Below are 72,089 nucleotides of genomic sequence, written 5' to 3'. Positions count from 1 at the left end.
TAGTACAAAAATCGAGTGTAGTTATATGGATATGATGTGCTTGGTAGTGTTTGTACAGATAAAACAGGTAGTCGTGAAAGAGAAAAGAAAAGTGCAAAATGCAAGCTGGAATCTGAGTTGCTGAAAACCCAAGTGAAGATCACGGATGCCTATACGGGCTGTGAAGATCAAGACAGATCGTGACATAGTCCGTGAAGTTGATCCAGTGACCAGGAGTCAAGGAGTGAAAATGGGATTTGACTAAGTGAAGACCATGGACACCCAGACAGACCGTGGTCTCTATAACGGTTTGTGGTGTTATCCATGATGTAATTTCCGGTGTGCAAACATTGAAGACCCAAGCTTGGGGAATTCTAAGTGAAGACCACAGACACCCTGACGGACTGTGGTCTCTATAACGGTCTGTGGTGTTGTCCGTGATGCAATTTCCAGTGTGCAAGCATTGAAGAACCAAGCTTGGGTAATTCTAAGTGAAGACCACGGACACCTAGATGGACCGTGGTCTCTATAATGGTCTGTGGTGTTGTCCGTGATGCAATTTCTAGTGTGCAAGCATTGAAGACCCATGTTTAGGGAATTCTAAGTGAAGATCATGAAGGGCTTCACGAACCGTGAAGCCCTTGACAAGACGTGGTGGCATCCATGAAGTGCTCGACAGTTCAGTCCTACTTTTAGTAGGACTCTTTTTAAAAACACTTTATTTAAATTAATTAGGTAGGTTTTACTTTTTATCTCATCTCATCTGGAACGAAGAACATAGTTTAAAATATTCTTAGCTTTTGGTTTTGGAGATTAACATTGGATTGAGTTTGAAAGTTGGATTTTCAGTTCTTGAATTATCAAATTGCTTATCGATTTGCTTATTTTCGTAAGTATTTTCTTGTCCTGGTTTCATTATATACTTCTGTATGCTTACGTGAAATCATGAGTAGCTAAATACCACAACTGGGATTGTGGGATCTATGACGTAAATCTAAGTGTAATTCAATAAAATGAGTGAAAGGCGATTACATTTGCAAAGTATAATTTAGCTTTCATTATTCATGTATTCTAATGAGTGCATGCATTAGGGTGAGCCTGTATTTGTCATTTTTTTTGAGAGAAAAATGATAGTTAGGAAAAAGCTAAATTAACCTGAAGAAATGGAGTCAAAGTTAGAGTTTGAGAGAAAAGAACTTTAACACTATTGTAAGCAAGGGTAAAACTTGTAACACTCTATGACCAAGAGGACTTGAGTGAAAATCATCTTATTGGATAGAGAAGTATTAGATATATATAGCTCGCCTGTATTTTGTAAAGATAAATTTCCTGAAACTCAACTACTACAGAAGAACATTAGATGCAACGTTATGGGGAACACAATCCTAGTTTCATTTAATTATCTAAACAACTCTATAATCGATATTCTGTTAAATGTTAAATTAGATCTTAGTTAACAGCCTTGGTTACTATATCTTTATAGTTAAACCCATCTTACTTTCCATAATTGTTTCTTTAGGAAATAATAACAAATTTTGAGTAAAACGCGACTGTGAATTCATTTCTGTAAAGAAATTCTCAGTGGGATTGACCTCAACTCATGTTGAGTTCTATAAACTGACTTCGACCATTTATACCTCTTAATTGATGTGTAAGTTTGGACGTATCAAATTTTGGCGCCGCTGCCGGGGAATTTCAATTCGAAAGTGTTTTACTAGCTTATATTCAAAGTGTAGTTATTTTTCCTAATTTTACATCTTGTTCTTTGTTTGTGGTTTTATAGGTGAGCTCAACTGTGTATGCCAAATACTAGAAGTAAGGGAGCTCAATTGATTCCTTACGATCCAGAACTTGGAAAGACTATTCGCAAAATGGTGAACACATAGGAACTTGAGGCACAACGGCAACAATTGGGACTTGAAGCTGAGACCAGTACAAGAGATACTTAGTAGAATGTTGTGAATAACCCACCTAGGGTGGTGGATGAACAACCATAAGTAGAAGAAATAACTCATCCCCACCACCAACCACTAGGTCCAAGGGGTCGAGCACAGTATCCAGCTCACATAATGTATGAAGAGGATGACTTAGACTTGGTTGGAACTGGAGCCACAGGAGCGATAGTGTTACTTGCACTACCTCCAGGTGTGAAATTCACAATCACTAGTACTATGATTCAACTATTGAATCTGAAAGGTATGTTCAAGGGTGCAACTGGTGATGATGTGAATCAGCATTTGATGAACTTTGTGGCGATATGCAAATTGCAAGAAATTCCTAGAGTTAGCCAAACAGCAATAAGATTGAGGTTGTTTCCATTGTCTCTTACTGGGGAGGCAACCAATTGGTTGAATGAGATGCCAAATGACTCAATCAGGACTTGGACTAAGCTGAAGGAGGCCTTCCTCGAACAATTCTTTTCGGAAACAAAAGAGTTGCAGATGAAGGATGAGATAAGTACCCACAAGCAGTTACCAGGATAAGCGATGCATGACACCTGGTGGAGATTCAGCCAAAAGTTGAAGAAGTATCCAAACCATGGTCTCACTAAGAGACATCTAGAATAGGCTTTCTATAGATCTTTGAATTATGTTACTAAACATGTTGTTGATGCAGTGTGTGGTGGATCATTCATGAGGAAGCCATTCTCAGAAAGCATGCAGCTGATGGATGAGGTGTCTAAGAATAATAGGGCATAGTACATCAAGGATGCAGAAGTAAGAGATATTGGGTTCACTTTTAAACTTTCAGCTGAACAAAGGAAAATAGAAGAAGAAGAAAGGGATCAGAACATGGCACACATGAGGACCCAGATAGATCTACTCACAAAGAATATAGTCTCAAGTTCTGAAAAGGTAAATGTTGTAGGACATTCAAACAGGTATGAAGATCAAGACATCGATCTAGATGCGGAGGCTAAATACTTGGGCAACCAAGAAGGTTTTCGGAATTATAACTCAAGAAACCAAGGGTACAATTTTGGAAATGCGGGTTGGAACTACTCCAGAGAAGGACAGTATGACATGCCAGCAAATAGGGAGTAGGGAAACTGGCAGATGAGAGATGGGTACAGAAATGATCGCAATGGTGTATATGTTCCCCAGGTAATAGAGACCGGACAAGTGGTAGTTCCAGTGGGTCTAAGCTGGAAGACATATTGGACAAGGTTCTCCAAAAAGTTGAGTCAACTAAGGCAGGGGTGAAAGAGATGAAAGGTGATTTCTCCGGTATGAGTCAACTGGTAGATTCTCATACCACCTCCATCAAGCAAATAGAGCAGCAGTTGGGGAAACTTTCAGCACCATTGAACCAAAGGAAGAATGGGTCACTACCAAGTGATACTATTCGAAATCCTAAGAAGGACCGGCATTGCATGGCTATTGCCACCAAGAGTGGTAAGATTCTTAAGGATCCAATCTCTACAGGTACTAAGCATGAATAGGTATTGGAGCGAACTGGAAGAGAGGAGGCTGAAGCTAGACAGGTAGATGACTCGACGGACGCTCAACCAATAACGATACAAGCAAGAGCAACAGAGAAAGGGATTGAGGGAACTATGTCTTTACAACAGATCCCAAGACCACCTCATCCTTTCCCTCAAAGGCTTAAAAAGAAAGCCGAAGATGGGAAATTTGCTAAGTTCATCACCATACTGTGACACCTATCAGTGAACATACCATTGGTGGAAGCCCTACAGCAGATGCAGGATTCATCAAGTTCATGAAGGACTTGGTCACAAATAAAAGAGTTGTAAGGATTGATTTGACTAACAATATTTATCACTGCAGTGCTATTGCTACCATATCTCTAGTACATAAGAAGGAGGATCCGGGTGCATTCAGCATATCGTGCACCATCGGATCAATCAAATTTGCAAAGGCCTTGTGTGACTTAGGGGGCAGTACAAACTTGATGCCGCTGGCCATCTACAAGCAATTGAGGTTAGGAGTTCCAAAACCCACAACAATGAGGTTAATAATGGCAGATAGGTCGGTGAAGCGGCATGTGGGCATCTTATGTGATGTACTTGTAAAGGTGGACTCTTTCATCTTTCTGGCAGACTTCGTAATCTTGGATTGAGAAGTGGATTTTGAGGTTCCCATAATTTTGGGAAGACCATTTCTGGCCAGAGGATGAGCATTGGTAGATGTTGAGAGAGGAGAACTAAAATTCAAACTCAACAAGGAAGAGGTAAAGTTTAACATTTACAGGTCAATGAAACAACCACATGACATGAATGTGGTGTTTGAGATAGAGGTTTTTGATGAAAAAGATATGGGAGCAACCATTGAGGAGAACTGATGAATTTTGAAGTTGATTTCCGAACTGACTATGTGGAGACCGTGAATGCTCTACAGGGCATGCTCCAAAGAAATTGGACCTGGATTTGAAAAATAGGTCAAGTCCTCCAGCAAAACCATCCATTGAGGAGCCACCAGTACTGGAACTGAAACAATTACCCAGCCACCTGAGGTATGTATTTTTGGGCGCTAAGAACACTTTGCCTGTATATTTGGCTGAAAATTTGAATGATGAACAAGCTCAAGCTGTGATCAAAGTGTTGATAAAGTACAAAAGGGCAATTGAGTGGACCATTGCTGACATAATTGGGATACCTCCGGGTATATGCACTCATAACATCCAACTTGAGAAGGACTGAAGCCCAAGCATTAAACACCAGAGGAGGTTAAATCCACCAAAGCAAAAGGTGGTCAGAAAGGAGATCATCAAGTGGTTAGATATTGGGGTGGTGTACCTGATGAGTCCACGATTTGGACTCATTTAGGGCTTTATTTGGATAAATTTAGTGTCCTGAAATGCTTATTTTGTGCCAATAAGTGATGTAAAATCCTTGTTTTCTAGGTATTTGGATTTAGGAACATAGCATGGACACTAATGTGCAAAAAGGAACGAAGCGAGCTAAAGGAATGAAGAAATGAAGGCTTGGTGATCGCCAATGTCACTCGGTGAATTGCCAAGTTGCCACTCTACCGCGTAAAGTTACAAAATGTTGGAGCTGAACTAGGGTTAACTTCGGCGAGCAACAGTTCCATTCGGTGTGTCACCGATCACTTTGGCGAAGGATGACTAGGCCACTAAAAGTGCTAATGGAGATCCAAACAAGTGTTGATGGGCGATACGAAAGGAGAAAGGGAGACTCGTAGAATCATTCGGCGATCTCGATCTGGATCGCCTAAAATTAGAGTAGCTGGACCAAGAAAAAGTGAAATTGAAGGCGAGAGAAAGGACAATTAGTGAGTCACCAAACTGTCGGTGAAGCCCGACTTACCTCACCGATTGGTCTTAAACAGTCACACTTCAGACTTGTTTAAATTGATTTTTTCTAGAGAGAGAAAGTATTTAGAAATGTGAGGAACAAAAGAGTGAGAGAAAGACCACTACTAGATGTGGTTTCCTAGCCATTATAGCATGATTTCCTTGGAGATTTTGTAATACAGGAGATTTTAAGTTGATTTTAACTTTTGATTTTCATTTGTACCCAGCTATGGAAGATATGATGGATGTCGATTTTCCTCATTTTACTATGATTGGCTAAAACCCTCTTCTTGGGGTTTTGACTATGTGACCAATTGTTGAGTTTTACTAAGTGGTGTCATTGATTTGCAAATAATGGTGTTAATTTGAAGTGGGTCTGATTTGCTGCTACGTTTTGAGGTCGTCTTGCATGATTAGTGTATCAAGTTCAGTGTTTTGTGCTTGCTCGAGAGAGAAGTGCAGAACCAAAGTCGCAAATTCAGCATCCTTAGTAGTGGGTCTCCATGATTTTAGCTTGAGAGAGTGAAACATGGAATCTATCCTTTGTATCTAGCTCAAGAGAGTGGATTTGATGAGGACGAGGGATGGGCATCCTCCGTCTAGTGTTGAAGTTCGAGAGAATTTGACAAAGATAAGGTAATCGTTCAAGAGAAAATTGCTTTACATATAGTCCTACCTACTCACGACAGTTTATCCCATTATGAGCATTAATGTTTATCCACTAAGTTGAATTCAATAATTGGTTGGTCAATTCCCCAAGTTTTACCTCACTGTTTGATTATTTCGTGTTAAGTGTTGAATTGGATTGATAATTACAACTTGAAATTTGAAGTTTAAACAAAAAAAGGTGTAGTAAGTTTTCAGTTGAAGAGTTTGTTGTCATACTTCTATAATTGAATTCGAAGGAAAAGCTACTCTTTGTGGGATCGACCCCAACTCATTTAGTTGGGTTATTATACTAACTAGCGATCGTTGACACTTGGAATTGGATGAAGTGTCTCTGAAATGTTAATCATAATGGCGCCGCTGCCGGGGAGTAGCATTACTTAGAATTCTTTGATTTGAGATTTGATTTGTGAATTTGTTGGCTTAGGCTGCATTGTGTAGTGTTGGTTAGGCTACATAGAAGTAACAATGAGTGAAGAAGAGGTGAATGGTAGTCAAGCAAGTCATCTAGACGGCTTCGATGATATCAATAGTGTTTACAACCCATCTCATTCAGGTGAAATGGGTGCAATTTGCATACCACAAGCTGACAGGAATGCAATATTTGAAGTCACTAGCACAACTCTTCACCTCCTCCAAATGAGGATACTATATAGAGGGCTAGAGAACAAACATCCGCATGAGCATATAAGAAAAAATTTACAAAGGTGTGCAACCCGTTTTCATTCAAGAATGTGTCACCAGAGTCAATTCAGCTTCGGTTATTTCTACTATCCTTAACGGGGGAGGCGAGCAAGTGGTTCGACGAGTTACCAAACAATTCCATCACATCGTGGGAGGAGTTGATTATAGCATTCAATATAAGGTTCTTTCCTCCATCAAGGATGATGAAACTTAGAGACGATATTCAAGGTTTCAAGCGATGGAAAGGGGAACCCATCCATGAAATGTGGATGAGGTTTAAGAAACTCTTACTTAAATGCCCAACTCATGGGCTACCAAACGATTTGCTTCTCCAATATTTTTACCGGAGTCATGATTCGATTAATAAGGGAGTAGTTGATCAATTGGTACGAGGGGGAATAATGTTACAATTATTTGAGGTGGCTTCATTTCTTCTTGACGACATGACGAAAATAAATCAACCTTTGTACACTCATGTGGATCAAGTCTCTCCTTTTTGTTTTAGAATGACGCAAGAACAACTTGATAAGGAAAGAGAAAGAGTTGCAAACATCAAGAAAATGTTTACCCAAATGGACCTTTTGCAAGAACATATGATGAAGAATTCGGAAAAAACCAAAGGGGGTAAGTGGAGCGTTTAGAGTTGAGAAGGGTTCTTCCTCAGGTTATTCAAAGTCGAGGGAGAATCAAGGTTGGAACTCCAAGAGATATGAGGAGGATTTCCACCCACGCTATTTGCAGCGAAGTGGCAATCAAGGTTGGAACTATCACAAAGGGGAAGAGCAAAGGAGATACTATCAAGATTGGGCTGAGCAAAGTGATTATTAGAGAAGGGAAGATAACCATGAATAGAACCACACTCACTCGAGTGAGAGCCCAAAATCAAAAGAGAGTGCAAGTAGTCCCCGGGTGAATGATTTGTTGTCACTCATACTTGATAAAGTTGAAGGTTCGGATGATTTGTTGAAGGGGATGAAAGATGACTTTTCATCATTAAACAGTAAAGTGAACTCTCATGCAGATGCCATCAAGATACATGAACCTCAATTGAGTTTACTTTCAACACAATTACCAAATATGACAATAGAAAATGACGATAGAGGGCTGGCTGTGGTTATTCATAGTGGAAAGATAGTAATAGGTAATGTGACGGGAAATGAAGAAGCTCAAACTAATGAAGAAGATAAAGGTATGGAGGAAGAAGAGACACTTATCCATCAAACCATTGCCAAACAACCACAAAGAGAAATTGAGCAACATATTCCAATCCCAAAAGTTATGCAACCTTTACCCAAAATATCTCCCCCATTTCCCCAACGTCTACAGAAGAAGAATGAGGATGATAAATTCAAGAAGTTCTTATCGGTGTTCAAGACATTATCAATTAATCTCCCCTTTGTGGAAGCATTGTTGGAAATGTCGGGTTATGCCAAGTTTATGAAGGAGTTAGTCACAAAGAAAAGGAGTTGGATTTTGAGACAATTGAAGTTTCTCATAGTTGTAGTGCAATCATGACTAAGGAGCTGATAAAAAAGATAGAAGATATCGGAGCATTTACCATCCCTTGCACTATTGGAATGCTCCAATTTGCTAAAGCCCTATGCGATTTGGGAGCAAGCATGAACCTAATTCCATATCTGATCTATAAACAACTTGGGTTGGGCGAACCAAAAGCCACAACAATGAGACTCTTGATGGCTGACCGATCAATTAAACATCCCATGGGGATACTAAATGACATCTTGGTAAAGGTTCACTGATTCATTTTCCCGGCTGATTTTGTCATTCTCGATTGTGAAATAGATGCTAATGAAGGACATTCTTAGCAACCGGGAGAACAGTGGTGGATGTTGAAAGTGGAGAATTGAAGATTTGGGTGAATGAAGATGAAGTGACCTTCAATGTATGTAAGTCAATGAAACACCGAAGTGGTATTCACGTGGTCTCCACTGTTGATGTTATTGATGAAGCGGTGGTTAGTGTAAGCCATTTGATGTGTATGAGTGAACCACTTGAAGTTGTGCTTGCTAATTCGAAATTCAAGGCTATGAAGAGGTTGTAGCTGCTCTTTCAGGTTTGGGGGGGGGGGGGGGTATTCAAAGACTCCATTGAAGTTGGACATCGATCTAAAGAATCGAGAGAGTCGTCCCGCAAAGCCATCAACAGAAGAACCACCAAATTTGGAGTTGAAAGTACCTCTCTCCCATCTCTAATATGCCTTCTTGAGGGCAAATAACACCTTACCGATAATCATTGCAGCTGACTTGCTTGAATGGCAGATAAAATTGCTCTTTGAGGTGTTGAGAAGGCATATTAAAGTTATAGGTTGGACAATCGCTGACATAGTAAGCAATCCTCCCGGTATTTGCACTCACAAAATTAAGATTGATAGTGAGTGTAAACAGAGCGTTGAACATCAGCGGAGATTGAACCCACCGATGCAAGAGGTAGTGAAAAAGGAGATAATAGAGTGGTTGGACGCATGTGTGATCTACCCTATTGCGGATAGCAAATGGGTAAGCCCGGTACAATGTGTACCGAAAAAGGGAGGTATCACAGTGGTTCCAAATAAAAAGGGGGAGCTTGTATCTATGAGACTGGTGACCGGATGGAGCGTATGCATGGATTACCGAAACTTAAATTTATGGACTGAAAAAGATCATTTTCCCATGTCTTTCATGGATCAAATGCTTGATCGACTCTCAAAGAGAGGTTGGTATTGCTTTTTGGATGGGTATTCAAGTTACAACCAAATCTCCATTGCTCCAGAAGACCAAGAGAAAACCACCTTCACATGCCCTTATGGGAGTTTTTCCTTTAAAAGGATGCCATTCGGCTTATGCAATGCTCCAGCAACATTCCAACATTGCATGCTATCTATTTTTGCTGACATGGTGGAGGATTCAATGGAGGTATTTATGGATGACTTCTCAGTTGTGGGTGACACCTTTGAGGCGTGTTTAGAGCACTTCGAACAAGTTATCCAAAGATATGTGGAGACAAACTTAGTCCTCAACTGGGAAAATGTCACTTCATGTTAAAGAAGGTATAGTACTTGGTCACAAAGTGTCTCAAAAGGGGTGGAGGTTGATAAAATGAAGATTGAAGTGATTGAGAAATTACCACCACCAATTTCGGTAAAGGGGGTTCGTAGTTTCTTGGGACATGCTGGTTTTTACCTAAGATTCATCAAAGACTTCTCAAAGATTGCACATCCTCTGTGCAAACACTTAGAGAAAAAGGTGAAATTCCAATTTGATGATGCTTGTATGGTGGCTTTCAGGTGTTTGAAGGAGAAATTGGTATCCACCTCGGTCATCATTAGTCCTGATTGGTCAGAATCTTTTGAAGTAATGTGTGATGCAAGTGGAACAGCATTGGGTGTGGTGCTGGGGCAAAAATGCAACAAACTATTTCACCCAATTTACTACAGGAGCAAGACTCTAAACAGTGCTTAACAAACTATACCGTTACTAGACAAGAGTTGCTTGCGGTAGTCTATGCATTTGAGAAATTTCGAGCATACTTGCTAGGTACTAAAGTGGTTGTTCACACTAATCATAATGCACTACGTTACCTAATGGCAAAGAAGGATGCCAAACCAAGATTGATAAGGTGGGTGCTACTATTGCAAGAATTCGACTTTGAGGTCAAAGATAGGAGAGGTTGTGAAAATAAGGTGGCTGACCACTTATGAAGATTAGAAGGCAAGGAGAATGACGAGCTTGAGATTGACATAAATTATTATTTTCTCGATGAACAAGTGTTCGCAGTAACTCTCAAACAACCTCATTGGTATGCTGATTTTGCCAATTGCGTAGTGTGTGGATTAATGCCGGATGAACTGAACTTCTACCAACAAAAGAGGTTCATGTTCGGTGTTAAAAATTACTTTTGGGATGAACCATATTTATTTAGAGAGTGTGCAAACCATATCATTAGAAGGTGTGTTCCGGAAGAAGAAGCTATAGAAATTCTCCATGGTTGTCATGCTTCACCGGTTGGGGGTCATCATAGTGGTGTGCGTACAGCTGCTAAATTTCTCCAAAGTGGCTACTACTGGCCATCCCTCTACAAAGATGTGCATGAATTTGTTAAGAAGTGCACTCAGTGTCAAAAGCAAGGTAGAGTGTCCAAAAGACACGAGTTACCCCTTACCCACATTTTAGAAATTGAACTATTTGATGTTTAGGGAACAAATTTCATGGGTCCATTTGTGAGTTTGTTTGGTAATAAGTATATCTTGGTGGCTGTAGATTATGTTTCTAAATGGGTGGAAGTTATTGCACTTCCAAACAATGAAGGGAAAAGTGTTGTTCAATTCCTGAAACGCTACAGCTTTGCCAGATTTGGTACTCCTCGAGCTATCATTAGTGCTGGTGGATCCCACTTTTGCAATAAGTGGTTCTCATCCGCATTGAGAAAGTATATAGTGAAACACAAAGTAACAACTCCATATCAACCCCAAACAAACGGCCAAGTTGAAGTGTCAAACCGGGAGATCAAGAGCATCTTGGCCAAGACAGTGAATGCTAATAGGACTAATTGGTCTCGAAAGCTTGATGACACACTATGGGCGTATCGTACCGCATACAAAACACCAATCGGTATGTCTCTGTATCAACTAGTTTTTGGTAAGTCATGCCATCTACCTGTTGAATTGGAACACAAAGCATTATGGGCATTGAAGGCTCTAAATCTGGACTAGACAAAGGCTTCAAAAGAGAGAATAGAGCAGTTAAATGAGTTGGACGAATTTAGGTTCAAAGCTTATGAAAGCTCATCCCTTTACAAGGAAAAGATGAAGAAATTGCATGATGCTAAAATCCTTATGAGGGAGTTCAAAGTGGGAGATTGGGTGTTACTATACAACTCTCGACTTCGACTCTTTCCAGGAAAGCTCAAGTCCAAATGGTCAGGACCATTTAGAGTGACATGAGTGTTCACAAATAGTGCCATCAAAGTTGAAGGTCAAAAAGGACCTGCATTTAAGGTGAATAGGCAACATTTAAAGTTACACTTTGGCGAGTGCCAAGAGATCTCTCTAATTGAGATGGTGTACCTGGAAGATGCTTGAGAGCATTTCCACGTCATGTCGCGACGTTAAATAAGGCACTTATTGGGAGGCAACCCAATTATTAGTGTTTTAAATAATGTGTGTTGATTTTGCAGGTGAAAGATATTGTGCGAGAAGAAGATGCTATCGGCGATTCGCTAAAGTCGTTTGGCGAGTATGACTTAGCCCGCCTTATGGATCGCAAAGAAGGGCCTGAGATTTTGGAATATTCGGCAAGAGACCTGTATCACTCGGTGAATCGCCGATGTGCTTAGGTGACCCGATTTTTCTCGCCCTTTCTACTTCAGCGCTGCCAACATAATTCAGTGATTGTTCGGTGATGTTCCAGGTCCATTATGCGATTCGTCGACCTGTTCGGTAACCTTCTGCATCTTCGCCGACTTACCCTTTTTGAGTGTCACACACTGGGAATAAGGGCGAGATACCGCTCCTTGGGCGCACCGCCAAATCATTTTGCGACTGGTTCATTATCTCGCCGACTGGGCACTAAGTGAAGATTCTTTGTCACCTTGCTCTACATGTTTACATACTAGAATTTTATCTTTATTTGCTAGTTTTCTTTTATTATTTTTTTTTTGTTTTTTTTATTTGTGGTAGTTTCCATTCTCTAATCACATTGGAGACAATGTTGAATGCTTTCGGTGGGGGTGGCACTTGGTCAGTGAATTCCTTTGCGTTCTCGGATCCTCTAGATTTCGTTTAATTGTAGTTGTTCTCTTTGCAAATTTGAGTATCGGTCTTGATCAATACCGATGACTTGAATAGTGCTCATAATCGAACGAAAATGAATGTGTGGCTATGATGAGGCCAAATGAAGTTGCATAGACAATATGTGAACTTTTTGCATCTCGTTGTGATTAGCCGGTTATCGAATGAGTCTCTTGTGATGAGCATTGCACACTAGCGAAAGTGTGAAGTCTTGTTTGACATTGGTAGAAATTTCTTGTGTGACGAGCTTACCGTGAACCATGTGTGATGACACCTAGAATTTTCCCAATTGGTCTGGTTGACTAAGTGATGAAATCTCTTGAAATGATCTTAGGCAACTTTGAAGAGTGAAACAATTTGACATTATACCTCTTTTATGGCCTACCTTGTGAGTGTGTGATCTTTGCTTGAACACCCTTTGAGCCTTAACCCTTTTCTTGGAAGAAACTTGATGAAATTATGACTTTTCTTTATTCCTTCACCCATAATCTTCATGATTTGTGGTTAGTTTGAAAAGCCAACTTAGGCCAAAATCTGAAGTTGGGGGTGTGGTGGAAAGAGAATGCAAATCAAGAAATGCAAAGAAGTCTCCCTTTGAGCCATGATTGTGAAAAATATGGAACCTCTATGATTGTGAAAAAGATTGAACCCCTCCATACAAGAAAAATAGGAGAAGAAGAAAGAAAAAAAAAGAATGAAGAAGCGAATAAAGTTGCAAAAGAAAATGGGGTGTCCAAAGTTTCATGGAAAATGAATAATGGGGTAAATTTTTGAGCATGAATGATAGTTGTGGAAGAAAAGGAAAGAAACTGTTGTTCAAACCACATTTCATGAGGACAGCAGTCACTGAACCTAAATGACCATACCTTTGCACTCAGCCCCGTTACAAGCCTTGAAAAGACCTTTTTGATCTTAAGTAAGCTGAAACAAGTGTTGATTGGAAAATAAGGGCAAACCTATGGGTGAAGTCATGCATGTGCTCATCTTTGGGAGTGTGAGTGTTGTTTTTCATTCCGGAACTATAAATTGTTGAACCATTATGTGTGAATATGGAATCATTCTTTGTGTGAGGGCATTTGAGTACCTTTGTTGAGCTTGAACTTGCATTTGAAGCAAGTAGTGTGAAGTTGAGAATCATGGATAATGGTAAATCACAACTTGAATCTTTGAGTGCACAATTGATCCATGCATGAGTAAGTTGAGTCTTTTTTAGTGCATTCATAGATTGAGTCTTGTGTAGCACTGTTTGAGGCATCCCTTTGAACTGCCGAACTTGAGTTCTACCTGAGGACAAGCAAAAGTTTAAGTTGGGGGTGTTGATAAGTCCATGATTTAGACTCATTTAGGGCTTTATTTGGAGAGATTTAGTGTCTTCAAATGCTTATTTTGTGCAAATAACTGATGTAAAATCCTTGATTTCCAGGTATTTAGATTTAGGAACAAAGCATGGCCACTAATGTGCAAAAAGGAACGAAGCGAGCTAAAGGAATGAAGAAATGAAGGCTTGGTGAACGCCAATGTCACTCGGTGAATCTCCAAGTTGCCACTCTACCGCTTAAAGTTACAAAATGTTGGAGCTGAACTATGGGTAACTTAGATGAGCAGCAGTTCCACTCGGCGTGTCACCGATTGCTTTGGCGAAGGATGACCAGGTTGCCAAAAATGTTGATGGAGTTCCAAGCAAGTGTTGATGGGTGAGATGAAAAGACAAAGGGCGACTCGCGAAATCATTCGGCGATCCCGATCTGGATGACCTAAAATTACAGTAGATGGACCAAGAAGTGAAAAATGAAGGCGAGAGGAAAGACAATCGGCGAGTCGCCGAACTGTCGGCGAAGCCTGACTTACCTCGCCGATTGATCTTAAACAATCACAATTCACACTTGTTTAAATTGATTTTTTCTAGAGAGATAAAGTATTCAGAAACATGAGGAACAAAAGATTGAGAGAAAGACCACTGCTAGAGGCGGTTTCCTAGTGATTTTAGCAAGATTTCCTTGGAGATTTTGTAATACAGGAGATTTTTCGTTGATTTTAACTTTCAATTTCCATTTGTACCCAGCTATGAAAGACATGATGGATGTTGATTTTCCTCTTTTTACTATGACTGGCTAAAACCCTCTTCTTGGGGTTTTGACTATGTGACCAATTGTTTAGTTTTACTAAGTGGGTGTCATTGATTTGCAAATAATGGTGTTAATTTGAAGTGGGTCTGATTTGTTGCTGCGTTTTGAGGTCGTCTTGCATGATTAGTGTATCAAGTTCAGTGTTTAGTGATTTCTCGAGAGAGAAGTGCAGAACCAAAGTCACAAATTCAGCATCCTTAGTAGTGGGTCTCCATGATTTTAGCTTGAGAGAGTGAAACATGGAATCTATCCTTTGTATCTAGCTCGAGAGAGTGGATTTGATGAGGACAAGGGCAGGGCATCTTTCGTCTAGTGTTGAAATTCGAGATAATTTGACAAAGATAAGGTAATCGTTCGAGAGAAAATTGCTTTACATATAGTCCTACCTACTCACGACAATTTATCCCATTGTGAGCATCAATGTTCATCCACTAAGTTGAATTCAATAATTGGTTAGTCAATCCCCCAAGTGTTACCTCACTATTTGATAGTTTCATGTTAAGAGTTGAATTGGATTGATAATTATAATTTGAAATTTGAAGTTTAAACCAAAAAGTGCAGTAAGTGTTCAGTTGAAGAGTTTGTTGCCATACTTCTATAATTGAATTCGAAGGAAAAGTTACTCGATGTGGGATCGACCCCAACTCATTTAGTTGGGTTATTATACTGACTAGCAATCGGTGACACTTAGAATTGGATGAAGTGGGTCACTATGTCAGTCCAGTGCAATGTGTGCCAAAAAAATGTGGTATGACAGTGGTTGCAAATGCAAAGAATGAGTTGGTCCCGCAATGACTAGTCACTGGATGGCGAGTGTGCATGGACTACAGGAAGCTGAACAAGTGGACCTAGAAGGATCACTTCCCAATAACATTCATAGACCAGATGTTTGACAGGTTGGCTGGAAAAGGGTGGTATTATTTCTTAGATGGATACTCTGGCTACAACCATATATCAATTGCTCCTAAAGATCAGGAAAAGACCACCCTTACATGTCCTTATGACACCTTTGCGTTTAAACACATGTCATTTGGACTATGTAATGCACCAGCAACTTTCCAGAGGTGTATGATATTTATTTTCTCGGACATGGTGGAGGACACTATGGAGGTATTCATGGACGACTTTTCACTGGTAGGTGATACTTTTGATGACTGTTTGCTTAATCTTAGCAGGGCTTTACAGAGATGTGAGGAGGCCAATGTAGTACTGAATTGGGAGAAGTGTCATTTCTTGGTCAAGGAAGGCATAGTCCTTGGTCACAAGGTGTCACAAAAAGGGTTAGAGGTCGATAAAGCAAAAATTGAGGTGATTGAAAACTTTCTTCCATCTATATGTGTGAAGGGTGTTCGAAGCTGCTTAGGACATGCTAGATTATATAGGCATTTCATCAAGGACTTCTCAAAAATTGCACACCCCTTGTGCAAGCTTTTGGAGAAGTACGTGAAATTTACTTTTGATGAGGCATGTCTAAGAGCCTTGGAATGCATGAAGGAAAAGCTAATTTCTGCCCCAGTGATCATTGGCCCAGACTAGGCTGAACCATTTGAGGTGGTGTGCCATGCTATTAGTACTACCCTAGGAGTTGCATTGGGGCAAAAGTGCAGAAGGATATTCCATATGATCTATTATGCTAGCAAGTCACTAAATGGAGTGCAGCGAAACTACACAGTCACTGAACAGGAACTACTGGTTGTGGTGTATGTTTTTGAGAAATTCAAAGCTTACTTGCTAGGTACTAGAGTGATAGTCCACACAGATCACGCAGCTCTGTGATACCTCAAGCCAAAGAAAGATCTTAAGCCCAAATTGATAAGATGGGTGTCGCTGCTTCAAGAGTTTGATTTTGAGGTTAAGGATAGGAGAGGTTGTGAAAATCAGGTGGTTGATCACCTGTCTAGGTTGGAGGCTAAAAAGAAAGAGGAACCTGAGCCGAAATCAATGATTGGTTCCCAGATACTCAGGTATTGGCTGCAACTTTTGATCTTATTCCTTGGTTTGCTGATTTTGCTAACTTTCTTGTTAGTGACTTGATGCCTGAGGGGCTAACATTTCAACAAATAAAGAGGTTCATGCATGATGTGGGTAAGTATTTTTGGGATGAACCTTATTTGTACAGGGTATGTGCTCATAATATCATTAGACGATGCATCCCTGAAATTGAGATGTTGCACATTCTAGAGGCATGTCACTCTTCTCCAGTGGGTGGCCATTATGGAGGCACCCGGACAGCCACAGGGTATTTCAGAGTGGTACTACTGGCTACGATTCATAAGGATGCAATGGATATAGTGAGGAGTTGTGATGTGTACCGGCAGCAAGGAGCCATCTCTCGACGCCATGAGTTACCCATGACACATATTCTGGAGGTGGAGCTATTTAATGTGTGGGGAGTTGACTTCATGGGCCCATTTGTGAGCTTCTATGGGAAGAAGTATATATTGGTGGCACTGGAATATGTGTCCAAATGGGTTGAGGCAATTAATTTGCCTGAGAATGATGGCAGGAGTGTTGTTGGCTTTCTGAAGAAGAATATATTCTCAAGGTTTGGCACACCCAGAGCTATCATCAGTGATGGCGGTTCCCAATTTTGACACAAGGTATTCAGTGCACTTCTGGCCCAATATGGGGCTAAACTGCACAAGGGGGCAACACCTTAACACCCACTGACCAGTGGCCAAATGGAAGTGCCCAATAGAGAAATAAAGGCGATTCTGGCAAAAACATTGAATGCCAATAGGACAGATGGAGCACGAAAGTTAGATGATGCTTTATAGGCATATCAGACAGCTTTCAAGACAGCTATTGGTACGTCTCTATATCAATTGGTGTTTGGAAAGGCATGTCGTTTGCCAGTTGAGCTTGAGCATAAGGCACTCTGGGCATTGAAGAAAATGAATCTTAGTTGGAGTGAAATGGTAAACCTGAGACTGGATCAGATAAATGAGATGGATGAGTTATGTTTGAGAGCGTATGAGAGGATTGCACTGTACAAGGAGAGGATGAATTTGTATCATGACAAGCATATTGAGAAAAGAACATTCACTCCTTGTGACTTGGTGTTACTTTTCAACTCCAGACTTCGTCTGTTTCATGGGAAACTGAGATCTAAATGGTCTGGGCCTTTTAAGGTAACTCAGGTGTTCCAGTCAGGTGCTATTGAGCTTGAGAATGAAAAGGTTGAGAAATTCAAGGCCAATGGTCATCGAATCAAGGCATACTTGGGTGTTCCAGAGGAAGTGAAAATAGTGGAGGAATTTAAGCTTGATGAAGTTTGAGTAATTAAGTAGCATGCGTCGCGCCACGTTGTGCATTGCTTGGGAGGCAACCCAAGATTGTAATTGTAATAGGTAGTGTCCTTTTTCTCATTTTTCTTTGCTTTTATAGAGTCACTGTGTGTTGATGCATGCAGGAAGGATTTGGACTAAGAATTGCAGGAACAGGATGCAGACAGCTCTTCACGAGCAGTCCCACGGTCTGTGGTGCCCTTCACAGGCAACTTCACAGCCCGTCATCTTCACCAGCAGCCAAAGGAGGCTACTAGAAATTGCCATAAAGTGGTTCACGGAAGGGTTCACGGTCCGTCAAGATTTGTACGGACCGTCTAGCCTCTCGTGAACCTCAGGTAAGTGTACTTTGTTCAAGTCATGTTCATGGACCACTATACAGACCATGGTGCCCTTCATGGGCTACTTCACGGTCCGTCGTCCCTAACCCAGACTCAATGAGACCCGACCCAACCCGCGCATACTTTAATGAAGTGAATAGTTTTCTTTTTATTCATAAAGCGCCAAAGGTCACAATTTTTCCTCTTCTTCCTCACTTGTAACAGTTAAAAGCACTTCAAAATACCCATTACATTCTCATAACCCTTCCTTAAATCTAAAATTTAAAACCCTAAGATCCTAGTAGCACAGAATCAGTGTGCAGTGTTCTACCATCTTTTGCTGAAAATTTTGAGTGAAATTTGAAGTAAGTTCCTCTTCTAACTTGTTATAATTTAACCTTACCTAGAGACAAGTTAAATATATTTCTATTTGTTCGAATTTGGGCAGCATTGTGTGATAACTGATCTTTGATGGTATAAACTTACGAGGGTCTGATGAATTGCTGTGGGTTCTGTTTAAATTGGCTTTTGATCTTATGTGGGTTAGTTTGAATTGGGTTAATTTGATGATTCTTGTGCTTGGGTATGATGAACTTGGGGGGAAATTAGTGTTAAATGTCGGCATTTGTGTAAAGTCAAGTTCAAAGGGATTCCAAACATGTACGCCTTAATGAATGGTGCAAATATAACTTTGATAAATGTGGTAAAGTGGTTGAACTCATGTGCTAATAGATCTCGTAACTTCTTGATGAGGTGAAATTGGGCATAGGTTGATATTAAAAGGAAAAAGCACTGAAAAAGAGCCAAGTCTAAGTCCACGATGGGCTTCACGGATAGTGGAATCAACTACGGGTCATGAAACCCCTCGTGGACCACACTTGGAAAAATATAAGTACACTGGGAAAGATCATGATGGTCTTGACGGACCGTGGTTCACTCCACGGACTGTGAAGCCATCCGTAATCCATTCCAAAACAATGACCCACATAGTCAAGTCACCAACTGATGTTCACGAGGGTCTGCACGGACCGTGGTACCCACCACGGCCCATCTTGGCTCCCATACATATATAAACAAAAATCATCTAGTTTTACTTTCTTTATTTTTAGTTCTTTTCTGTGTTTTGATTTTGTGGCCCTTCCCAATGATAGATTGAGTGACGGCATTCTTAAGGCAAGGCATCACGTTGTAATTACACAGGGGAAGTCTGAGTACCTAATAGTGTGTCATTTCACTATTTTGTATACTAATGGGTTGTTGTATTTCTCAGGTACTATGGCTCCCAGAAGAAAGAACGCAACCAAATATTCCTCACCTACTGCTTCTCAATCGGAAGTTCATAACGCTTTAGAGTCTAGTAGTTCTAAGGTGCAGATAACTACCACCATTGAGGAACACTCCCCTCGAACTACTAGATCACAGACAAAAAGGGCCATTCTCTAGGCACTCCTCCCAGTCTGAAGAGGGAGGTAATAGTTTCGGTAGCAGTAAGGAATCAGGAAGTCACTCCGATGCTGGTTCGGGTAGCCATTGTGATGATGGTTCGGGAGGCAGTGCAGAGTCCGAAAGCGGCTCTCAGGAAGATGTAACTACATCTCCACCTGCAGTAGGATCAGAGGCTGCAACTGGAGCTCAGACAGAGGTAAGTGCCGAAGAGGGGGATGATGACGTGACTCCAGATGATACAATGGTCCAGTATGTTCACCTCCACGAATTTAACCCAATGGTGAGATAGCAGCTGATTAATTGTTTCAGATCTATGTGGACGGTGAACAGGTCGGAAGATTTCTTCAATAATGGAATCGTGAACAAGTCGGGGGGATTTAGAAAGAGACCACTCATTCCTGAGACTAGGGTAGTGATGGCAGATATCCAGGCATTTCCAGATATTTCTAGACTGTTCCAGCTTCACCAGTTTGAATAGATGAACAATGTTCCTGGAGAATACATCGGCCACCTACCTCGAGAGTTCTATGTTATTTACGCACCCACTCTAATGAACATTGCTGCGGAAACTAAAACAACAAAGAGAGCACAGAAGGAACTTGTAGCCACATTGGATCCTTTAGATACAATCACTGTGCGAGGAAGGATCGTGAATATCTCTGAGGAAACAATCAATAGGATGCTACATGGCATAGAGTATATAGCGCTAGATTCTGTAGGACTATTTGAGGGCAAACACCATGTTGTCACGAGTGAATAGGAGATGAAGGATCCTACTTCGCGAGAGCGCATCATGTGTTGGATTGCAGGATACATTGCCACAGAAAGAGAAGTGGTAGCATGGGTATCTGATCCACATGTGCTGATTACAAAGGCGTCTCTCACCTTTCCGGCCAAGGTCTGGTTCTCAATAGTTCGAGCAAAGCTGCGACCCATAGCAAATAATAATACATTTTCTCTATCACTAGTATCATTGGTCGCCTACCTCATTGGCGGTTACCTTGTGAATGCGGGTCGGATCATCACCATGGAGATGCAAGATAGAGCGTTGAATGATCGAGCAGGTTTGTCGTTTCCCTGTCTGATAGGGAAACTTTGTTTGCAGGCGAACATTCCTCCAAATAAGTTGGTGGATAAACCGATTGAGGCATCCAAGATAACTGCAGCTTCAAAAAATCCAGGATGTCAACAATCCTCTTTTTGGGAGAAAATTAGGAGCGGGGCGACCATTAGCGGTAGTACCTAATACACCAGTAGTCATTCCACAGGTTGCAGGCCAAACTGAGCAGGGTCAGTCGTCACAGCCAGCTTCGGGGGCACCATCATCGCCACCAGCTTCAACCTCCCAAGCTACATGTACTTATATCACTCTTCCAACTGCTTTCCTTGAAAATTTGGTTACAGAATAGCGACAGACCAAGACTTTGGTCGACCAAATTGTCAATTGGATGCCCCAGCTCATAGAGCGCGATGTGTTAGCTACGGAGAAGCATGTAAAAGATGAAATGCAGAAGGAGCTTGTTGTTTTAAAAAAGAGGATGGATGGGTTGGAGGCCCATGTGCAAGCACAGTTACAAGCTGTCGGGTCAAGCAATACTGAAGAGTACAAGCAGCAGTTGGCCGAGATGTGAGCTCAAGTTGCTAAACTAGCTGAGAAGCCAGTATAAGTGCCTACTCCTGTCATGCCAGAGTCATTGATGAAGATACTCAGTGAGTAGCCTACCACTCAGTCCATTGACGATCTCTAGTGGGAACTCCCTAAAAGCAAATCAGGCAAGAGAAAGAAAAAAGTTGAGGAATCTAGTGAGGAGCTGTCGGGTGACCTGTCCAAAAAAAAAAAAAAGACGGCAAAATAAAGCCTGCATGGAATCGAAATAGGAAGCCAAAGAAAAAGAAGCACTTGTGCAACAATAGCAAGATGTAGTATTAGCTGGCGCTTCTGGTAGCGGAGCATCTATTCTAGTGAGTGGTAGCCAACCTGATCCTACGATGGTTTGTGAGAGTGCACCCGTTGATAAGGGTGTCGACACTAATCTGAATACCTGCGCCTAGAGCGTCGTAGGTATGAACCCTCCCCATAGCCATGTTTTGTTTTTCTTCAGTGACTTTGAGGGCAACGTCTTTTTGTTTGAGGAGGGATGGTGAGCAACCTGCCATTTTAGTTGTTAGAATGAATGGAGGTTGACTCTGTGTTTATCTGAAATATTGTGATTAGTATGTTTGTGTTTCTCATGGAATTTTGAAGAGTGTGTGTTGGATTGTGCGGCAGCTATTTTTTTTTTGTAAGAAATGAGGACCTTAATCTAAAATCTGACTGTTAGGATCTTTAGATGACATCTTAGATACTTACATATTGAACATTGCTAGTCTGATGAATAAATTAGTGAACTAAGAAACTGGAAAATGTAGTCATGTGTCGTGTGTGTGTGAGGTTTGCTCGAAGTCTAATGTTAAGAGCATAAACTAGAACTTGTCCGAGTAGTCTTGCTTAAATCTGAGAATAACCGGATAGGAAAGGATCAGTAGGCCATTTTTGCTAAGCCATTAATAAGCCAAAAATAGAACAACCAAATAAAAAACTTATCACTTGAACCCGATTTGAGCCTGAAAATCAGTTTTTGTTCTTACCCATTAAATATCATATCCTTGGATCTCCGAAGATACGATGTCGCAACTCAAGCCAAAGCCTAAGTTGAAGGTGATTGCAACCCGAGCAGAAAGAAAAAGTGAAAAAAAAGGTTAAACCAGTTAACTGAAAGCACAAAAATTAAAAAAAATTAAAAATAAAAAGAGAAAAGAAAAGAAAAAAATGGATGTTGGGATTACTGAAATGAAGAAAAACAGGGAACCATTCTGAAAGAGTTGTGTGCAAACAAAAAATTGGAGAACCAAGGGATTAGTCACTCACAAACCCAAATATCCATTCCCTAGACTGAGCCTATGTTACAAGCCGATAAAGTCCTACAGTGATCCTATTCCGGGTGTTTGAAAGATAGAGGTTAGAAAGCAAGGGCAAGCCTATAGTCTTTTGTTGTTAGTGTTAGAAGTTCTTTGATAGTGCAAGCGTAGAATTTAGTCCTAATTATCATGAGTGAGGGACTTCTTTGGTGTGAGGACACAGTGATTGCATTTGATAGTAAATTGTGTTAGCTGATAGTACACAGGCATAAGCATGGTCAACTGTGAGTAATGGGATGTCATATATTGATCCTTGCATGTTAGATTAATGGTTTTGGATACAATTTGTGATTGATATGGGTGTTGCACAAGTGTTAAAAGAGTTTGAATGAGTGACTGTTGAATGTATTATTTTCTTCTCATCACTTGAGGACAAGTAATGGTTCTAAGTTGAGGGTGTTGATGTGTCGCGAAATCTTGGCAGATTTGATGCTTGAAAACTAAGAATTAGTACTAAAATCGAGTGTAGTTATATGGATATGATGTTTTTGGTAGTGTTTGTATAGGTAAAATAGGTAGTTGTGAAAGAGAAAAGAAAAGAAGAAAATGCAAGCTGGAATCTGAGTTGCTGATAACCCAAGTGAAGATTAGGGACGCATATACAGACCGTGAAAATTAAGACGGATCGTGACATGGTCCGTGAAGTTGATCCAGTCACCAGGAGTCAAGGATTGAAAATGGGATTTGACTAAGTTAAGACCACAGACACCCAGACGGACCGTGGTCTATATAACGGTCTGTAGTGTTGTTCGTGATGCAATTTCCAGTGTGCAAGCATTGAAGACCCAAGCTTGGGAAATTCTAAGTGAAGACCACGGACACCCACATGGACTGTGGACTCTATAACGGTCTGTGGTGTTGTCCGTGATGCAATTTCCAGTGTGCAAGCATTGAAGACCCAAGCTTGGGGAATTATAAGTGAAGACCGCGGACACCCAGACGGACCGTGGTCTCTATAACGGTCTGTGGTGTTGTCTGTGATGCAATTTCTAGTGTGCAAGCATTGAAGACCCAAATTTGGGGAATTCTAGGTGAAGACCATGAAGGGCTTCACGAACTGTGAAGGCCTTGACGAGCCGTGGTGGCATCCGTGAATTGCCCAACAGTTCAGTTCTACTTCGAGTACGACACTTTTTCAAAACACTTTATTTAAATTAATTAGGTCGTTTTTACTTTTTATCTCGTCTCATCTGGAACGAAGAACATAGTTTCAAATAATCTTAGCTTTTGGTTTTGGAGATTAACATTGAATTAAGTTTGAAAGTTGGATTTCCGATTCTTGAATTATCAAAGTGCTTATCGATTTGCTTATTTTCGTAAGTATTTTCTTGTCATGTTTTCATTATATACTTCTGTATGTTTACGTGAAATCATGAGTGGCTAAATACCACAACTGGGATTGTGGGATCCATGACGTAAATCTAAGTGTAATTCTGTAAAATGAGTGAAAGGCGATTTACATTTGCAAAGTATAATTTAGCTTTCATTATTCATGTATTCTAATAAGTGCACACATTAGGGTGAGCCTGTATTTGTCATTTTTTTGAGAGAAAAATGATAGTTAGGAAAAAGCTAAATTAACCTGAAGAAATGGAGTCCAAGTTCGAGTTTGAGAGAAAAGAACTTTAACGCTATTTTAAGCGAGGGTAAAACTTGTAACATTCTGGGACCGAGAGGACTTGAGTAAAAATTATCTGATTGGACTGAGAAGTATCAGATATATTTAGCTCGCCTGTATTTTGTAGAGATAAATTGCCTTAAACTCAACTACAGAAGAACATTAGATGCAACATTATAGGGAACACAATCCTAGTTTCATTTAATTATCGAAATAACTCTATAATTGATATTCCGTCAATTGTTAAATTAGATATTAGTTAAAAGCCTTGGTTACTAGAGATTTATAGCTAAATCCATCTTACTTTCCATAATTGTTTCTTCAGGAAATAATAACGACATTTGAGTAAAATGTGACAGTGAAATCATTTGTGTAAAGAAATTCTCTGTGGGATCGACCTCAACTCACGTTAAGTTCTAAAAATTGACTTTGATTGTTTATACCTCTTAATTGAGGTGTAAGTAAGAACGTATCACTATCTCCTTGGTCCAGCAAGTAGCAACAAGGCAAGTTCTAACATGTGCACTCGTTAAAAAGACTTCTAAGCGAAAGAATTAACAATACATGCATAAATACTATTCAAGAATTACTTAATTATTATTCATACTTTGTTAATTGCTCATGGTTCCCACAAACCTAGTTGTGGATTTAGTTACTCATGCTTGAAAGAACACAATTCATATTTTGATAAAAAGAATTCATGAACTTACGATTAGAGTAGAAGAAACCCAAAATCTCCAACTGAATTTCAAAGCAAAAATCTTATAAACTGAAATCCCGAAATCAAATTGCTAAATTTGCAAGTTAATTCCACAAAATACCAAGAACTAAAAGTAAACAATGTTGTCCAACCCTAAAAAATGAGGTTTACATACCCTATTTATAGAAAAACATGTCCTAAACAAAAAGGAAACAAAAGAAGGAAATAAGCAGTCTGGACACGATTTCTGTCGACGACTCTACCTACAGATCGTGGGTCGATCTACGGTCAGTAGGTCACCCTCCGTTGGTCAACACTTAGCATTTTTTCAGCAGGTACTAGAACCTTCACTCTCAGATCATCAATTACGGACGTGCAGGATGGAGCGTGGGTCGATCCACAGTCCATGGGTCTTCTTCCGTGGCTCCACACTTAGGATTTTTCATCAGGTACTGGAACTTCAACTCTCTGAACTCATAGACAGATGTGCAGGACAGTCCATCAGTCGCTTTGTAGTTCTACACTTGGTTAGAATTCCCTGATGATCCATCCATGCCTACCTAACGACGGCCCGTCACAGGACCTACGGTCCATAGGTCACTCCGTGGGTAGCTACTTCTGCATAATTTTAGTTGTCATCTCCATCGACTGCATTCCAAGCTTATTTCCTGCAAACATAGCACAAAACACATTATTCCTAATACAATATGGCTCTAGACACACACAACTTCTAAGTGAATTGCATAAAAAATACTGTAAACTCACGGTATATCATTATCTCTGAGAGAATATTGAGATGGAAGCTCTCACATAGCTTGATGATGGGTTTCTAGTAGTAATCTTCTTATCTCATACCTATGTGCCCCCATAATATGATGGTCATAAATAGACATTAGCTAGTTGATCCACGTAAGCTAGAAGTTCATAGTTTTACCTTGGCAAGTAGGACACTATCTTTTCGGTGTGAGAAGAGTACACTAGATTCCATGTTATAGCTCATCTGGTCTCAATGTCGGTTAAGGCTACTTCCCACAATAATGATGAACTAAGGTTACTTCAAGAAGTGTCTCACATGTGTTCAAAGATGATTTTACTTGCATTGACCATGATTACGATTTATGTATTCTAACCCTCTTATCTTATGTTTTGACTTGGTTTTTGCATATCACAAAAAAAAATCCTTTTAGCATGATTTCATAACTTTTATGAATTGCTATCAAACTTGGTACATTTTCATACTAACGCTTACTCTTGCCTACATAGTTTCTCAAATGTAAAGTCCGACGTTTTAGTTTTTTATCTTCGTGGCTAGGGATTACTTAGTAGATATTTAAGATTTGTGAGTCCTCATGTTTCAAGGACTGAACCTTTATTGCTTATAGTCTCTATCGTTGCCCATAGCTATGCCTTCTGAACCATGATATTCATCCTTGGTAGACTCTTTTGTGACATGATGAGTAGCACCGGAGTCAACAATATTTTCTGCAACTTTGTTACCTGAAAGAAAATTGGCATTTCCCTTTATTTGAGAAATTAAATCTTGGGTCAAGTACAATAGAGATGGTGCATCAAGAAAAAATTCAAGACTAAATGCATATGCTTTCTTTTTGAAAATGAAAGTGGAGATACATTGTAGGGAAAAGGGTCAAAAATACCCCTCAACTTTGGTTTATTGTTTGGCTTTACCCTTGATGTTAAAAGGAAGTTAATTTTACCCCTCTCGTTACCAATTTCACCATATTTACCCCTCATTTGATGGAAAGCCCAAAATTGACCCAAATTACCCAAAATTTTAAAATAAAAGCCATTCCCTATTTTTAACCCAATGCCCCGGTTAACCCATTCCCCTTTTACCCATTCTCCCAAATTTTCCATATAACCATTCCCCTTTACCCATTAACTTCTCCTCAATTGTTCTTCATTTATCTTCCCACTGATTGTTCTTTCACCATCTCTTTCCTTCACCTCTGATTTTTCTTCTCAAAAAATGTCACAAAATAGTTATTCGTCTCAAAGAAAATGTGGTTGTGGTTGTGGTTTGGTTGTCAAAACACTGATTTTGAGTGCTACATCTAATCCGGGAAGAAGATTTTTCAGATGTCCTCGTCCGGATGTAAGTATATGAACTAATTCCTTCCTATTATTGAACTGATTTTGTATTTCTTTGTATGAACTGATTTTGTATTTCTTCCTATGAACTGATTTCGTATTTCTTCCTATGAACTGATTTTGAGTACTCTTATGGCAGTTTTTTTCATGTGGATATTGGGAATGGGAAGACCTAGCTTTTCCTAAAGTAGCTTACCTACGCAATTTAGAGTCATCGTTGAAAGATGTCAAGATGGAAATGGATAATTCAAAGATTGAAATGGAGAATTTGAAGATTGAAATGGAGAACTTGAAGATTGTTGTGGAAATTTTGAAGATAAAAGCAAGTCATTTGTCGGAAACAATTGCTACGTTGTAGGCATATAATGATTTGGAAGTGGAAAAAGTTAGGACATTTGAAGACAGATTTCACAAGATAAAGTACAAATTTATGATTTCATGTTTTCTTTCTGTTGGATTTGTAGTTGCATTAATGACTAAGTGATTTCCTTTGTTAGTGTTACTTTCAACATCAGTTGTTAGTGTTTAGTGAATTCAGTTGTTAGTGTCTTTTGTGATGTTGGTTCCCTTTTTGTTTTTCTTTTTCGTGTTGTAATGAAAGGACCTAAGCACTAATATATTATGAAGTAATGTTCATGATCTCTCTTTTACACATTTATAGAACCTGAACAAAATCGCAATATATCTGATATTGAAAGAAATTGATTTTGAACATTACATATATTTTGATGAACACTTCATAGATATTGACAAAAAACTGATTTAAACATAGAGAAGTTAGTTCAGTACATACCCCAAAAGAAGTTAGTGCAAATAGAAAAACCTTTTAAACACATAAACATGTTTGTGTATGACATTAGTATCTCAAAAACACGCAACAAAATAGCAAAATATTGTCTTTATTACTGAACTTGTCATTGTTGTGCCTTGCCATTACCCTTTTTTGTCTTATGTTTTTCCACTCCTGATTGCTCCAACATTCTTCCAGTAACAGATGCATTGCCCTTCCATGTAAGTCCCTTTGGTGCATACAAGTCACTTGGTACACTCGGACCATCTCCAAGGAAGTTGATTCTTCTTGATCCAGTAGGTTCTGCCTATTTCTGTCTTTGTTGGATTCTAGACCTCAACTCTAAAAAATCTCTTGGCTTCCATGGCATATCATCCTCAACATCAAGACCAAAATTTTCATCTTCATCTGATGCACAATCTTGAGTAGGCTATGAAGATGTCAAGGGAAACTCCTCAACATCTTCTTCATCAATCGTGTTCTATGCCTCTCCTTTGCTTGTTTCTTTTCCTTGTTGGATCGCATATCCATCTGATTAAAAGACCACAATGATATACTTAAGCATCACTCTTGTAAAATAAGTTACTAAATTGTCCAACTTTCATACATTTTCCTTTCTTAATTGCTCCAACATTTTTCCAGTTTCAAATGCATTCCCCTTCCATGTAGGCCATTTTGGTGCATAGTCTTCTATATAGTCAGACCATCACAATCAAAGTTGATTCTTCTTGATCCAGTAGGTTGTGCTTGTTTTTGTCTTTGTTGGATTCTAGACTTCAACTCTGAAAAATCCCTTGGCTTCCATGGCATGTCATCCTCAACATCAAGAGCAAAATCTTCATCTTCATCTAATGCACAATCTTGAGTAGGTTGTGGAGCTGTCAAGGGGAAGTCCTCCACTGTTGTAGCAATTGGAGAACTGGGAGGGTTAAACTCAACATCTTCTTCATCAATTAGTGTCCTGTGCCTCTCATTTGTTTGTTTTTTCCTTTTTTGCATTGTTTATCCATCTAATATAAGAAAAAATATTCCATCTTTAACATCACAATACTGACTATACCAGAAAAAATTGTTCAGCCTCTTTACCTTTTGTTTTTTTCTCTTTGACTGTCAGCTTTAGAGGTATTTTCACCCATCATTTGGTTCATTTGATAACATTATAATGACTTTAATACTCAAGCAAAACTAAAGCATCACATTGTAAAATAAGTGACAACTTAAAAAAGATGGAGTTTACCTTTTTCTTCTTACTCTTAACCTGTCTAGTATTAGAAATGTCTTCTTTACTAGTATGATTAAACTGATAAAATAACAGAAAAATCACAATTACAAGATAAACTGATAATATTTTTGGCCTTACTATAACAAAAAACTCTAACAAATAACTGATTACATAGCAAATGAAATGTTTACCTTATGACAACCTCTTGCATTATGTCCAAGAATCCCACAGTTTGAACATGTCATTTTTCCCCTCTTCTTGGTGCAACCCACCCAATTTGTCTCTTAAGTGCTTCATCTTTATCTCTTTTCCTATTCATTCTAGGTCTGCCAACTAAGTTTACCAATTCTAGTGGTTCCATTGCTTGTTCTACTTTAATTTTCCAGAACTTTTGACCAAGCACTGGTTGTAGCTTATAATGGTAAGCCAAAAGATATGCCTCCTTAGAGTACTACCAGTGAATCTCTTCCAATGGATCAAGATTCTTGTAAAGAAGCGCCTTGATTGAATAGGGACATGGTATTCCAGTAAGATCCCATACCCTACAGGTGCATTTCTTAGTTGTCAAATTGACAATGTGTCTGTCATTTCCTTCACTTGCCTCAAATCCATCATCTCCATTGAAGTTTAATTCACACATATTAGCAATCTTCAAGAATTCATTGTACATTCAATAGTTGTAGGACTCCAATCACAGTTCCAAGTCATCAGTTCTTCTTTTCTTTTTACAAACTTGGTCATAACTTTGATTCTTATATCCTCAAGCATACCAATTATTTGTTTGTGTCTTGCTTCCAATATCCAAGAGTTGAATGACTCGGCCAAATTGTTTTCCACCTTATTATTCTTGCAACAGTGTCAAAAAATACTCCACACCAAGTCTGTATTGGAAAATGCAACAAATGGTCTTTTGCTTCTTCAGACAGTTAACCTAATGTCTTCAAATGATCATCCAACTCCTCTTTGTAGGTGCTCCATGCACGCCACCACAATACCTTAGTAATCGTTTTATATCTCTTACCTTTTTTTCTCCAATTGGCCTCTATGTGTCTCACACAATATCTATGCATATCATTAGGTAAAACATTTTTAACAGCTTCAATTAATCCATGTTTATCAGTCATAAATATATACAAGACAAATGAAAATACATAAGATAAACAGTGACAACAACAAATAAAGATATATAAGATAAAGATACAGTAAGAATGAATAAAGAAGTGAGAATTTACCTTTTGCATATCAGACATGAATGTGATTCCTTCTCCACTGTTGATGTTTAGAGACTTCTGAAGAAATTCCAAGAACCACACCCCAGATACCTTGCACTCTCTGTCCACAATAGCCCAAGCGATAGGATAGAAATGGTTCATTGAGTCCTGACCAATAGCACATAACTATTGACCTTTAGCTTTACCCTTCAAAAATGTACCATCCAGACCAATGAAAGGTCTCAACCCATTCTTAAATCCATTCTTCAATGCTTCAAAACAAATGTACATCCTCAAAAAAAATTATTTTTCCATCTGCTAATGCATTTCTTGAAACCTTAAGGACAACATCAGGCTCTTTTAAAGCATTTGCATACCCAACAAGTTTCTTATAATCATCACAAAAACTGCCTTCTATGTCCTCCAAAATCATTCTTTTAGCTCTCTTACACTTTTCAAAATGAGCATTAATGTTGAAAGCAGTTTTCAGATCAACTCTCATTTCCCTTATCGTGTATTTGGGATTAGCCTACAACTTCTCCTTAAAGTAAAAAGCAATTGTAGTTGCACTAACCTTGTAGTTACCACATGTATCATCACATTTCTGCTCTCTTTTCAATGTTTTCACACTAACACCAGCAGAATGCTTTTCACCAGAAATTAAACATACAAAGTTGCATTTTTCTTCGCAAACAACCCTAAATCTTTTTGTCACTTTTTTAATGGTTAAATTATAGCCATTTGCCAATGAATGCAAACTAATGTATTTTCTAGCTTTAGCTATATCCTTAAATGTCATTGACATGTGTAAATCCTTGTAATCACACAAGCTACCATCAATTACCCTCTTTCTTTCTTGTGCAAGAACCTCCAATTCTTCAGAATTATAATCAGAGTTATCAGTGGAGGCATCACTATCATTTTCAGTACCATCAGAAGTACAATCAGTAGCTACATCATCAATAACTACCACAGTCTAAAACATTTTGGTTATACTAGTCTCTAGGCACGTGTGTTCTGTGTTAATTAGTACAAAAACAAATGATATAGATGCTACTAAAACTTGTAAGTAATATTAAGTAACTAAATTTTGAAAGAGAAGTACAATTATTTGTAGTTATACACAATCAATTGAATTGGTATATGTGATATTTTTCTTATATAGTTCTAATATATCTTATACTTAGTACAACACTTTTTTTTTTTAATATTTCAACAACAAATAGTTTATATGTGACATAAGTAACGTTGATTATGTTTGCAAGTGTTTCACACATCTTAAAGTTTGTATCTTGTGTAAGAAACTATAACCTCCTCCTTTTTATAGACACATGCATATCAAGAAGCTGTTTGCCGAATAAAAGTCGTATTTCATGTTGTACAAATACTAATCAACATATGTTTCTTTAAGGTGGATAATGTATCATTGTCAATTTCATGGGATACACTTGAAAAATAGTGTATATTTGTGATAGAGATAATTAATAATTAGTGACATTAGAAAATTTAACCGATATAAAAAAATTCAATTGCACGCACAACCTTCTTTGTTTGATTCAAGCTTATGAGTCCTTTCAAATGTAAATTTGATAGGAAAATATTAATTAAATTATTTAAATATAATCATATTACAGAATATAATATAATCGATCTATACTCACGAATAAGGAACTTGATATAAATAATTGATGAAATATTTAAAATATCTTATTTAAAAATACTGGTGTACATCTTCAAAAAAGTATCCACTCAAAAGAATAATAATTTTGTATGAATCTAAAGTCTATATCATTTATACTACTATAAAATGTCATGCATATCACTATTTTTTATTACATTATATTTTTTGTGAAAACGAACATTGTACGTATTACTTACCTGATGATGTGAATGAGAAGTGAAGAATTCAAAATCATAAGATAAAAAACTGAAACAGAAGAAAAATTAATAATTAGAGAAAACAAATCAAGAAAAAGATATATATTAAAGAAAAACAAATACAAGAAATATCGAGAACTATTTAGAGAGGATAAAAAGTAAAGAAATGATAAAATATTACAATATATATAGATTTAATAAAGTTAGCTATTCATATTCCAAACTAAAGTGATTCCATGCATCGGTTGTACCATTCAATTTAGTTAAATATACTTCTTAGAAAATTGAAAATATCTTGATACTTAGAAAACTGAAAAAAATTCTTGATGCTTAGAAAACTAAAAAATGCTTAAATGCTATATGGAGGAGGTGTAACTCATAACTAATGAATAAAAATTTAACTTCTGTGGTGGATTAGTAGTTAATAATTAATTAATATAAATACTTTACAACATTTTAATTTAGTGTAGGGGCAAAATGGTAATCCAACTTTGCACTTTGGTGCTTCCCACTTTTAATAATATATGATGATTCTCAACATCAACATCTAACTCACTATCCTCCGCAACAAATAAATTAATTGCATCAAATTTATCATTAACAAAGGACAATAATGTCCTAAACCCCTCATCACCTTCTATTTCATAGTATTTTCCAGAAGGGACAAATACTATTAACTTTTGCACACACATATAGCCTAATATATTAATGTACTCATTAGTAATATCTATGTAAGATAAGACAGAATCATAACCTTCCCATTTGTGCACAAGCTTTCTCACATAGAACAATTTAGGCTCTCTTATCCATTCCCCACCATAGTGAAATACTAGATCAACCAAAACCATTTTAGGTAACCTAAGGCAAACAAGAAAACAACATTAACAACTTTCAAAAGCATGAATGAGACAGAATAACTAAGAAGGGAAAGAGAGAACACAATCAAGGCACACAAAGACAACATTAGCAACTTCCAAAAGCAGTAATAACATTAACAAAACTAATAAAAAGGCACACAAAGACAACAAGAGACCACATTCAATAAGAATGAATAAACATTAACAAACTGTAGAAAAAAAAAGCAAACAAATAACTAAGAAATTTGGAGAAAAAGGAACCACATTCTTATAGAATGAATAAAATATTGGCCCCACATCAAAAAGGGACCACATTCAATCAAGAATTTCACAATAAAATATTGGGACCAGGAATCAGCCCATACTCATAACATCTCCAAAACCTAAACCACCTCCTCCAAATTCATACAATACCCTAAAACCTACCCACAAACCCTAACTCGTAAAAAAGCAAACAAATAACTAACAAATCATGAAATTTAAGATGTAACAAGGTAAATCCATAACTCAAAAACCTTAACCCACAAACCCTAACTCGTAAATCAACAACTAAACTAACAAATCGTTAAATTTTAGATGCAAAAAGTCAAGCAAATAACCCAAAGACAGATACCCACAAACCCTAACTAACATATCGTAATATATATCGGTAAAAAGGTAAACAAATGAGTCAGAAAGACAGATACCCATAAACCTTAACTAACAGATCGTAATACATATCGGTAAAAGGCAAACAAATGAGTCAGAAATTTGGAGACAAACCCTAACTCGCAATCAACAAATAAATATTATAGAAAGACAATAATCAAAGAATATTTGTTCAATTCGATACCTTAACAACGATTAGTACAAATTCTGATGGAGAAAATGGGTTGTCTTTTCTTCAACTCATCGTTCTTCGACTTAGCTTTTGATGGAGAAAAGGATATTATATTTTCAAAGAGAGAGAATGGGTAATGTGAATGGGTAACAGGGCATTGAGTTATACAGGTCAACCAGGTTATCCTCTAGAGGGGGTGGGGCATTGGGTTAAAAATACGGAATGGGTTTGTTTTCTTAAAATCAGGTAATTTAGGTTAATTTTGAGCTTTCCGTCAAATGAGGGGTAAATATGGTGAAATTGGTAACGGAAAAGGTAAAATTAACTTTCTTTTAACAGCAAGGGTAAAGCCAAATAACTAACCAAAGTTGAGGAATATTTTTTAGTCTTTTTCCTATATTGTATGCAATATGTGCTATTATAGATGATACTACTAATACATATATATGCAGAAGTTAAAGCAATCCTAAAAGCTATCAAGCAGTACAATCAAACACAACATATGAAGGTAATCATTCAAACAAATTATTTATTACTAAAGCAAGTACTAACGGAGAAATGGAATTGTCCATGAAGCATAGCATACATGATATTACAAGTAAAGAAGTTATCCAACAAGCATGTACAATTTCAACATATAATAAGGGAAATAAATAAACTAACAAATTACTTAATTGTATAATCTAACAATAGATAAAGGTAGTTGTAGTTTCTTTAACTTACAAGAGATGAAAGAAACATAAAAGACGCTAATAAACGATGATAAACCCAAATTCCCTTACATAAAATTGTTGCCAAGTGAAGGATGAAGGAACTGGGAAGGCTTAAACTTTATTTATTTTCAGAGATATTTACATGCATGAAGGCAACACAAATAGTGAAACAATTGTCTAGCCTACACTATATCAGCCAATCAAAAAGACTTGAAGCAAAATAGGAGGGTCACTTGGTCAAGTCGGAGTTGGAGAACCTAAAAGATAGTTTAATTACTGGATGATGTCGAACGCCGGTGGCTCGGAGCTTTCCATTATCTCCATACCAGCTATACCCACAAAATCAAATGGTCAAAAATATATGTGCACAAATATGAAAAAGGAGGAAGTATTAGATAGCCTAGTGAAGATAAATAGTCCTAATTGACAAAAGTCCTCAACAAAGCATAAAAAATGATGAATGCCTCATTCCCCGGAGAACACAGCTAAAGCAAAGGACATAGAGAATGGTAAAAAGAGAGAGGAAGTAAACCAATCAATAAAAAGGAAAGAAGAGTGGGTAACTTCTATTTTTCCATTTTTTTTTCTTTGTGGCGTGTAGACTTGAGCTTTAGCCTGTGTAGTGTTTGAATTATTTGAGTTTTGAATGATGGATTAATAAAGCCCAAAAATTTTAAGAAAAAAAATCAGATAGAAGTTGGAAACAAGTTACAAGCTATTTTCAAATTTAGAATTCAACTAGTGAACATTTCCATGCTAGCTTCGCGCGATCATACAATTGTTTATAAATTTAGAAATAAATTTATTTAAATATAATCGAGATAATAACATTTTTTTCATGCATATCCTTTCAAATTCAATAATATACATTAAAATTTTTCCTTCTAATAAAATAAAGTAAGCATGAAATGGAAAGTAAAGGTAGAAATAAGTAGAAATGAAATGTATATTTAATATAGTTTATTAATTTTTTTGTTTTTCATTTTTTTCTATTCCCATTATCTGATATCCCTTCAGTTGTTCATACCTTAAAAAATAAGCTCTAGTTTAGAAAAGAAGTTATTTTCTCTCGATTTTTTTTTATCATTTTCTTCTTATTTCCGTTTTCTTACCATCTTATCCTACTTCATTTTTTTTCGGGACCAATTGTTCCTTCAATCCTTCTTATATTTATTTATTTATTTTATTTTATTTTATTTTATTATTTTCTTGTTCCCTAGTTCTTGTTGCTAGTCAAAGATTACACTCTATTTTTAAACAATCAAAAAGAAAATTTGTAAAAATATTTTCATCACCTATTTGAAATCTACACTCTTTCATCTTTCCCTGTCTTCTATAGTAATCATCTTTCCCTAATTAATTGACAAATTATTTAGTTAAATTTAGACTTTTAAATTAAAATGACAAGTACTAACAAATGAAAGAGATTTATTTATTTAAATATAATAAGTGGTAGTTAACAATGAGTAATTGAAAAAAATGAATAACGTATATTGAGGAGAAATATTTTAAGTAGTGACTTTTGATTATTTTTTTGTTTTAATAATAAAACAGATTAAAAAACTTAGGAGAATGGTAAAAAAATGAGGAAAAGAAAAATGTAGTCAAAACTCATTCATGTAGTGATGACCCTTGATTTAGTATCTCCTTTATACTTTGAATAGTTGTTATAGTTGGTTGACACATTTTTCTTTTCACTTTCTGCAATTAATGGAACAAACTTGTGTACAACAAAAATAATACCAACCAATTAAAAAAAAAGATATATAGTTATTATAAGAAAATGATATAATATACAAATATAGTATGAACTAAGGAGAAACTTTTACTTTAAAGTAATTGTCTTGTCAAGCTTTCATGGCAATTCACTGGTTTAGCTTTTACAATAACCATGACTAAGTAAATTACATTATTTTGATTCACATAAAAGAATTTGTCAATACAATTATCTATTATTCATAAAATAAAAATAATAGTTTATATTACCCGATAAAATGTAGAATCATGAGTTTTTCATCTATCATAGTGGAGAAGTTGTTGGAGCTTTGTTTCTAAACTTCTATCATTTTATTGAGTGCCAAAATGTGAAGAGGTGCAACATTTAAAACCTATTAATAAATACTATTAATTATTGGGAAGGAAAAGGATATTATTGAAATGAATTATCTGGAGAAAAAAAATATGTGCAAGACTAATGAATACTAATAACATTAATAAATATAATAAATGTTGATTATGGGAAGCCGAAGAGATAAATATTTCTGGCAGAAATTTTGCAACATTGATACATACTTATGTTTATTCTTAAAAATAAGGAGAGAATTCAATATTATGCTTTGATATTTTGTAAAAACTTAAAATGAGGGAAAATAGCCAAAAATATCACAAAAAAAATAAATAGATTTCTAGCCCTTAGAGACATGCCACATCATCAAATTTAACATTGTCCTTTATATATATATATATATATATAAATGAATTATCTGGAGAAAAAAATATGTGCAAGACTAATGAATACTACTAACATTAATAAATATAATAAATGTTGATTATGGGAAGCCGAAGAGATAAATATTTCTGGCAGAAATTTTGTGCAACATTGATACATACTTATGTTTATTCTTAAAAAAATAAGGAGAGAATTCAATATTATGCTTTGATATTTTGTAAAAACTTAAAATGAGGAAAAATAGCCAAAAGTATCACAAAAAAAAAAAAAAATTTCTCGCCCTTAGAGGCATGTCACATCATCAAATTTAACATTGTTCTTTATATATATATATATATATATATATTTTGTAAAAACTTAAAATGAGGAAAAATAGCCAAAAATATCACAAAAAAGATAAATAGATTTCTAGCCCTTAGAGGCATGCCACATCATCAAATCTAACATTGTCCTTTATATATATATATATAGAGAGAGAGAGAGATAGATAGATAGATAGATTTGAAATTGATGTTTTATGGACAAACATTGATTTTCAAATAAAGTAAAAAATAATTCCCAATCTTGTTGAGCCGGCCCTCGGATTTTTACTGATGAGGTGAAAACTCAAAAATGAGTTTGAATCTTTAACTCAAAGATAAGACCATAATAAATTGCACAAATGCAATATTTTATTTTAGGGAAAAGGGTCAAAAATATCCCTCAACTTTAGTTTATTAGTTGACTATACCCCTACCGTTAAAGCAAAGTTGTTTATACCCTCGCCGTTACTAATTTCACCATTTATACCCCTCAATTGACGGAAATCCCCAAATTAAATAAAATTGACCCGATTTCTTCAAAAATGACCCATTCTCCATTTTAAACCCATGCCCGACCCATCTATCTGTCCTAAACCCAAAATAATTTAACCTATTTTCCTTGAAGATCCCAAAGGTGAAGTTCTCCATCCCAAGAACAACATCCTGAACAAAGTGGCATTGGCTGGTGAAACGTCGGCGGGGGACACCGTACTGTGCACTGTCCTTGGTGAGAGACCAGACAATGATGGACTTGTCCCTGGAGGAAGTAACGATCATGTCGGAGTTATCAATTGGAGTGGCGATGGCAGTGACCCAATCGGTGTGGGCTTTCATGGTGCCGCGGAGGACAAGTGATTTTTGTGCCATTTTGTCAAGCAAGGTAGTCGCTGCTCCGATTTTCCTCTGGAGGCAAATGAGACGACGATATAGCAGTGAAGTTGATAAATTTTATTGACCGGTTGTTTTCGTTTTATTTTCTAGTATTTCTTGGTTGCTGCATTGTTGATTAATACTCTGTTTGGATCATTGTTACTCATTGTTTCGTAATGTATTATATTGTATTGTACTCTATTGTATTGTACTGTATGGTAGATACAATGTTTGACTAGACTGTATTGTTTGTTGTTGTTTAATAACATTTTAATTATTTTGTTTGATTGTATAGTATTGTATTGTAATTTATAAATTTACTAAGATATCCTTAATTATTCTAGGGTAGGAGGTTTGACTAGAATTAAATAATATAAGGTAAAGGGAAAAATAGTATTTTGAAATATTATGTAAAGATATAAATGGAAAAAGAAATTAAGTAACAATGGGAACACACCAAATCGGTTGTTCCATAAAATAGGGGTTTTCATTGTTACGTAACAACGAAATTTAACAATACAATACAATACAATACATTTTAAGTAACAATCAAAACAAACATTGTAGGTATAGTAACGATACAATACAATACAATGAATAACAATGATCCAAACAGAGTGTAAGAAAAAATGACGTTCAAATGAAGAATCATGGCAGAACTGGGGAAACACAATTGCAGAATTATTATGACAGTAGCTTCAAATGATTTTTTTTGTTTTGAGAATGGGTATAGAAAATGGGTTAAATTATTTTGGGTTTAAGATAGATAGATGGGTCGGGCATGGGTTTAAAATGGAAAATAGGTCATTTTTAAGAAATCAGGTCAATTTTGTTTGATTTGGGGATCAGTCAATTGAAGGATATAAATGGTGAAATCAGTGACGACGAAGGTAAGAATAACTTTGCTTTAATGGTAAGGGTATAATCAACTAATAAACTAAAATTGAGGTATTTTTGACCCTTTTCCCTTTATTTTATTTTCTGTTTTCGGACAGAGAACAGGTGCCGTGCTTCATTAATCAAAACCTTTGCCCGCTCTCTCGCAGGCCACAGCAATATAAAATCAGCTCCCTGCACAAATTCCCTTTACTTCAAATCTCCCATTTCAGAAAACCTCGAACCATTCATCAATGGCTGGTGTAAACAAACGAAAACGAGGAAGAAAGCCAAAATCAGATCCCCCTTCAACACCAGACATCCCAACATCAACTTCAGCCCACATTGACGACGTTGTTTTCTCAGTTAGCAACGTTGAGCTAATCGATCCACCTCCTTCTTCCACTTCCCACCGTCCCCGTCGTGGGAGGCCGCGTAAAACACCTCTTCTACCCGAAAACTCTAAACTCTCCAACCCCAAAAATGGAAAAACCCTAAAAGTCACCTCCCCAACACGACGCTTAATCGATAAACCCAATGGGATAGCCGCTCTTATTTCTTCTGACACTACTATTACAAATGCTGCTGCTAGGGTGGTGCCGGCGATGGATGCTGTAGTCAAGGTGTTTTGTGTTCACACCGAACCCAATTATTCCCTTCCCTGGCAGCGGAAGCGACAGTATAGTTCCAGTAGTAGTGGTTTCGTTATCAAAGGAAGAAGGGTTCTAACCAATGCACACTCTGTCGAGCATTACACGCAGGTTAAGTTGAAGAAGAGAGGGTCAGATACCAAATATGTAGCCACTGTGCTCGCTATTGGAACTGAATGTGATATTGGTGAGCTTTCATTTCAATCTTAAAGTATTGTGTAATGGAAATTACACTTCTCCCATAATTTGAATCATTTATTCTTCTCCCTTTGTCCTTTTGCACGGTAGTGTTTGATTCTGTGAGGAGTTAAGGTGTAAATTAGTGATGGTAGAAAAAATATTACAATTGTCAAAGTTCAAAATTTCAAGCAATAGTTTAATGATTTTGTAGTTTTGGAAGTTGTATAAAAATGTTAAAACATTTTGGGACATCTAGAATAGCAAGTGTCATGTAAATTGAGACGGAGGGTGTAGCTTGTTTTAGGTGGGGCCTAATGATTACACTCAAATGGTATTACTGCCACCTACGTGAATTAATACTGCATACTGTGCTAGGTTTTATGTAGAAGCTTCTGGTAGTGAATCATTAATAGTCTTCGGTACACTGTTAATTTGGTTTTTGTGTTGCTGCAGCGTTGCTTACTGTGGATGATGATGAGTTCTGGGAGGGGGTCTCACCTGTGGAATTTGGGGATTTGCCAGCGCTTCAAGATGCTGTGACAGTAGTAGGTTATCCAATTGGGGGTGACACAATCTCTGTGACAAGTGGTGTTGTTTCACGCATAGAGATATTATCTTATGTTCATGGGTCTACCGAACTTTTGGGGCTCCAGGTATTCAATTTTCACTGATGAATTATTATAATATTCTTTCCCAATTTGATGATCCAATTGCTCTTGTATCTGACAAATGTTCTTAGTTTACAGATTGATGCTGCTATAAATTCTGGAAATTCTGGTGGGCCTGCTTTTAATGATAAAGGAAATTGTGTAGGTATCGCATTTCAGTCCCTTAAACATGAAGATGTGGAGAATATTGGTTATGTCATCCCAACACCTGTAATCACGCACTTCATTAAAGACTATGAGAAGAATGGTGCATATACCGGTAAGTCTAATGGAACTCGTAGTATTCATGTATTATTAACAAGAAAAAAGTTTTAGTTATTTACATTGGTCACATCTGTCTTATTTCATTGTAGTCATTCATATTTGGTTACAACTACAAGATGAATGATGTTGAAATTCAAACGTCAACTTGAATGTGCGCTCATATATGATTGAATAAGATTAAAAGTGTGATCATTTCTGACGGTGTGTCCAATAGCATACATAGAGCATAAACTAAAAGGTCACTTCAGACGGGTTTGCCATGTCCTATGCAGAACTCAATTTGCACCAATTTGTAAGTGCATCATATGATAATTGAAGGTGGTAAAATTGGATGCGGTAGACTTAGAATCATACTCGGGGAACTGTCTCAAAAAGCCTACAATGCTGAAAAGTGAAATCAAGGCAGAAGATATACGTAGCTAAGAATAGAAGCATCTTCCCCTCGATGAAAGTCATGGCGTTTGCATAATCATCAGCTTCATCATGCACCTCTAACTCTTTAGAGTCTTGAAACAATTATTCTTCTTCCTCTGTTTGGTGGGCATCTAGTATTCCCGAGTTCCTTTCGTTTTGCTGGGATGCTCTAGTGTTAGCTTCTATTTCATACGTAATTGAATCACACCCACCCTGTCAAGTGTGGTCTCAAGTTGTTTTGCAACTGAAATTGTGCCCCAGAAAAAGGCTTCGGTCTGCTATCTTCTCTCCCCTTCTTCATTAATTGGCACACTTGCTTTTATATCTCCCTTCTCCCGCTCACGTTCTAGTATTCCAACTCCAGATATTAATTTGAATTGCATGTTAGGTTTTTCTTGTTCCATGTGACTCTCTCTCTCATTAGCACAACTGTCACAGCTATTGGCTTCCTTATGTATCTCTATTACCTGACGGTCCTCCAGGAGGTTCATCTTCTTCCCTTCGCCAGCGATAGCCATGGTTGATGTCTCACTCCATATGGCTATAATAAAAATTAAACCCGTGTCTTCAATCTCTACTTTTCAGAAACATATCTTCCATCTCCTTTGACCTTCGTTCTTGCCCATTTTAGATTGTTATTGAGAGATATTTGTTCCTCTGTTTCTATCCAACCTTTGCACTACTCGACGATTGCCTTAAAAATCTTTTCTGTCCAGAGGTGAAGAGGAGGACCCATGATTCTTACCCATGTTTACTCTCTTTCTTGATTACTCGTGCAACAACCAACGACTAGATTCCACTATTCAAGGTGGGTTTTTGCTTTTTTCCCAACTCCATTCCCTTTAAGAATTTGTTCTGCCATGGATTTTGTTGGAAACTCAAAAAAGAACGGATTATCTGCCATTTCATAAATGTTCACCCCAAAGGCGTTCTTCCAACTCGATACAGCCTACCTTCTTATATCTGAAAGTGTTGGTTTTTTTCGTTCATCGCTTTGTTAAAATGGTTCTCAGCAGACACATCCCCTCCGACCACAATAATTTTCTTATCACTTGTGCTGACCAATGCTCTGGTTGACTCTTTCGACTGCCATTTCCTGGTTCTGATCGCTTCAACATATAGAATTTTTGGGCCTGCCTTCCTAGGGATGGTTGTAATGAAGGGCTTATATCTCCCTTAATGAATCTAACAATCTTAATTGCAATGCTCCGTCGTTTAGCATTTAATGTAACTTCTGGGATAATAATGAAAGATCTGTTGTCAAATTTCTACATAAACAATACTTATTAATCTACCAAACTTGTTGTTTTTCCTTGAGCAGAAAAAAGTGCATGTTGCTCCTTTAATTTCCACCTTTTTGTCTATGCTTTGTTATTCCTTCAAGCTTCCTGTTTATATCCACTCTATTGTTTTCGGTGGAGGAAGTTGAACCACTAAACACACTGGCGATAGAGGGGGATATGGACACAACTCTTTGGGACCATCAACACATAATTAAATTGAGCAAAGAATTTGGGATTTGCTTAGGTGGCTGACAAAGAGGCCATGTCTCTCTTCAAGAGAATAGATAAGAACAGGCAAGCAATACGACGAGCAATCAGACATGGGCAGAGATTGCAGCAACGTCTACAACAAAGAAGAAAGGCATGCAAAAATTAAAAGGGTTGATGTTTGGCATACATTTTAAAGCAATGGGCTGAGAAATAGTGCAAAGGGAGAAACCATCATGGATCAATGAAAATGAAAGTAATTTCCTGGAATGTGAGGGGATTTAACAAGTGTGACATCAGAAGGGTGATAAGTAGCCTCAGGAAGGTTGATATATTGTGCTTTCAGGAGACAAAATTGGAAGGTAATATTGGAGAAAAGGTTTAATAACTATGGGGGAATATGTGTGTCAGATATGCTCAATTGGATGCAAGTGGAACAACGGGGTGGGGGCGAGATAGTGGCAACTGGAATGTACTCATTGACTTGTAAGTTTACATGTCAATGAAAGTAGTTCAATTGGTCTATGACAGGGGTTTAGGCTCCTAACTGCAATAGGGAAAGGCAAGAAGTGTGGGAGGAAGTTGGGTCTGTGAGTGGACTGTTCAGTCGACCCTGGGTTCTGGCTGGAGATTTTAATGTAGTTAGATATCCATCGGAAAAGAGTAACTGCAACAGAAGCACCAGAGCCATGTTAGAAATTTTGAATTCATTGATGATATGGGGCTGATGGAACCATTATGAGAAGGGGGCAACTAGCGGATAATCAGGAAATAACATAAATCATTGATAGATTTCTGATTTCAGAGGATCTGTATGAGATGTTGTTTCTGCTTGATTAAAAAAAAGGAAGTTCAGAAACACTAAACAGGAGATACTAACAAGAGTTTGTCCTGACCATTCCCGGGTGTTTCTAAAAATGTGGTACCTAGGAACATAACAAATCATACTTCCAAGTTCGAAAACTGGTGACTTGAGACCAAAGGTTTTTTTGACAGAGTACAAGAGCGGTGATCATGTATTGAGATTGGAGTGCTTGTTGGGAAGCTCAAAGCTCTTAACAGAAAATTGAAGGAATGGAACCAAAACAATTTTGGCGATATGGAAATGGAAAGAATGACATTATGAATTAGATCAATAAGCTTGATGACACACAACAAAGAAGACAACTTACTGCTAATGAAATTTCCAAAAAGGCAAGTATGGTCATGAATATTGAAGAATATGCAAGAAGAGAGGAATAGCATGGAGCCATGGACACAAAGATCTAGGGAACTTTGTCTTAAACAGGAAGATAAGAACAGTAAGTTCTTTCAAAGAATATTCAATGCACACAAAAGAAACTACTACATTGATAAGCTGGTGGTGGGAGGTGAATTCATTGAAGAACCAAAGATTTAAAAAGCGAGATCATACATTTTTATCATAATCTATATTCTGAAGCAGAGGAATAGAAACCTTCATGTAATATGATCAACTACCCCATTATTTCTAAAAATGAAAAATGTAAATTACAAAATAATTTTGAAGAGAAGGAAGTACTAGAGTGTTTAAAACTTTGAGCTGTGGACAAAGCTTCTGGCCCAAATGGTTACACAATGAGATTTTTCATTCAATGCTAGAGGTGATCATGGCAGACGTGATGGCTGCAATTTCAAACCTTCTTTCAATGAAGATGTTTGAAAATAGCTTCATGCTACTTATGTGGTATTAACACCTAAAGAAAGAATTAGGAAACTTCAGATCTATCAACCTTATTGGGAGTTCCTATAAGTTGATTTCAAAATTTTTCAGAGAAAGACTCGAGAAGGTGACGCATAAACTGATGGACACTCAAGAAATGACATTCTTAAAAGGTAGACAAATAACATATGCAATTTTCATTGCCAATGAATGCCTAGACCTTAGATTGAAACAGGAAAACCCAGGCATAATGTGCAAGTTGAATATTGGAAAAGCATATGACCATGTGAATTGGGTTTTTCTTGTCAGAATTTTGCAGCAAATGAAGTTTGGAAGGAAATGGGTTAGTTGGGTGAAATTGTGCGTAACCACTGTAAAATTTACAATCGTGATTAATGGGGCTCCTGAAGTGTTCTTTGTATCTCAAAGAGGACAAAGACAAGGTGATCCCCTATCACCTTTTCTCTTCATTATTACAATGGAAGGTCTTAACGACACTTATAATGAAAATGGAAGTTTAAACAACATATTAAGGACAGTTCATAGAAATGGAGGGATATGTGGCTTCAATGTGGCACAAAATCATGAAGAGAGGGTGGAGTTACTCATCTGCAGTATGTTGATAACACTATAATTTTTTGTGATGCTGAAGATAGTCAACTGAGATATCTAAGGATCATTTTGATCTTATTTAAAGCTATCTCAGGATTACACATAAACTATAGGAAGAACTTTCATGTGATTACTGTGGACAGAATGCAACAGATGTTGAAATATTGGGTGGAGAAATGGGAAGCACTCCAACTATGTATCTTGGAATGCCCCTTAGGTCAAAGAGCAAATCCAAAGACATAGTCTGGGACCAAGAGAGATGTAAAAAAAGACTACCAAGATGGAAATTTTAGTATCTTTCTTTAAGACATACTAGTTCTTTAATCAACTTTGTTCTGGATGCACTCCCCACTTACACGATGTCATTATTTTCTATACAAGTGTGGAGGAGGACTTTCTTGTGACAGGGCAATAAAGAGAAGAGGGGATCTCATTTGGTTAAATGGAAAATGCTGCCCATCAGTAAGATAGAAGGGGGGCATGAGAATCAGTAACTTGAAGAAGCGGAGTAATTGCCTTTTAATGAGGTAACTATGGAGATTTACCCTAAAATGACATACTTTATGGGGCACAGTAGTAAAAATGAAGTATGGAAAAGAAGAATTTTTGATAACCAAAAAGGTGACACCTCCTTATGGAATTAGCCTATGGAGAAACATCAGGAATTTATGGATAAATCTTGAAGGCTGATTGAGGATTAGTATCAAGGATGTCGGGAAAACATTGTTTTGGGAGGACATATGGGTGGGTGAAGGTAGCATGAAGTTTCTATCGCAAACTTGTTTGATCTAAGCTTACATCAGACAGCCACATTGAATGAGGTCTGGTCCCCTCAGGTGTGGAACCTAACTCTGAGGAGATCATATAAGAGAGATATCAAGGATGACAAAACTATATGATTGTTTGGAGCAAAGCAGGGGGCCTATGAGAGAGATATCAAGGACGACAAAACTAATTGAACGTTTGGAGCAAAGCTGGGGGCCAATTGGGATCACAATTAGCCTTTTGGCCATGGAAACACATATGGAAAGTCAAAGTTCCATATAAGGTGGCTTATTTCACTTGGTTAGTAGCTAGAGAAGCCATGTTGACTCGGGAGAACCTCAGACGAGGGGCATCAACTATGTTCAATAAGCTTTTTGTGTGGATAGGAGGCAGAGACAATTAATGATATAATATTGAAATATGAAAAACGAAACCCTAACTCTAAGAACAAGACATAAAGATAATGGATAGAATTGTAACAAAAGTAGAGTACGAACATGTTTTGATGTATGTCTACCACCTTTTGTATTCAACTTTTATACTGGAGTTTTCTCAATTATATCAATGTATCCATTACTTTATTCGAAGAAAAAAGAGTAGAGAACCTATCGAAAGTCCGAAAGATATAGTTCTTTACAAATCACAAATGATCTATAGTAATAGGAACCTTGTGGATCCACTGAAAATTAACTAGAAAGAAAAGACATGCTCTGATCCATACAAAACCATTTTGTACATTCCACAAAAACTTACGTGTTCCTTTCCCTCCCAAGAACCACGATAGGCAAAGGGGCTATATCCCATGCTATACAACTTTTTCACATGCTTGATTATAGAAGCCAATCAGACATTGGCCACATTACTCCAGATAAATTAAATACCATTCACCATAACCAACTAGCAACTTGGCAGTGTGGAAACAAGTGGTCCGTGTTTACATTCAAGTGTTTGCACTTGGAACACAAGCTTACATATGTTTTCTTTTCTTTTCCTCAAAATATCAGCTGTATGAATGGCATAATTGCTGCCAGTTTTATGAAAAAATGTACTTTTTCCAAATATTTGGTGAAGGATTTCACTGAAAATAATCTACTTTCCCCTCCTTTCATTTTCCAAGCATCTAGGTCTGATGGTGTGAGTTCTGCTTGTAAAGGAATTCCATGAGGTATTTGAACCTTTACATCTCCCTATCTGATTTATCTCGAATCTCAAATACCGTCAACACTGTTACTTACAGATTTGTCTTATGTACACCGACTAGGCTATGACCTAACTGAATTTATTCAGTTGACTTTCTTTGTTTGTTAAGAGATCAAAATTCTATAAGTTCTTTTAAGTTTTGTTTTAATCTTCTGACATTTAATGCGGTTATCAATTGAAGGTCAGTAGATGAAACTTTCCTTTTTTTGGAGTATATCTTGTAATAAATACTCCTGTATTGTGCAACTAATGTAGCTCAAATAAAGTATAATTTTCGTGTTAGTTCTTTGAAGTTTATCCCATGGCTGTTAAAATGGTGTCTGTAAAATGACTGACAATATTGTATTGGCAAATATCCTCTTCTTTGGGTTGATTACTGTTAAAGTAACACAGTAGGGTGTTCATTTGATCTTCTGAAAGGTCTTTTGCCATTTTTATCTTTCTAAGACACTGATAAATAGCTGATATTTTTGTGGAATACTAGCATTTGCAGCAGATGATCATGGATACATTTGTGATGAGCTTAGTTCCTAGACTTCTTTCTCTTTTCTAGAATTATCGTTTTACTATCTTATGTATGCTGAAGTTCCTCAGGCATCAGTGTAGAAATTTTAGGCACACAAATGTAAACTTTTGCCGACGGGTAACAGAACTACAGAAGTGTCCAATCAAATTTTATTTTGGATTAGAAAAGAAAAAAAAAATCTGAAGGTGGGGCGGAAGAAATATTAGGAGCTTCAAGTTTTGGTTGTTTACTAGTTTGCACGCCTTGCATTTTCGAGTAATTTCATACTCAATAAGGTGCATATGTGTCTGGGTGTTTCAGCTACACTAATTTTAAGATTGCTTAGGGCCTAACTAAACGCCAAAAGCTAGCTCATGAGGGGAGCATGTCCCAAGTCATCCGATGTGGGACTCTTAACACCCCACCGCACAGCCGAGGCTAAACACCTAGTATGCGTGCAAGTAATATGGAACGCTCAACTACACATCTTATAATTCAACGTGTAGGCAGTCGTTAGCAGTATAAAACCCAACGAGGAGTTGGGTCGAATCCCACAAAGAATGTTAAGTAGGAATTTAATTCACAAAGTGAACTCATGTACTTAACTTTTGTAAGTTTGATTAATTGATTTAGACATAACGTAAGTTTGAGAGATTTTAGATTATCAACAAGGAGATGTTCAACAAGATGTTAACACAAGCGTAAAACAAGGAGATTCAACAAGTAAGAAGGGAATCTTAGGAGTGTGCATAATTGAACACCAATTTCGTATTGTGGGTAATTGTATTGCTCAAAACAGTTGCTTATCGATGGGGAGGTTAGATTAATATGCACAATAGATATTTTTTTTTTGAACTTGGTAACTTTGTATTATATCACAAAATAGTACATGGGTGGGTTGTCTTGAAACCTTATATACAAATGGCCCCAATTCTTACTGCTCTATGGCTAAATTGAGTCTAAAACATCAATTATAGAGATTATCATTTGAGTATAACTGATTACACCAAAAACATAATAGCAAAATGCAGTTGAGCTTCACTTTATGCACACTGTTTTCTATGCTCTCAAAACACTTAGAGTTCCTCTCTTTCCATATTGCCCACCATATTGCAGAAGGGATAAGTCTCCATTTGCCTCTGTCTTTTGCAAGTACTCCTGCTTCCTCCCAGCTCTTTAAAGCCTCAAAAACTTTCCTAGGCATAGTCTAGGAGATGCCTTTGAGACTCAAAATAATTCTCCATAATTGTTGAGTGTACTTGCAGTGCAGAAACAGAAGATTCACAATCTCTAAAGTCTCCCCACAAAGAAAGCATCTAGAGCATAAGGTTATCCCTCTTTTCATGACATTGTCTTGAGTAAGAGCTGCTTCCTTGGCCAACAAGCATACAAAGCAAGACACTTTGTGGGGTATTTTGCTTTTCCATATTTGTTTCCATGGCCAATTTGTAATTTGTTGGTTTGTCTGATCTATAGCTAACTTTGTATACTCCTCTATTGTTTCCCGTCCACCATAGAATATCCTCCCCTGTATATATGCAGGATAGATATTTACCAATCAACTATCGTATGTCATGCAAGATTTTATCAAAACCCCGACATGTATCACATTCAAAACTAATCCAACATCTTAATTCAACCCTCTTTATCAAGCAAGGCTAGCATATGAACTTATTCAAACAATTATCAACTAGTTCTTCCACCCTAAACACCTTTCACAAGTAAGTTTAAAGATCTAAGGTAGACATGAGTTTGCCACCTCACATCATGAACGAAAATATGGAGAAATAGCTGAACCCATTTCAAAACAGCATTTAATTAAGCAGTAATAACAACCAACAAACTAATTAGGCATCCAATTACATAGCACACACCTAGGACTATGGGGTTTTAGCAATAGCCGCACATTCTAGACATTAAAAGAGTTTTACCAAAATAATTGTTCAACATCAAAGCTAGAAGTGCTTCAATCCTCGATTTGAATCAACCCAAATTAAAACCCCAATTTCCCAATTACTAGTTAGCAAAATGTCCAAAAGCTTTTGAAGATTCCGAGTACATGAGAATATTCAGAATGATAAAAGATGTATTTCTCTCTCTTCAAAATCAATTTATACTTCCCTAAAAGTTGGCTAAAATATCACTTCGAAATCATTTCGACGAATTTAGTCGGGCTTGCTGAACAACTCGGCAAGTTGTGGAGTGCTTCATTTCATCGCCCAATTGCTTTTTAGCTTTCTCCAGGCCTTCAGGTTTTGATCCTGTTCTGGCGAGCCCGTTGGAGCCTGCCAACCTAGTCGGCGAGTCACTGTTTGATCCTATATCTCACCGAGTTGGCTTGACTAAATGTGTAGAGTTCTCTGATCTTTTTGGTGAGATGACTTGAGTTGGCCGACCAGATCGGCGACTCGCCATTTACTTCTTCCTCTCGCCGAGTTAACTTGAACTTTTGAGCAGAACTTTCTAAACTTTTTGGCGAGATTAAGCCCAGTTAGCGACTCGCCTAATGACTTTGGCGAACTTCAGCTTCGCCATTTTCTTTACTTTTCCAAGCTTTTGACTTCTTTTCGCTTTCATTTGTCCTCGTTTTATCCTTGAGCTCTCACAGCTGAAATTCAAATAATTCCCATCAGAAATGGACATAAATAAGCACTGTGGACATGATTTGATGAACTAGAAGCCTAAAATGAGTCCAAAATCTCCGACACATCGCCCAACATCGGTACAAAATAATTGGAAAAAGTCCTGCTTTGATGCCATGGTAAATAAATGGATCTTGGGCCTAACTCAACCCTAAAAGCTAGCTCTTGAGAGGAGGTTGCCAAGTCCATATAAGGAAATCACCCATCCCTTTTTCATCTGATGTGGAACTCTTCAACACGGACTTAGAATTCAATAGGGATTCTTTGTATAACCCAAAGTTTACAGTTTTATTTTATGATCAAATTCTACTGTAGACTTCTAAAAAATCCTGAATTGTTGATCTTCTTGTACAGGAGATTTTTACAAATCTTGTACTGGAGATAAATTTAAGAAGTTATATTTATGTGGGGACAGAAGTTGTTCTGAAGTTGAACTTGATGTTTCCTGAGTATGCAATTAATGAGGATGATCTGCTGATCTGCATATTCAACAAGGTTATGATGCTACCTTAATTAAAAATAAAAGAGAAGTCAAAAGGCTTTGATACTTTCAAAATGAATAACTAAATAATCTTGTTGGTGTCATCAAAAGGCCATGGCTAAGTCATGCATGTCCAACTATAAGAAACAATTATTTAAAATAAGAAAGATGGATAGAATGTGTGTCATAGGTTACTACCACTGGCGCTCTTTTAATGTGATACAAAAGAACACCTTTGTGCTTGATGCATGAGAATCAGGTCTTATTTTCTCATGATGTAGAGCTTGAACTTATGACTACTTTTTTTGCAAAAATGGACAAGCTACTATATACAATTAGTGTCTGCATATTATCATTATTTTCATTTTGTCCAGGGTTTCCCATTCTTGGGGTTGAGTGGCAGAAGATGGAAAATCCAGATCTGCGTTTATCAATGGGAATGAAACTTGACCAGAAAGGTGTCCGTATAAGAAGAATCGACCCTACTGCCCCAGAGTCTATGATGTTGATGCCATCTGATGTAATCCTAAGCTTCGATGGGGTTGATATTGCCAATGATGGAACAGGTTGAAATGTCAACTGTGCTTTCTTTCTTTTGCACTTTATACTGAACTTATCCCACCACCCTTCTTCTCAGTAGCTTACCCATTAAGCTCTAATATTGAAATGCATATATGCTGTTGTAATTTTTACCTTATTGACTAAAAAAATGATCTCCTTGTACTTTTCCAACCTAAGTTCTGCAACTAATGCAATAAGTTTGATTAGCAGTTGTTGGATTTACTATTAACTAACTCATAATTCTTTTTTTTTTTCTGATGTTATTCTTGTGTTATCATTTCTTCTAAGTGGTAAAAACATTCATGTTGATGACCTGACTAAGCCTGATGGCAGTATTAAAGAGATCTTCATATTGGATGAGGTATTTAGAGGAGAACTTTGTCAGCTGGTTTGTATTTGTACTTCTTGGAGTGTGTTTCCATTCCACACATTTGTTTTCGGAAGGTGTATCTTACCTGATATTTGCAAGTAGAATTGCCATCTTTGTTATGGTTACTAATGGTTCAACCCATTTAGAAGAACATATTGTCTGTTGGAGTTGCATGATAATTACATTTATTGATTAATTAATACTCTTTTTTTATTAGCTTTATCTGTTGTCACTCCTATTCAAGTTAATTTTATTTTCAATTGACAGTTCATATGATTAATCTCCTTTGATTATTTTCAGTTCCATTCCGGCATGGAGAGCGTATAGGTTTTAGTTATCTTGTATCCCAAAAATATTCGGGTGACAGCGCTGCTGTTAAAGTTCTTCGTCGTAATTCTGAGATATTAAATTTCATCATCAAACTTGCAACTCAGATGAGGCTTATTCCAGCTCACAACAAGGGGAGACCTCCGTCATATTATATTATAGCTGGATTTGTTTTTACAACTGTATCTGTTCCATATCTTCGTTCAGAGGTACACAAATTGCTTTGCCATATTGATGTGTCATAATCTCTATACCACTGCCCTTCTCTTTTGATTCCTCGTTTCAGTTTCTTATTCTTCTCTATTTAATTGTCATGATCAGTGTTTGTGATAAAACTGAGTTTCCTTGAAGATTCTTTGCTTGTATATGTCGGAGTTTATGTGGCTTATTGCCACTTCTAGGGGAATAATGCCTGTATAGTGAGGTTTATCATACCTTCTAGAATTGGCTTGATGGCATCATGAGTATTCTTGGTGGTATTATAAAACTTTATTTACAAGCAACAAGGTCACCTTCTATCTATCATAAAAATTTCCTAGCTCATCCTGGGACACTAGGGTCCAAATCTTAGCAGAGGCAAAGTATATTTGGGTGATTTCTTCCTATCCACTTAATTTGGTGCACTGATGGTCTTATTTCCTGACCTGTTCTCCTTGTGTACCAATCCGGAAGAAACAGTGGCTGAGGTATGGTCTATTCATGGATGGAATATTGTGTTTAGAAGGCATTTAAATGACTGGCAGATTGGGAGAGTGGCTGAGCTATTACATGTTCTCAATGGTTTCAATGGGTTATCAGCAGAAAAAGATTCTATCATATGGAAACACTCTAGAGATGGAAGCCTTTCTGTTAGCAAGCTATATATTAAGGAGGTGAAGGAGCATCCAGGTGGTAAGCTTGGCCCCTGGAAGCAGATTTGGAGGAACAAGGTGCCAACCAAGGTAAAGTGTTTCTCCTGGTTGGTTGCCAGAAGAGCATGCTCCACTCATGAGAAGTTGAAAAGGAGGGGTTTCTATATTGCCTCTTGGTGCTCTCTCTGTAATGAGACTGAGGAAACCAACAACCATTTGTTCCTCCATTGCAAAGTGACAACACAATTGTGGAACCTTTTTTTGGGACTAACACATACATAATGGATTATGCCTGAGCATACAGCAGATCTACTTAGTTGCTGGATCAGCAGAGGGGGGCAAAAATCTAAGAAAAAGTGGTGGAGTATAATACCATCATGCATCTGGTGGTGTATTTGGAAAGAAAGAAATAGCAGATGCTATGATAACAAAGCTAATTCAATAGAGAAAGTCAAATGGAACTGCTTGACTCAGTGTTTTGGACGGCGAGAGGCGACAAGGGCCTGCCTCGCCACGCGGCGAGGCGAGCAGGCGTGGCGCTCGCCTTTTTGAATTGAGGCGCCAATTAATACCAAAAATTAAAAATTTTAATTGCATATATAAATATCCAAAATCTTAATAGTAATAACATATATTAGCAAACATTTCAATTCAAAAACTAATAGTAGATATTAGAAGTCTAGAACTTGAATGAACCAATAATTAAAAATACTCTATTAATTAGTATAAAACTAAATTAAGTAGGGAAGAAATAATTATAGAAGAAATAAATTATTTAAAAATAAATAAAATATAGGCAGTGAGCAGCAGAGCACTTCAGCATAGCAGAAGAACAAAGCACTCAGTTCACACTTCACCACCAGTCTACCACTAAAAATAGAGGTCTGAAAAACAGAGCAGCATAGTCGTACTGCTGAAAAACACAGAAGAAGAAGAAAAGAAGGGAAGAACTAGAAGAGAAGAAGAGATTCGCGTAAGTCTCCAGGGGTCGTACCTGAACAGCAGTCGCGTAAGTCGTACCTGAGCAGCAGCATCGCGATTCGCGAAGGTCACGTAGGTTTCTAGGGGTCGCGACTTGCGAAATCTGAGGAGAAGCAGTCGCGACGCCTAATCTGAGGTGAGTTCGCAAAAATACCCAAAAAAACCCTAATTTTGGCTTTTAATTATTAAATCTGACTTTAAAAAAAAAAGAAAAGGCGATGCCTATTGCATCACCACGTCACGTCGCCAGTCGCCTTTTGATCGCCATGGCACGCCTTTTTGAATTCGCCACACCTCGCTAGAAATAGGCGGAGAGGCCTCGCCTCGTTGCCAAAGGCGAAAGGCGCTCGCTTTTAAGAACACTGGCTTGACTACTTTTTATTTTTGGTGTAAAGAGGAAGGGATAGAAGAAGCTGCACAAATTTTGAATTTTATAGGCACTTTGTAATCTATTAGCCTTTTTGTTTTCTCTTGTTGGAAACCAATTTTTGGAGGTCTCCAGCATATCCTTAATGCTAATGAATACAACATTATCTTTAACAAAAAATAAATAAATTACATGGCCTTATGCTGATGGAAGGATGGGAAGATGAAGATACAAGGTGGGTTCTTGTCAAGGTGCATAGCTGCACACAAGTTGGTCCAGACACCACTATTATTTAAAAGAAAATCTTCTTATAGCTCATGAGTTGAAGACATTTTCCAGAAATCCCCTAATTCCTATGTGATTGAGAGTAACATACTTTATGATTAGGATGTACAATTCTTAATGTTTATAGAACTGTAATAGATTAGTTTGATATAGTTTATGATTAGGATGTACAATAGGTAGGCGTAGAGTATATAAGAACCACCTATGTGCATGAGTTAGCTGAGGAGAAAACATAAAGAGTTGTATTTTTACACTATTATTCTATTATCTTATTCACTATGCAAAGAGGGTTCTTATCATATTATTGCTGTCAGTTTCTGAGTTAGTGTTTTAGAGAATGCGTAGATTCTACCTTTATATAGAAAACAACATGCTCTACATGGCCAATTGCGGCACTCTTTTCAATATTGTGCTTAATAGTGATTCATGTATGCATACGATGCCTGCCTCGTCATTTATTGCGATAGTTCTATTGTCTAACTCCTCCCATGTGCATAACCAGTATGGAAAGGATTATGAGTATGAAGCTCCTGTAAAGCTGTTGGACAAACTCTTGCATGAGTTTCGACAATCACCTGATGAACAGATTGTCGTGGTTTCCCAGGTTATGCCTCACTTAAAAAAACATCCTTGAGAAGCTGCGGGATTGTTGTATTGAAGTAGTATCTGATATTCTGTTTTTTGCTTTATGAAATGTTTTAAGGTTCTTGTTGCTGACATTAACATTGGATATGAGGAGATAGTCAATACTCAGGTTGGTGGCAGATGCATCTCTAAATCTTGATATCATTGTTTCTTTATTGGGCTGTCAAACATTCTTCCATTGATACCATCTTCCTGTGTCTTTCCGATTATGTTGTAGGTTCTTGCTTTTAACGGTGAGCGTGTAAAAAATTTGAAGAGCTTGGCCAGCATGGTAGAGAAGTGCAATGATGAGTTTTTGAAGTTTGATTTGGAATATCAGCAGGCATGAACTCTGTTGGTCTGGGTTTTTTGAGAGATGTGTGGCAACATGCTATATTAATCCTTGTTTGTTTTATGCAGATGGTAGTCCTTCAGACAAAGACAGCAAAATCTGCAACATCAGACATCCTTACTACACATTGTATTCCTTCTGCCATGTCGGAGGATCTCAGGACGTAAATCATTTCCAGCAAGGTCAAATTAAAATTCTTGTTGCCAGCATGACAATATTCATCCTTTTTTTTTCCTCAGTGTCCTTGGCAAGCTGACGATTTTTTTTGTAGTATTTAACTATCAATGGACGGTAAATTAACCTAAGGTGTTGGTATCTAATGCTTACAAGAATTAGTAAAAGGTTGTACCATTTTCTGAATTTGGATACCTTTGTCATAGCTGTAGAGCAGTCACATGTTGCCTCAGCTAGTGGATGGATTAAAGGTTTTTTGTTTTGTTTGTTGGGTTATTATGCGTGGAGAATGTGATCACATTCTCAGATGGAGCCTGAGCCTGAGCCTGAGCCTGTCAAAAGGAGAAGACACATTTCACCAATTTTGTTTTCCAAATATGGGTCAGTGCTCAGAAAATAGATGATATGTGGGGTTATAGGATAGACGCATGTAGCTTTTGTGGCAATTAAATGCAAGACTGGGCTTGCTTCCAATCAAGCGATAAACATCAAGCGAAAAGGCATTGCTCATAGTATAGTAGATATAAGCGCAGGGGAGCTGTAACTTCAATCGGTGAATGCACAAGTATGCTATCAAATTTATAGGGGCTCGGGGAAGGAGAGTAATAGTTGGAATAATGTCCATTCCACTCAAAGGATTGATACGATGCACACAAAATATGATTCTAATTTATATTGTATTCAACTCAAGTTTTGCACACTACATATGAAAAATTAGTACTCCCTTTGTTCCATTTTTATGTGAGGTAGTTTGACTCGGTATGAAGATTAATAAAGAAAAGTAGACTTTTAAAACTTGTGGTCTGAAATTTGTGTGGCTGTAAATTACTTTATTAAGGGTAAAATAGACATTTTATAATTAAATTGTTACTTAATATAGAAATGTGTCATTCTTGTTGGGTCTGATTAAAAAGGAAGTAAGTCACATAAATTGTGATAGAGGAGGCAACATCTAAACACCCTTCATTTGATGAATTTCTATTTCAAGGTAAGGGGTAGTTGAGACGAAGCAATATATATATATATCATCACTATTAATAAGTGAGTCCTCAAAACTACAAAACCAATAAATAATCTCCACGTAGATTAAGACTATTATTAATTTATAATACTAATGAGACTATTATTTGTACATGGAATTTTCCAATCACTTTGAAAATGATGAAGAAAATAAGGTCTTCTATGATGAGCTTGAACTTAAGCAAGGGGAGATGGAAGTGGTTGTTCAACGTCTGTTTGGAGAGTTCTACTACTACAAAAGTTAAGCTCACACATCTTGTGGAGTACAACTACATACTCTTTTATTATTTGCTCCAATATTTCTTGAATTTTGATTGAGATTGTAAACAAAATTTGCTTTTGTAGTAATGTTAGTTACTTGATAATGTATTAATTTTGGATTATGTAGCATAGAATAAATGATCAGTACTTAAAGAATAGTGATGAGTGTGCTTTACAAGTACATTTTTTTAGTGCACTTTCAATATCTATGCAACAAAATATTTGATTGGAGAAACATGTAAGTGGTGGATACACAAGTTCACTTATAGTGTAATTTTTTTTATTGAAAGGGTTTGGGTGAATATTCTTCTGCCTCAATGTACATACTTAGTTGAATTGAAATGTGCATAAATTGATTCAAACATCAAGATAATTTGTGTTTAATATAACATTTGCATTATATAATAAAGTTTGCATATTACATTTTGTGCTTCATATGCAACGTAACAAAAACATTCTATTTTTTTATTACTACATCTAAATTTAATTATTATTGTATATAAGCAACAATAACAGTAATTAATATCATCAATTTTTCCTCCTTTATGTCGTCCCTCAGATGCTCTACCATATGGTGTATCTGCAAATCTATCAAATGAATTATACAAAGCAATGTTCTCAATTTGACTAGCCAACTCCTCTGCCTTCAACTTCTGGTCTATTGCTCTTTCAACAATTTCCTCTATCTCACTTTCAAATATATTATCAAGCATCCCATCCGTCCCGACCATCAAAATATCATCTATCTCAACGTTTAATTCCATCTTCTGAGCAACACTAGGATTATCTGAATTGCAGTTTTCCAATTGATACGGACATCCAAATCCTCGTTGTTGTATTGATGACTTGTATATAATTTTTCCTTTATTGATTAATAAAAATCCACTATCACCAACATTAGCAGCAACTATAGTATTTTTCACCGAGTTAAGAGTTATAATACAAGCTGTAGACGATCCTTTTGAATTTGTGTTTTTGTATGCTTCTTCAAGAACCCTTTTAGGGTTCACATGACCTTTCATTGCTTCATCATATGTAGCGATAGATGAGTTCTTCATAAGCTCTCTCGCGTATATTCCAGCGTCAATCCCTTGTAGTGCCCAGCCACCAACACCATCAGCAACACCAATAGTTTGGTATAATTCATGCATGAAGTGTGCATCTTCACCTAAAGGCTTGTTTTGATTGTCTTTAGGTAAGTATAAAGATCCAATCACCATTTCTAGGCATGGTAATTTGTTACTACTAAATTCATCATCATGACTAAATTTGAGTTTCTTGTTACTATGATTTTCCGAATTATCATAATTAATTGCATGAGAAGAGAAGTCGAAATATATCTTATAGCGTGACAAGTTGAAAAGTTATTGAATTTGATTTTGGAAGAATATTGATCATGACCTAATGATGAAATACATGCAGCCATTGTTGTGTTGATTGAAAAACTTTAGGAAGTAAAAATTACGTAATGGAAGTAGGGTTATAACTAATATATATATACACATACATTACGTTGCAATTCTATGTAGAATAGGTTATGGAAAAACAAATTTTGGTAACTTTTTAATATGGAAAATTTAGAAAATAACGTGTAGTAATTAATTTAATCCTACTTAGAAGTTAGAACAGGTTTGGAAAACAAAGTTATATTTTTGGAAATTATCTAAGTGAGATGTTATGGAAAAACAACTTTTGGTAACTTTTTAATATGGAATATTTAGAAAATAGGGATAAGGGTCTGAAAAAAATACCCCTACTTTGGCCGAAATTGTTGTTACGATACCAAACTTTATGAGGACCTATTACCCCTCCAGACTATTTAATATCGGATTTTAAACATATATATTTGCCCATGTGGACATAAAAAATAATGCATAATTATAAATAGTAATGTGTCCACGTAGGCACATATATACCTTTAAAATACATTATAAATAGTTCAGGGGTAAAAATACACTATTAAATAGTTTAAGGGTAAAAAATACACTATTAAATAGTTCAAGGGGTAATAGGTCCTCCATAAAGTGTGGTATCGTAACAACATTTTCGGCCAAAGTTGAAATATTTTTCAGACCCTTATCCCTGCGTATAGTAATTAAATCCTACTTAGAGTAGGTTTGGGGGACAATAAGTTTTTGGAAATTGTCTAAACAACTAGAAGAAGGCAATCCTCCTACGTAAGGGAGTGAAAAGAAAGTGAGATTTTATCTTAACATAAATTTGCAAATAAGAACATTGTTGTGCTCTCTAATTATCACTCCGTTTGTAATATTTCCATGAAAACTCTTAGTATCAATATATAAATGGGAAAAAGGTCAAAATTGCCGCTGAACTATGCGTAGATGACTTATACCTTTGGTTACATTTTGGGATAAAAAATGCTTCCGCCATTATCCTAATAAACTACAAATATCCTCAAGAGTTCACAACCCAAGCTGGAATAACTAGGATTCACTTCGAAAAACTAGACCTTTAGCGGGAGCAAAAGTCACCACAAAAGCCCCGAATATCGTCACTAAAGATTTTCACTGATTTTTAACGTTGAATTATGATTTTGTGTTTTTTCTTCATTGTTTTTAAAAAAATCACAAATGATATCGATCAAGGTGAAGTTTGAAGACACTATATATTTTATTTTTATGACATATGTAAATGCATAAAATGTACAATAATGCATTATGTAGTGGGAGATTTGAGTCGGAAAGTAATTTTGATGATTTTCGTAATAATATTGGATGTTTTTAATATTGATAGTATATGTTATTTATTTTAGAAAATTAGGTTGCAACCGAAAATTAATTATCATATTTTTTTGTTGAAAAAAATAGATTTTACTAGCGAATGACTATTGCAGCTAGCCTTAGTCGCCACTAAAAATCACTCCAAACCTTTAATAGCTATAGTTTGATATTTTGTCGGCGCTAAAGGTCTAGTATATAATATAAATAAGGGCTCATCTTCTTCACACTTTGCACACTGAAATCTAACTCAAAAACTTGTGTGAGCTTATTCATTTATTCTTACACTTTCCTTTACAGTTGCTCTTTTATTAACATAATTATCCTTGAGAATTCTTACAAATAAAAAACTAAACCATCAAGTTGTTCTATTTGGTGATCGATGTTGATGACGATAAATGTTGATTTTCATTCGAATCTAGTTGTTTTTCTATACAAATTGCATTTGATGTAAACATGCAACAACTTTTATTAAATTCGTTATCAACGTCAATGATATCCTCCTTGCTTATATGTTCTACAAATGCTATTACTAACTTCATCGTAATTTCACAGCTAACATAAAATGACAATTTAGATATTTTGTCCACCTTTAAAGGTATAGAAACATCTAGACAACTATGGTCTACTTGTGTTCGTTTTTCTTTTGCATTTCTCTTGCCCGAGTAGTTCCTCCATGACAACGCTTCAGATTTAACCCAGTTACTCAGCTTCTCCCCATTTGCAAAATAATCATAAGTCTCTTCTAAACTCCTTTTCTCTTATCAGTTAAGTTTCAGTTGATACCTAAAATTTAGATTTGAGGATACATTTGATCCACTACTGATTGATATTTTTTCTTTCAGAATAATCACTACTGCTAGATAGAATAATGTCCAACTATCAGTTACAAGTCTATTCAGGCGATGTTGGCAATTCTTTTGACATTTAGTTTTAGTTTTCTACTCGTATAATTCTTTAAATGCAATCTGCTATTTTAGAGTACTTTTTCCCGATCTCCTTCTCCAAACTTTTCACAATCTCTACTCTGAGTTTTTTTCTTCTTCTCTTCTGTCTTCTCACAATTTCATGTATGATTCTCTCTCAAATATTGCTCGAATCTTTTTTTTTTAATCTTGGTCTTCTTTTCTTTCTTCATGTATTTGCGTTCTTTTAACAATTTTCGATTTGATGACTGAATTCCTTGTTGTTGTTGTTCTTGGTGATATTCTTATGCCTATAGAGGGAAGATATTTGAATCTTTTTACTGAATAAATAGCATTTGTTACTTTTATACGATTCTTTTTTGGCTATTTTTAGCATAATCTTTTATTGAATGTTCTCTTCTAACCCTTTTGTTTCAGCCAAAAGATCTTAGAAGTTTAAAATAGAGAGAGAAAAAAGCAAAATGTAGTGAACTATAATTTTCTTTCAACTTTCCTTTATCTTTTGGTTGCTATGTTTTTTTTTTAAATTTTTCTTTGAAAGATATGTTGTGTGTAAAATATCTATTAGGATTAGATAACAATGAGTATTGATTTCATGTGCATTAGACTTCTTTTTTATTTTATTTTTTAAAAAGTCCCTTTTGTTAACACCGAATCTAATAATTTTTATGGATGAATAAAATAAACTCTTTTTTTCATCTCCTGTCAACTTTTTTCATTCACTCTTCTTTGTTAATATATTTGAAAAAAACATCATATCTATAGATTAATGATAATTTTATAGTTATAGATAATCATGTTTTTGAAATAGTCTTCTCAAAGTTATCACATTTGTTCTTTCTGAATGTAGAACAATTTGATTTGTGTTATCCGTATTGTTTGACCTAATAGTAATCATCTTAGTAGAGAGACGGTTTGTCCACTGTTTTGATTCGATAAGAAATAAATTTGAATTTACAATGCTTCGCCTTGACAAGATGAACCAACCCTAGTCTTTTTTACTCCCAAGCACACAAAGTTGTTGATGGCGCTCTTCTTAGTCTCAGCTGAGAACTTTAATTGTATGCATTCACAGAGTCAGTCGAGAACGAAGTATTTATAATTACATGTAAGTTTGACCTCTGCACAATTAATGTTTTCGTGAACAAAAATAAGTGAGGAGCTGTTCATTGAAAACTTTCATCATATTTTTGCATCAGTCTATTAGTTTGATTTCTTTCCGCAAACCATATGAAAGCTGAATGAATAATGAATAACAGTTTCTTTGTTTCTAATCTCTTCTGTTATGATAAATTGATAATATGAGTGACAATAGGATTGTACATATTTCAGGTAAAATCAATAAACCGAATAAAAAAATGTTATTGATTTCTCCATATTGTGTTTTTGATGTAATGGTTCAGAACGATTTAGTGCTATTGGACTTTAGGATTATCAGTTTAGGACTTGATTTGTCCTATTTCCCCAAGGAGTTGTTTGATGTGAGGTATAAGTGTTGCTCCCCAATATACACGCAAGTGTACGTGGTCGCGCGTAGTATAGATTCTTTAAGAAACGATTTATCGTTCCCAAGGGACTTATGATCAACTTATATTCACTTAATTCTACAACTAAAAATAAAAAGTAACCATTTCAAGAGTTGATGATTTATTGTTTATCTACTAATAATTATGCACTAAATGAGAGTAACTAATTGTGAACAACTTTGATATAATGTTTCAAGCAAGTTAAAAGAAATTCCAGGGCTGCAACATATAATGAATATCATGTATCATATTATTGTCTTAGAACTAACTTCAGTTGTCAAGTTACTGATTTATAGGGTTGATGATATGATCCGGGTTATACGCCTCTCGTCGCCTACCCTAGTTAGCTGTCTAACTACATCGTTGAGCGGGGATAAATAGACTAACTGATGAGCATTTATATTTCATCCTATTTCGTAACCACGCAAGGTGTTCGTCTGGGCGTCACTCCTGAATACTAATCACCTCAATTTAATGGGTGGACCGAGCTCTCTATATTCTCTGGTCTATCTAACCTCTCCTCTCCCGATTTTAAGATTAGACAATAGATTTATCTTATGGTGCGCAAACATAAAATACTAAAACAAGAATATAGAAGTAACTTGTATTGACAACCGAGAATTAATCCAACAACCTCAAATAATCAACAATCAATTCGTAGCTACAACCCCAGAACTAGGGCGTTTAGCTACTCATGCTAATAGAAAACAAGAAAATACAATAGTTCATGCAATTTTCTTAAAATAGAAGAGTTAAAGAATTAAAACCTATTACAAACTTGAATTCTTACTCTTGCCCACTAAATCAAAAGTCGAACACTAATTATGGAGCCATAAGGATCTATTTTTAATAGTAGGAAGAGTTGGGAACAAATCCTACTCAAATTAGGAATCCTATTTAATGTTAAAACCTTGGAAAAGTCGGCAAAAGAGGGATGTGTACCCTCAGTACTTTTGGGGCTGGCCCGTCGCGCCAAGCAGTACACCCTAGAGTCTTGCAGAACTTTGCGAGCTGGCGCGATGCGCCTCTCAGTACGCCAACCCCTGGGGTCTTCACACTTAGTCAATTTCTTGCGCGTCTTTTCTCCTTCTTTCTTCGTTCCACTCCAATTCCTTCTAGAGTTCATGAAACAACTAATCATGTGTGTAAGTGCACAATCATCATAAGTATAACAAAAAATCAAGCTAATAGACTCAAGATCATTCGTCAATTCAAGCAGTTTATAGGCAATTATTGACAATTTAGGCATGTAAATATGCCTAAGATCACCACCCCACACTTAGACTTTTGTTAGTCCTCAAACAATCTCTAGACTATCAACTCTTTTTTCAACTCTTGGACTTATCAACCCACCTTAAAATCAACCAAACATTTTTAATCATGATCTTGTAGTTCACATTGGATGCAACAATTCACAACATTTATACCAAGTACAACACATGCTCAAAGAATGACTCTTTTGTTAGTTTTCCGGGCTAATGCAAACTCATACCACACAACAATTAGATAATTCTACACTTGCCATGAATGCCCTCACTTGTTTATGTTTAGTAAAGCCTTTCACTCAAACAATTTCAAACTCAACAAGGCCTATTTTTTTCAAACAATCAACTCACTCTCACAAAAGAAATTCTTACTTTCCTCAACATACCATAAGCTTGCCCATAGTGTGCTCTTACTTTCGCATTATACTTCTCAAGGAATCAAGAGGACTTTCATTTGGTTGTAATGACGGCTTAAGGTAAGGGATGAAATAGTTGGGAATCATTTTTAGTGACAACACCTCCCTAATGCACATGTTATTATTTTGCCAACAATCTCCTTCATAACTTTTCCTTCCTCCTAGTATACACTTCATGACCATATACCCCCTTTGTTGCTCCATATTTGCCCTTTATTTCTTTTTCATCATTTTTTTTCATGCCTTTGCATTAGCCATCCAAACTCTAGATTTTAACATCCGACTAAGGTACACATTATCCTTGATAGGATCAGGGCCGATGTTTCAAGCATAGTTCTAAATTAGCCACCCTTAATTTTAGTTGAGGTGCACATTGTCACTAAGGACCAGAGACAAAATAGAATTTTCTTTTCCACACAATGTAGCATTTCACCCTTAGCTATATCAACCAACAATTTTCCACCCTTATTCTCTAACATAGTGCATTAAGGATTTTCATAGGATCAAAAGGCTTGGTATCAACAAAAGGGTTTCGGCTTAACATGTGGTTTATCAATAAACAAGGCTAAAGGCTCAATGGGGCTTCACTAGGGATAATTTCAATGGTAGGCATACAAGTAGAGTTAAGAATTTGCTAATTCAAAGAAACACCTCAATCACATTCCCTAAGTCATACAAGCTACTAATTCAACACACACAAGGCAAGTTTTAGATATCAAGTTAAGCAAAAACAAATCAACTCTCACCACTCATGGTATCATGACACATATAAGGATATATCAACTAACATGCTAATACAAGTTGCATTACGGCATTACTACACAATTAAGCCCATTTTCATTTTGTTTCGAGTCAAACTTAAGAACACATGCTAATTACAAGGTCAACTATCTATTGCATTTTTCCACATATGATTACCCATGACGTTTGGCTAACTTATTCGGACATAGCTTCAAAAGACCAAGGTTGATTTCTCAATCCTACTCTTCTATGTGACTAATTTTCCCTTAAGATGGTCGTCATCCATCCATCATTGGGAACTGTCACTCCTAAGATGACTCTAAGACTCAATAAAGCAATAAACTAATCCTATTCGGTTCAAAGGGACAATCCTTAGTAAAAGTACCGAAAACAAACTCTAGGAACCCAAAAGATATTTTTTTAACTATAAACTAACAACTAGACTCGATAAAGTAGTAAACAACTATATACAACAGAGAATATTACCCCACCCCACACTTTAAAAATAAGCACTGTCCTCAGTGCACAAATAAAATAAAGTATAAGGTTAGGAATACTCCCTGGGGCCTCTAGGCCTCATCGTCGCCACCGTCGAGCACCATTAAGGCATTCGCCTCACCCTCTACAACATCATCCTCCTCCTCATCATCCATTGCCTCATAAGCAGTAGCCTCGTCATCATCTAGAGGCTCCAAAAAGGCAGGACCAATCTTGCACAAAAATACCGCACTCTCAGACAAGGGATAACGTTCGACCATCGTTTCCATCTCAACATCAGTAACAGGATGGCCACCGATCCGTAATTGTAACTCAGCCATCCCAAACATCCTTGCCATGACGCTATTGTCACGGACTTGCCTCTCCTGGGCAGACAGAACCGGTCCATGGGATGTATCAAATGCCTTAGTCCTAGTAACGTCAACTAGCTTACCCGTCAGATCCGGGTGAAAAGCAACGGTCATGTCCACAACCTCCTCCTCTATTCCCTGGGACCTCAGATAATGGGTAATCAACCCCCCATAGCAAAATTGCCATTGCATATTGTTCCTGAATTTCATCATGTGCTGCCTCAGGATCGCCCCAACATTAATGGGCATTCCCTTCATCAGCATTTACACTAGCACTACTCTATCCCTCGTTTCCTCATACAAATGTTTTGCAGGAAGCAACACACTACAAACAATCTTCAACCATACCCTAGCAACCAAATTGAAATTTGCAAAATGGAAGGTATTATGCCTCCCGGTGTCCTTGCTACGCCCCCACCTAGCCATGGACTCAACCCCACACAATGTATGCCTAATATCTCTGTGCGGAGGGGTCTCTTTCAGTCTATTAAACTTATCGGTGTCATAGTTGGGGGTGCCCAACAACTCATTCAAAACCCGGGGCAAAAATCTCACATCCTTACCTCTAATAGGCACATGTTTAATTTGTGTTTCCGTGAGCCAATTAGCATAAAAATCACGTACCAATGTCAGATTACAATCACCCGAATGATCAAAAATAAATTTCAGCCCCAACTCTACAACAGTCCTATATATAGTCGAAAATTGAGTTTGCAACCTTATCTCGTCGACATACTCATCTCCCATGTATTTAGGCTCCCACTGGCAGTCAAACCGCAACAACCCATATGCTTTCACCGCCTTTTTCCCAAACTTTTGGGCTGGTACCCTATTACCGAACCCGGAGGCTTCGCCTTTCCTACTCCGCTTAGAACCCGCCACATTCCTTGCCTTAGGAGCCATCTTAACCTATTAAGAAAAGAAAACTAGAAAGAAGATTAGAAAAATAGGGGGGTCGGGTGGGGTAGTGGGGATGGGGAAGAAGAAAAGGAAAAAAAATATTGTGGGAGGAAGAGAGATGGTGGTGGATTTGTGGGTGAAAAGGGTTGTATAGAGTAAGTGAGGGAAAGAAAGAGCGTTACTAAGGGGGATGGGAAAAGGTTAGGTGGGAGTTTAATGGAGGAAATTGGAGTGTTTAATGGAGGAAGGAGAAGAGTTGAGGGAAGAAGAAGAGTAGAAGATGGGGAGAAATTTAGAGAAGTTGAGAGAAATTAGGAAGGGGGTCGGGTAGGGTGAGAATGAGAGAAAAAGACTAGATTTAGGGATTTAAAAGGGTGGGTCGAGTTAAATTTGGGTTGTAACCCGGAGAGAAAAAAAACTGGGCAGTGGGGCGTTGGAAGCGCAAGGCGCCAGAATAGCGCCTGAAACTCGGCACAGAGCTTCAGGCCTTGGCGCACCGCATCGCGCAGTACGCCGACGTGCCCATAAGGCGCCCCAAACAAGCGGCAGAACTTTAAAGCCAGGCGCAGTGCCCCTGCCAGTGCACCTGGCTACAACTGTTTTTATTTTTTTTATTTTTTATTACAAGCTAAGTTACAAATAAAAAAATCCTATCTAGCTAAAACTAACATATATTCTAAAAATTTAAACTAAGCTACTTAACAAAATTTCAAGAATTCAAAGACGAACTACCTATCTATTACATATTGTTCATGGGTTGTGTTGCTCCCAATTGCACACGCAAGTGTACAAAAAAATGTAGACTCTTTGACACCTAAGTTCATGGTTGTGACTTTGTATATAATTTATTTTATTTTGTAGTTTGTTATGATCCTTTCTCTCTTAGAAGTGGAGTTGATCCATCTTGATTGATACTTGTGCCATGTGTGGTGAGAATTTGTTTATTCCACGTTTTGCATCTTAGTCTAGAACTTGCCCTGCATGTTATTAAAGCGAAATAAAAATTGTTGCTTTGTTTAGGAGATGATAATAGGCTTTCTTTGATTTGTCTGGTAAATTTTAGCCTTTTCAGATATTATATCACTAGTTAGCCCTTTTGAGCCTGTAGCCTTTTATTGGTAGCCATATTTTTTCCTTGACTATATTTGTTGAATCCCTAGTTTTTGCACCTTGCTTCCTTGAGCATTATAGCATAGACTTATTCTAATTATCAATTCTGAAGAAAAAGGATGGTTGAGTGTAAAAGGTGATCAATGATAGCTACAAAGTATTTAAAAGGCCCTCTTTGAAAGAATGTGACATGAAAAAAAAAGTTTCCTTGATGATGGCCTTGGTCCTTCCAAGGACATCGTGCACCTTAAATCATGTAAAATACGTAAGTTGAGGGTGGCTATTATGAAGGAAAAGGACTTGTCAATTAACTATTTTTACTAACTTATACTAATCTAATTTATTTAGTTAAGAGAACCAAAAGAGAAGAATGCAAGAACAAAATAATAAAATTACTTACAATAGTTGGAAAATCCCAGGGCTGCAGCATGTATAGGATTTCATGTATCATATTTTTGGCTTAGAATTAATTTCAGTTGTCAAGTTACTGGTTTATAGGGTTGATAGTATGGTCCGGGTGGTTCGCCTCTCGCCGCCTACCCCAATTAGACATCTAACTACATCGTTGAGCGGGGATAGATAAACTAACTGGCGAGCATTTATATTTCATCCTATTTCATAACCAAGCAAGGTGTTCGTCTGGGCGTCACTCCTGAACACTAATCACCTCAATCTAATGGGTGGACCGAGCTCTCTATATCCTCTAGTCTATCTAATCCCTCCTCGTTCGATTTTAAGATTAGACAATATATTTATCTCATGGTGATCAAGCACAAAATACTAAAACAAGAATATAGAAGTAGCTTATAATGACAACCAAGAATTAATTCGAAAACCTTAAATAATCAACATTGAATCCGTAGCTACAGCCCCAGAACAAGGGCTTTAGCTACTAATCTCTAAGAAAATAAGAAGAACAAGAAGAAAAGAACCCTAAAAAGTATTGACGACTTTCTCTTCAAAAGTGCCTCCTCCTTACTCTATCTTCTATCGTTCTAATAATTATTTCTATGGACTATTTATAGGTATAGTAAACCCTAAATAAAATAATTGAGTCCAAAGCAAATTAGGAATCCAAAACCGAAACCAAAAGGAATTGGAATTCCTCCCGTGCGTAAAACCGCCTCAACTTCCACCGCCTCTCAATTGGCCACTGCCTTCAGATTCTGCCGTGGCAGCCTTGAATTCCTTTGCACTTCGTAATTGCACGCACTTCTTATATATTTTATATATTACTATATTGAATTTAATCCATTAAGTTGTCTGCTTGATTTCCTTCTTAAACCTTCCATATTTAATTCATTTTAGCTTCAAACTTCTTCAATGTTACACCAATTTACTCCTACAAATAAAATACACTATTTAGCACAATTCATAACATTAATGCTCAAAGAGGACAAATATAAATAATAAATGTGAGACAAATAATGATTAAAAATATGTATTTTTGGCCTCACATCAGGTTGCCTCCCATGTAGCGCTTGATTTAACGTCGCGGCACGACGCAGGTTGGATCATTCATCATTTAGCTCAAGAGCTTCCCGATCACGATCCGAATCCTCACCGAAATAGTGTTTCACCCTTTGCCCATTGACCAAAAACGTAAGGCTAGTATTACCTTTAAGTTCAACAACCCATTTTGTGTCATTCTGACCACTTTAAAAGGACCACTCCACTTCGACCTTAATTTTTTGGGGAATAACCTTAGTCTAGAGTTAAAAAGTAGTACCTTATCTCCCGGGTTGAAGGTACGAGCTACTATGTGCTTGTCATGCCACATCTTTGTCTTTTCTTTGTATAGCTTGACATTCTCATAAGCGTGGAGCCTAAACTCCTCAAGTTCATGCAGTTGATTCACTCTCTTTTTATCGGCTTGCTCGGGGTCTAAGTTCAGCCTTTTAATTGCCCAATATGCTTGATGTTCTAATTCCGCCGGAAGGTGACATGCTTTCCCAAATACTATGTGATAGGGAGAAGTCCATACCTATATGCCCACAATGCATCATCTAGTTTCTCAGACCAATCTTTCCTTTGCGCATTCACCATTTTTTGCAAAATTTGTTTCACCTCTCTATTCGAAACCTCCACTTGGTCATTCGTTTGAGGATGGTAAGCTGTAGCAACCTTATGATGAATACCATACTTTGCAAGAAGATTCTTAACAAGATGGTTAATGAAATGCTTACCTCCATCACTTATAATTGCCCTTGGAGTGGGAAAAGCGAGTGAAGATGTGCTTCTTGATGAACTTTATCACTACCCTTGAATCATTGGAAGGAAGAGCGACAACTTCCACCCATTTACTAACATAATCCACAACCACAAAATGTATTGGTTTCCACTAGATGGTGGGAAGGGACCCATGAAGTCAATACCCCACACATCAAAGATTTCCACCTCCAAAATGTTACTTAGCGGCATCTCATGTCTTCTTGAAATAGTACCCAATATTTGACATTTATCACAACCCTTTACAAAAGCAATAGAATCTTTAAATAACGAGGGCCAAAAGAAACCAGATTGTAGTACCTTATGAGCAGTGCGCTCTCCTCCATGGTGACCTCTATATGGGCTAACATGACAACTTTCGAGCACTTTGTGAACCTCAGATTCCGGAATGCACCTTCTCACTACCCGGTCTGCACCTTGGTTAAACAAGAATGGTTCATCCCAGATATAGAACTTGGCATCATGATTGAGCTTTTTCTTTTGTTGGGTGGTTGCACCCAGAGGATAATCACTACTTACTATCAAATTCACAATGTCTGCATACCATGGCACTTGAGAGATATCTAATGCCATCAATTGTTCATCCGAAAACTCTTCTCGGATTTGCTCACCTTCATTCATATGTGAAAAATCCTCCAACCTAGATAAATGATCTACTATTTGATTCTCAGTACCTTTCCTTTCTTTGATCTCAAGGTCAAATTCTTGGAGAAGCAATATCCATCGAATCAACCTTGATTTAGCATCCTTCTTGTTGAATAGGTGCCTAATAGCTGCATGGTCAGTAAAAACAATCACTTTAGTACCTACCAAATACGATCTGAACTTGTCGAAGGCGAACACTAGAGCCAGCATCTCCTTCTCAGTCACTGTGTAATTAGGTTGTATAAAGTCAATGGTATTGCTTGCATAATAGATCTACTGGAACACTTTATTCTTTCTTTGTCCCAACACTGCACCCACTGCTACATCGCTTGCATCACACATGAGTTCAAATGGTAGTCCCCAATCAGGAGCAATTAAGATGGGAGCCTCAATTAAGTTCCTCTTCAACATCTCAAAAGCTTTCAAGCACATTTCATTAAAGTCAAACTTCGCCTCCTTCTCCAAGAGACTGCACATAGGTCTGGCAATCTTGAAAATAATTCTTGATGAATCGCCTGTATAAACCTGCATGACCAAGAAAACTACACACACCTTTTACAGATATGGGAGGGGGCAATTTCTTAATAACTTCTACCTTAGCCTTATTATCAACCTCCAAACCAGATTTAGACACCTTGTGTCCCAACACTATCCCCTCTCTTACCAAAAAATGACAGTTTTCTCAGTTTAGAACTAAGTTAGTGTCTCCACATCTAGCAAGTACTTTATCAAGATTTCGGAGACATACCTCAAAAGACTTCCCAAAGACGAAAATATCATCCATGAACACCTCAACGAAGTCTTCCACCATATCATGAAAAATGGCCATCATACACCTTTGAAAAGTCACCGGTGCATTGCAAAGTCCGAATGACATGCACTTGAAAGCATATGTGCCATAAGGACAAGTGAACGTGGTCTTTTCCTGATCCTTGGGTGCAATCAAGATTTGGTTGTAACCGGAATATCCATCTAAGAAACAATAGTACTCCTGCCCTGCTACTCGGTCAAGCATTTGATCAATGAAGGGAACGAGGTAGTGATCTTTCCGGGTAGCATCATTTAGTTTCCAGTAATCCATGCAAATTCTCCACCTGGTCACTGTTCTAGTAGGAATCAACTCATTCTTTTCGTTCCTTACCACTGTCATACCTCCCTTCTTGGGAACACATTGTACCAGACTTACCCACTTACTATCAGAGATTGGGTACACAATTCCAGCATCTAGCCACTTTATGACTTCCTTTCTTATCACTTCTTTCATCATAGGATTCAGTCGACGTTGATGTTGTGCTTTGGGTTTGTGATCCTCTTCCATGTAAATTCTATGCATGCATAACGCCGGACTAATCCCATGAATATCAGTCATCTGCCATCCAATTGCTTTCCTCTTTAGCTTTAAGATCCTCAATGCCGCATCAACCTGTAAGTCAGACAATTCTGCAGAAAGTATAACAGGAAAAGTTTCAGTAGTACCCAAATAAGCATACCTTAGGTGAGCCGGTAGAGTTTTTATTTCCAACGTAGAGACTTCTTCTATTGATGGCTTTGGTGGGGGCCCCAACTCGCGATCTAGTGATTCCACTTGATTCCTACGAGTGTCTACTAGTGCTAGATTTAAGCATGATTCAATCTCTTGAGCTTCAGTGTCTCCCTCTATTTCATAGTCCACTAACACTCTTTCTAAAGGATCTTCAGGCACAACTACTTGTGATTCTACTGTGCGATCAACCACAGTAATAACAGACAACTTTTCATAAATAGAAGGCAATTTTAAAGCACTGTAAACATCAAATACCTCAACCTTATCATGTACCCTTATAGTTAGTTGACCAGTTGCTACATCAATCAATACCCTACCCGTGGCCAAGAAAGGTCGTTCCAAAATGAATGGAACTTCAGAATCTGGTTCAAAGTCTAAGACCACAAAATCTACCGGAAAAATCAATGAACCTACTTCACTAACACATCTTCTACCACCCCCTCTGGCCTATCAATGGATCTATCAGCAAGTTGGAGAATAACAGTGGTTCGTTTTGGACTACCCAACCCAAGCTTTTGATACAAAGATAAAAAC

The 72,089-nt window shown here is 37.1% G+C and overlaps 2 protein-coding genes across 2 annotated transcripts; one reads left to right on the top strand and one right to left on the bottom strand.

Moving 5' to 3' along the window:
- Positions 1 to 39,177: 39,177 nt before the first annotated feature.
- Positions 39,178 to 55,411, top strand: LOC125812716 (protease Do-like 9). The gene is made up of 9 exons (XM_049492196.1): positions 39,178 to 39,780; positions 40,227 to 40,426; positions 40,520 to 40,700; positions 50,870 to 51,061; positions 51,727 to 51,962; positions 54,740 to 54,841; positions 54,941 to 54,991; positions 55,100 to 55,204; positions 55,282 to 55,411. Exons 1-9 carry the CDS (start codon positions 39,198 to 39,200, stop codon positions 55,378 to 55,380), a joined length of 1,749 nt encoding a protein of 582 aa, XP_049348153.1. The 5' UTR covers positions 39,178 to 39,197; the 3' UTR covers positions 55,381 to 55,411.
- Positions 55,412 to 55,690: 279 nt separating this feature from the next.
- On the bottom strand, positions 55,691 to 57,888 carry LOC125812745 (probable protein phosphatase 2C 55). The gene is made up of 2 exons (XM_049492222.1): positions 57,237 to 57,888; positions 55,691 to 55,719 (listed from the first exon to the last, which is right to left on the bottom strand). Exons 1-2 carry the CDS (start codon positions 57,886 to 57,888, stop codon positions 55,691 to 55,693), a joined length of 681 nt encoding a protein of 226 aa, XP_049348179.1.
- Between the last annotated feature and the right edge of the window lie 14,201 nt (positions 57,889 to 72,089).

This window comes from Solanum verrucosum, unplaced genomic scaffold (genome assembly GCF_900185275.1).
Source record: "Solanum verrucosum unplaced genomic scaffold, falcon-dt-bn FXZP01000033.1, whole genome shotgun sequence".
In the NCBI taxonomy this organism is placed as follows: Eukaryota; Viridiplantae; Streptophyta; class Magnoliopsida; order Solanales; family Solanaceae; genus Solanum; species Solanum verrucosum.
This window is presented reverse-complemented; position numbering and strand designations above follow the sequence as displayed.

Excerpts from the sequence above, each read along its gene's own strand:
- LOC125812745 (XM_049492222.1), bottom strand. The coding sequence starts at position 57,888 with ATGGTGATTGGATCTTTATACTTACCTAAAGACAATCAAAACAAGCCT. Across the intron at positions 55,720-57,236 it reads ATTTGCAGATACACCATATG|GCTCAGGCTCAGGCTCAGGC; the intron begins GTAGAGCATCTG and ends TCCTTTTGACAG.
- LOC125812716 (XM_049492196.1), top strand. The coding sequence starts at position 39,198 with ATGGCTGGTGTAAACAAACGAAAACGAGGAAGAAAGCCAAAATCAGAT. Across the intron at positions 51,062-51,726 it reads TATTGCCAATGATGGAACAG|TTCCATTCCGGCATGGAGAG; the intron begins GTTGAAATGTCA and ends GATTATTTTCAG. Across the intron at positions 54,842-54,940 it reads AGATTGTCGTGGTTTCCCAG|GTTCTTGTTGCTGACATTAA; the intron begins GTTATGCCTCAC and ends AAATGTTTTAAG.